This window comes from Lacerta agilis, chromosome 11, assembly GCF_009819535.1.
Source record: "Lacerta agilis isolate rLacAgi1 chromosome 11, rLacAgi1.pri, whole genome shotgun sequence".
In the NCBI taxonomy this organism is placed as follows: Eukaryota; Metazoa; Chordata; class Lepidosauria; order Squamata; family Lacertidae; genus Lacerta; species Lacerta agilis.
The window spans coordinates 50,198,521-50,270,609 of NC_046322.1; the positions used below are offsets into that span (position 1 = coordinate 50,198,521).

Genomic DNA, 72,089 nt, shown 5'->3' on the forward strand with positions numbered 1-72,089 from the left:
AGCAAAAATATCCTACATTTACAGGTAGGTAGCCGTGTTGGTCTGCAAAATTAAAAAATTCCTTCCAGTAGCACCTTAGAGACCAGCTAAGTTTGTTCTTGGTATGAGCTTTCGTGTGCATGCACACTTCTTCAGATACCTACATTGTACTTGCATATAAGGGATATGAATATTGTTTTCCTCCACTGGGTCAACTGGCTGATAGTAATTGCTGAAAACACGGCCAATTCATCATTCATGCCTTAGCTCAGCCTTTGGCACCTAATAACATACGACAAACACTTCTGAACCAAATCAAAGGCCCAGTCTGGGCAGAATTCTGTATTCACAGTGGTCAGTCAGATTGCTCTGGAAAGCTCACAACCCTTACCTGATTGTCTTCTCCTGTAGCTGGTATTGACAGGCTTCCCACGTTGAAGCTGGAGGCAACAGATACAGTATTAACCATGACTAGGGCCTGGGCAAGCACAGTCTAAATTCTAACTTGTTTTCCTCAGTAGGTTTCCTAATTCCTGATATTAGGTAAAAGGTAAAGGTAAATGACCCCTGGATGGTTAAGTCCAGTCAAAGGCGACTATGGGGTTGCGGCGCTCATCTTGTTTTCAGGCCGAGGGAGCTGGCGTTTGTCCACAGACAGCTTTCTGGGTCATGCAGCCAGCAAGACTAAACAGCTTCTGGCACAACGGAACACTGTGACAGAAACCAGAGTGCACGGAAACGCTGCTTACCTTCCCACCACAGCAGTGCCTGTTTATCTACTTGCTCTGGTGTGCTTTCGAACTTCTAGGTAGGCAGGAGCTGGGACAAAGCAATGGGAGCTCACCCCCTTGCAGGGATTCGAACTGCTGACCTTCTGATCGGCAAGCCCAAGAAGCTCAGTGGTTTAGACCACAGAGCCACCCGTGCCCCGAATAAACAAGCACACAATCACTGATAGGTCCACCCGCCATTGTGAGGCTCAAAGCAATGAAGATGATGCCTCCTCAGCTGTTGCCATTGGCTGTGGGTTTCTTGTGATGTCACAAAAGCACCTATTTATCTTCTTGCACTGGTGTGCTTTTGAACTGCTAGGTTGGCAGGAGCTGGGACAGAGCAACGGGAGCTCACTCCGCCACGGGGATTTGAACCGCCGACCTTCTGATCAGCAAGCTCAAGAGGCTCAGTGGTTTAGACCACAGTGCCACCCGTGCCCCACCTTTATCTTCCTGATAGTAAGTTTGGCTTGCCAGCAACTGCATTTGAGCGGGACTCCTGGGTTTTTTCAGGGAGGTTGTAGCCTTCGCCTGCCCCTCCTCAGTAAGGGGATCCTGTTAAAGGGATCTAGGGTGTGCATCCTGTCCAAAGCCTGGACGTGGGCTAGGGCCATGTCACACTCACAGCCCCTATGGGGACCCCGTGGGGTGTCCCTATTTGATGTAAGTCATAGGGCACCCCCTATCAGGGGTTTACCCTTAAGTGAACTCCCTGCAGGTGGGCAGGAGTCAATGTATAGCCTGGCTTCACCCCAGTGCCAAAGCCAAACTACTCTCATCTGTAACCAATAAAGTTGTGGCCTATTTGAACTCATAAACCAAAATAGTTCATGTGCTTTATTGTTCTCCAGGGAACTTTGTGGCTCGGGTGCCTCGGGATGCAACTGCATTTGTGTGGAACTCACAGGTTTTTCACTGAATCATAGAAAAGCACCAGAATGGACCATTTGAGCAGTCCATCGGCGGTGCCATTCAGCTAAGTCTGGCCTACAGTGTGCCGCACAACCCAAGAGAAGGGGCGTGGCAGAAAGGGGGTTTTCAGAACATGTTGCTCCAATTGTTGCAAGGGAGTTGAACGCCATTGTACAGATATGGTGATGTGGAATGTTATAGCTGCTTGGGAAACCTCATCAATTGAAGTACCTAATGTAATAATAATTTTTAAAAGGTAAAGGTAAACGACCCCTGGATGGTTAAGTCCAGTCAAAGGCGACTGTGGGGTTGCGACGCTCATCTCGCTTTCAGGCCGAGGGAACCAGCGTTTGTCTGCAGACAGCTTTCCAGGTCATGTGGCCAGCAGGACTAAACCACTTCTGGCGCAACGGGACACTTTGATGGAAGCCAGAGCGCACTGAAATTCTGTTTACCTTCCCACTGCAACGGTACCTACTTATCTACTTGCGCTGGTGTGCTTTCGAACTGCTAGGTTGGCAGGAGCTGGGCCAGAGCAACGGGAGCTCACACCGCCGTGGGAATTTGAACCGCCGATCTTTTGATCGGCAAGCCCAGGAGGCTCAGTGGTTTAGACCACAGCGCTACCTGCGTGTAATGTAGCAAGCTAAACAAATGGCAGCTGTTGGCTTTACACGCTAGCTTCCATTTTAAAAGCTCTCCCCATTCCCACTTCCAAGATATGTGAAAATAACTGTTTCAGTGATGTTCGGATATAAATGGAACATGGTGAGATTGTCAGCATGAGAGCAGCATGAGCGAGTCTATTGCTAGCCTGTTGTGTTTCTGCGTGACGCTCCTTTAAAGAGTTTGCTGGAGGGCTTTACAATTTGTTCTTTGAAGACTAAAGTGCTATACAATACACAGATGGTGTGTTGTTCTGCTGGTGGAGCATGTTGGCTTTTGCTTAAGGTTTCTGATTCATAGGAACCTAGAAAGCTGCCTTATCCTGAGTCAGACTGTTGTATTATCTAGACGGAATGCCTGTTGCTTTCTAGCATTTCAGGCAGGGATCTCGCCCAGCCCTACATGGGGTTGTAAAGGATTGAACGTGGGACCTTTTGCATGGAAAATGAATGTTCTACCAATGAGCTAGAGCTCTTCCCCAAAGAATTATATTTTTATTACTTATTATTTTTTAAATATAATTTTTATTAATTTTTCTGTTTTACAATTTAAAATACTCATTTTACATCCTTAAGATATCAATGACTTCCCTTCTTCTCTTTCCATGGTTCATTTTACATACCATAAATCCCTGCGTATTTTACACAAACGATACCATTCAGTATTCCATTATTGCATCCATCAGAACTTATTTACACTGTTGAATTTATCTTAATTATGCCAGCGTTTTCAGCTGTACACAATTATTTCCCATATATTCAATAAATATTTTCCAATCTTCTTTAAACGTATGCTCTTATTCTATATGTGAAGTCCGCAAGCTGTGCATATTCTGTCAACTTAAGTTGCCATTCTTCTTTGGTTGGGACCTCGCTCATTTTTCATTTTTGGGCTAACAAAACACAGGCCACAGTTGTTGCATATATAAAACAACCTTTCCTGACACCTGGGGATTGCAGTCTGAATTATCCTCAACAGAAAGGACTCTGGGTTTTTGGAGGGATAGTACCTTTAAACAAAGAACAAAGTACCCCAAATAATTCTCTCCCCCCTCCTTCTGTATCATTTTATTCACAGGGGTTTATTTTCACATTCCAGTGAGAGAAAGTTATTGCTTCTGGAGAGTGAACAATTGAGCCTTAACCCTTATTATAACAGTGCAATTTCTGCGCTACTACAATAAATCTTATGGCAGTCTTTTCTTTTTTGTTGTTATGTTTTTAATTAGACTTTATTTCCAATCCAATATCAATTACAAAAACATCAAACAAAATCTCAAACATTTCCAAAAGCATACTTACTCTTGTACCCTGCATATCCCTCCTCTCCCCCCCCTCTGCTTCCCCTCCCTCGAGTGTGATTTAAAACCTGAATTTTCCAGTTCCTGTTACTTTCCCAGTTGCTTTGTTACAAAAAAATAAACCTATTTTGTTTCCCAATGTTTCTTGTCGTTATTTTCCCGTGCACTTTTCCACTTCCTTTTTTTTACCACAGCGTTAATTCAGGACAGTACTTTCCCATGTATTCTTTAAGCCCTTACCACTCTTTAATTAACTCTTGGTTTGAGCGACCCCTGACATTAGCAGTCAGTTTGGCCATTTCGACAAATTCTATTAATTTAGATCTCCATTCTGCTAAGGTCCATTCCCAAAGAATTCTAAAGGGTGAGCACACCTGAGCCCCATTTCTAGGGCACCTGTAGTTGTTCTTAATCCTACTTCCAAGGCAGCATGAAAATTTTATATAAGGGAATTGCAGATCAGGTTTGGAGACCTATTAGAGATTGACAGAACGCTACTGAAGTCTCATCTAATAGTATGTTTGAAGGGTAATAAGGGCAGTCTTGCTTGGGGTTGGCAGCTCATTGCTTACTGAATTACAGCTACCATGGGTGATTGATTGATTGATTGATTGATTGATTGATTGATTGATTTGCTACCATAATTTCCACCGCATCTTTGGAATTAGACAACAGGAACAACATAGGGACATAGGACCATTAGTCCATCTGGCTCCATGTTGCCGATGGTTGACTCCCTATTGCTCTCTAGGGGTTTAGACTGGACTGTCTCCAGATTGCACTGTAAACGTTCTCCATCTTGTTTCCAATGTCTACCTAGGAGCAGATGTGAGCAATTTGATGTGAGCAAAAGTGGTCACAACGGGCCACTGGTGGTTCTATCACTCCATTGACGTGGCCTGATCATCGAAGGTCTTTGAATACCTGGAATAGCTCTGCTGAACAACACTGAGCAGATGTAATAGTATTAGAGAGGTCAGATTCCTCTGCTGTTCTCCCCACCACAGAATAGGCCCTAAAGCAGTCTCTGTTCGACCACATTCACCCTGAGTCACCATTGTTGGACTAGTCTACCTTCCCAGAAAGGTCTGTCTCTGTGATGGATCTTAGGTTATGCAACTCTCTTTGTATGGAGTTCAAAATGCCCCCCTCCCTGAAATCATCTTCCCTTTTATTGTTCAAAGAGACGGTGGAACTCCACATGAGGTTGAAGTCCTAGTGGGAATTCAGCACTATTGAGATTAGTACGGTTCACCCCCAGCAAACGTTCTTGATGTTAGTGTGTAAACACTGACTTCAGTTTCACAGTAAATTGGTGGTGCAGAATGTGGCAGCTAGACTGGTGACTGGGAGTGGCCGCCAAGACCATAAAACACCAGTCTTGAAAGACCTACGTTGACTCCCAGTACATTTCTGAGCACAATTCAAAGTGTTGGTGCTGACCTTTAAAGTCCTAAATGGCCTCGGTCCTGTATATCTGAAGGAGCGTCTCCACCTCCACCATTCCACCCGGACACTGAGGTCCAGCTCCGAGGGCCTTCTGGCGGTTCCCTCACTGCAAGAAGTGAGGTTACAGAGAACCAGGCAGAAGGCCTTCTCGGTAGTGGCTCCCGCCCTGTGGAACGGCCTCCCATCAGACGTCAAGGAAAGAAACAACTACCTGACTTTTAGAAGACATTTGAAGCAGTGATGTTCAATTCTTGAGAATAATCTTTTGGAGAAAATTCTCGAGAATATTCTCAATTAATGAGATTAGAGAATTTGCATTTAAAATAGGAGAATATTCATTTAAATGCATTGAAAATGATATAATTTTAATGCGTTGAAAATGATACAATTAGTTAATATACATGTTTATTCATGGGTAAACTTGTTTAGAGGGCAACCGCAAACTGTACAGGTACTTTTATTCAACGGGGCAATGCAGTGAATTCACATTCTTAGATTTGGCATGTTAATGTTTGATACAAGTAAATTCAGTAATAGATTATCTTGTTCTAATAGCTCTAACACTGACTAAAACACAGCTTGATAAACAAAACTATATGCATACGTATAAAAAGAAGCCATAAACATTAAATATATTATCATTATATGATAATATATTTCAGTATGTCATTCTCTGGTAAGTGGCATCTTGTACCGTTGAATGGCATTGCAAAAAACCAGTTACTGGCACTAAATAAAAAAATAGAAATGTCAACTGTTTAAATCAAGGCCACCTCACACGCTGTTACACATAATTGTATAGGCCAAGGTACTTCAAGTTTATAAAGCATTAAAGCTACTTTCTGTACAAAAAAAACACACTGTATGGCCTTAGAATTGCTAAGAATAAGGTCACACCAAAATAGAAAAAAGGCTATTACATATAGTTGAAATACATACAAATTCAAATGTTTATCAAATTAAATGAATAGCATTTTTAAAACTAAAAAACTAAATAAAAATAAAAATGCTTTCTGTAGCTCACATTTCAGAACTGCCAATGGTGAATGCCCAGTAATGTAACTTGATCCAAAAAAAATCATTATTCATTACTTACACTGGCAATATCACAGCTTGACTTATTATTTAATAGATTTTTTAAGTGTGGATTGTAAAACCGGTTCTTACATTAGAATTTACAGTTTGTGGAGAATATTCTCCAGAGAATTTTCTGGCAGAGAATATTCTCACCTCACATCCATAATCTGAAGGCAGCCCTGTTTAGGGAAGTTTTTCATGTGTGATGTTTTATCGTGTTTTTAATATTCTGTTGGGAGCCGCCCAGAGTGGCTGGGGAAACCCAGCCAGACGGGCGGGGTATAAATAAATAAATTATTATAATATGATAATGATAATAATGATGATGGTTGGGCTTAGTAAAACAAACCAAAACCAGCACACAGATTCCAAGACATATTTATCATATCTAGTATCATGTTGACACAAGGGTAGTGTGGCCGGCTGAGTTAACTCATATAGCTTCACTACATCATGGAATCACAGAATTGTAAAGTTGGAAGGGGTCCCCAAAGGCCATCTAGTCCAACCCCCTGCATTGCAGGAATCTCAACTAGATTGTGCATGGCAGATGGCCCGGGGCTCACCAAAGCTGGATCTGGGCATGCAAGAAATGCAAAACAATTACCGTATTTCCCGGCGTATAAGGCGACTGGGCGTATAAGACGACCCCACAACTTTTCCAGTTAAAATATAGAGTTTGCGATATACTCGACCGCAGATTCTCCACCCGGCGTATAAGACGACCCCCGACTTTTGAGAAGATTTTCCTGGATTAAAAAGTAGTCTTCTACGCCAGAATATACAGTATTGTGTTTGAACTGAAATTGTTGGCGTCTGCACAGCTGCTCTTTCTTCCACTCGTCCCTTCCTCTCTCCACCTTTCATTGCTTCTTCAGCCAGGCTGCAAGTGTGCCAGCTTTTGTCTCCGGTGAGCTTAAAACATTTAAACATTACTGCACCAGGGCCGGATTTAGGTTGGATGAGGCCCTAAGTTACTGAAGGTAATGGGGCCCTTCATATGTCCAGCTGTCCTTTGTCAACAACAATTTGTTGCTGTTTTTCTTGAGTTGAATATATGCTATATGGTAATTTATGGACCTAATAGGTATCTAAAGCCATTTGCACATGTTGCCGTGCAACCGGTCCATGCAGAATGTAGGCACCCTATATATAGAAATGAGCAAACCAGTGATGTTTTAGGCTAGCAGGCAGGGCACATTACTTACATCATCGCAGCCTACACAACACAAAACCCTGTTGCTGTATGTAGGTTTTATTTTATTTGTTTTTTTATCTTTTATTTTGAAAATGTACATCCAGTTTTTTTCCCCTTTACATTTTTGGGGGCCCCTAAAAGAGTGGGCCCCTAAGCTATAGCTTGTTTAGCTTATACGTAAATCCGTCACTGCGCTGCAGCAAGGAAGAGAGAAAGAAAAGAGGAACAGATGGGGCAATAAAAAAAGAAGACGAGAGATCTGCCTTGCGCTTTATGGCTGAGCTCCTTGAGTAGGGAACGGAGAACAGGCATTCTTAGAGCTGCTTGTTTCAGTACATGATGTGCTGACTGCACAATACTTCAAGCAAAGTGCATGCAAATTAGGAAATAATAGGATATTGTCCAAAATAGCCATCATGCTAGATGAGACAATCAAGAGAGCGTTTTCTGAGAACTCTGCTTTCCACGTCAAATCCATGTGTTGTTTACGCACTCAGTGCCAAGCAAGCATAACATTTCATAGCTGCTAGTGGCCATGGACTCTGCTTCTAGCAATAGCCGCCTTTTCCTAGTCTCTCCCCCTCCATACTCACAGCAGGAACAAGAGCAAAAATGACTCACAAACCGGCATTTAAATGGTTGGAATTAATCCAGGGCTTGAGAACACACCGCTATGCGTGTGCCTTGATGTTCTTACGTTGCTAAGCTGAGAGCTTGCGGGCAAAATTATCCCCACAAGATGAAAAAAAATGCTTTGTTTTTATTTGTGCGTATAGAACATCGCTTCATTTGCAGCCAATGCATCTGTGTTTGTCTTGATCCAGCCGGGAAGCCTCATATGCATGGAAGCAGCTTTGCAGAGGTCTTCCAACTGCATAAGGAAATTGCATGCACAAATAGCTGCTACTGGCAAGATCATACAGGCCAAGCCAGCGGCAGGGATTATTGAGTGCACAGCCCTTTTATGGGAAACTGGAAATCCACCAATCAGCTTTCTTCGAAATAGCTGTTTGGCACAATTCTTTTCAAGGATGACAATGATGATGATGATGATGATGATAATGTGGCTTTTTCTGCTGTGCTCATATATTGTAGAACTGGCCTTTAGCTTAAACTGGTTTTTTATGAAATAATTTTTATTTGATTTTACAAATATAAACTTATAACAAAAGCAATTACATATCATACAAAGAGGTTTCTCTGAATCTCAAGATTCCCCTCCATGGGTCCTAATGTCAACATTTACAACTGCATATCATTCTGTTATCCACATTTTTTTTACCCATCTGAATTTTCCATAGTCTTTGTTACCTTACAAGTGTGCTTAAAATTCTGCTAATGTTTTCATCTGCTTGCAATGCTCTCCTAAATAAATAATAATTTCCGCCCATTCTTTTTAAAAGTTATTGTCCTCTTGGACAAAAACCAAGAGCTTAAACTGGTTTTATGCAGGTGGTAGGGCAGCCCAGTTACACATCACCCCTAAAGAAGATGCACACTAGCGAAAAAGAGGAGAAACAAAATTTGCAAACATTTGGCTTCTGTAAACTTCCATTATAGATGTGCATGTAGAAATAATTGATGGAAGACAGCTAGGCTGCCTTGGATTGCCTGGTTACAAACAAACATACCTCATGCAACCAGTGCCATGCGGTCATTGGAGTAAGGGGATGCGGGTGTCGCTGTGGTCGAAACCATGGAGCCTCTTGGGCTTGCCGATCAGAAGGTTGGCAGTTTGAATCCGCGCAACGGAGTGAGCTCCTGTTGCTCTGTCCCAGCTCCTGCCTACCTAGCAGTTCGAAAGCACACCAGTGCAAGTAGATAAATAGATACCTCTGCAGCGGGAAAGTAAACAGTGTTTCTGTGCACTCTGGTTTCCGTCACAGTGTCCCATTGTTCCAGAAGCAGTTTAGTCATGCTGGCCACATGACCTGGAAAGCTGTCTGGGGACAAATGCCTGCTCCCTCGGCCTGAAAGCAAGATGAGCACTGCGACTCCATACAGTGGTACCTCAGGTTACAGACCCAATCCATTCCGGGGTGCCATTCGTTCCCAAGCGGTGATATCGCGCATGTGCGAAAGTGCGATATCGCGCTTCTGCCCATGCGCAAACTGCGCAGAACGCTTCTGCGCATGCTCGCCGGGTGAAACCCGGAAGTAAACACTTCCAGGTTTGCCGTGTTCGGAACCCGAAAAAACACAACCTGAAGCACATGTAACCTGAGGTATGACTGTAGTCGCCTTTGACTGGACTTAACTGTCCAGGGGTCCTTTACATTTTAAGGTAAAGGTAAAGGGACCCCTGACCATCAGGTCCAGTCGTGTCCGACTCTGGGGTTGCGGCGCTCATCTCGCTCTATAGGCCGAGGGAGCCGGTGTTTGTCCGCAGACAGCTTCCGGGTCATGTGGCCAGCAAGACAGAGCCGCTTCTGCCGAACCAGAGCAGTGCACAGAAATGCCGTTCACCTTCCCGCCGGAGCGGTCCCTGTTTATCTACTTGCACTTTGACATGCTTTCGAACTGCTAGGTGGGCAGGAGCTGGGACCGAGCAACGGGAGCTCACCCCGTGGCAGGGATTCGAACCGCCGACCTTCTGATCAGCAAGCCCTAGACTCTGTGGTTTAACCCACTGCACCACCTGGGTCCATTCCTTTACCTTTTACGTTTACCTAAATGTTCTGCCTCCCTAAATCATGGAGAGCTTTCGCCCAGCTTAGGGAGGGAGGTGAGAGGCTCTGATGGGTCCAAGATCTGTCCTGCCATCTTCCCAAAGCCCATCTGGTTTTTGGAAGGAGGCAGGAGGGCTCCAGCATCCTTTTCTGAGCCCTGGCACCTCCTTCGCGAATCCTGTGAAGCTTCTGCCCAGCTTAGGGAGGGAGGCGCGATTCTCACATGTGCGACATCACACGCATGACATCAACATATCCCTTGCAAGCTAGGTGCCCCGGCCCTAAATGTCCCCCTATGAAAAATTTCACTGCATGCGACTGCATCCCCCTGGTCAACATGCCAGCCTAATTGGTAGTATATGTTGGCTAAAAGTGACTCCCAAATAAAAGTGTGTCGTGTTGAGCACAATGGCACTTAATATTAGCTTGCGGCTGTGCCGCTGGAGCCAAAGCATGTTTCATTTGAAGCATGCCTCACATGGGACAATTATTTGATTCCTGCTCCTTTTATTCCCTGCCTCCTTGCCTGGAGTACCCCTTAAACAGTTCAGGAAATGTCAGGAAAACAGAACCAGCTTCCATTAAAGCCCCATTATGCCTAGTGGGGTTTACACCATTGGTGAGTTTGCAAGCCTGTGTGCACTTACTTGGGAATTAGCCCCACTGATTTCAAAGAGTTTCTTTTTTACGAGTAAGCATGCATTAAACTGGTGTGCATGCACATTTATTTATACAATGGTACTTTGGTTCTCAAATGCCTTGATACTCAGATGCCTTGATTCCCAAAGTGTTCCAATTTTCAAAAAAATAATAATCAAAAGTTGAACGTCTGATGTGGTTGTCGGCTATTGTTTCTGGGGCGCCTGCACCAGTCAGAAGCCGTGCCTTGGTTTTGGAACATTTCAGAGTCAAATGGACTTCCAGAATGGACTAATTTCCAGAACCAAGGTGCCACTGTATTTGGCGCTTTTGTATTTGCTATTTATTTTCTGTTTTTGTTTTTGAGGCTTTTCCGGTTAATTTTGTTTTTGTGACTGCGTGGAACCCAGCTCAGCTACTGATTGATTGTGCGACTGCAGAAATGGAAAAAAGCCCCCCCCCCAAATACAAAGAGTGACTATCATCAGTGCAGGTAAGAAAAAATAATAATTCTAATTTTGATCATCTACAGTATTTTATAGTACAGTACATTGGTTATTGCTTTCATTTTATGTATCAATGGTCTTGTTAGATAGAAAAATTCATGTTAAATTGCTGTTTTAGGGACATACCAAAAGCTCATACCAAGAACAAACTCAGTTGGTCTCTAAGGTGCTACTGGAAATAATTTTCTATTTTGCTGTTTTAGGGGTTGTTTTTCAAAGTCTGGAACGGATTAATCAGTTTTGCATTACTTTGTATGGGAAAGCACGCCTTGGTTTTGGAACAATGGACTTCCAGAATGGATTAAGTTTGAGAACCAAGGTACCACCATATTTATATTATTTATATTTATATGTATATATGGCTCAGGGAAGCCTTTCAATACTGTTTCATAGACAGAAAGTTTCTTATTCTGGTTTTGTGTATTTGAGCCTTCATTGCTTTTATAAAGCATTCATGGTTTGCTGAAAGTTTGTAGACCACTAGCCAAAGGGAGTGGTGGTGGTTCTTTTCTTTTTCTTTTTTAAAAAAAGCAAAACTTGGAATTAAAAGTAGAGTAGGAACAATATACATTCAAAGGCTGCCATCTGTTGGTCAAATATATTTCTTACAGGTTGCTTGGCACGGTGGAGACATACTGAACAAAAGGAATCCAAAAGGCGTTATCCTTACTTATTGATAGGAGCAAAGTAGGGTGGAAAGAGAGACTTTAGCTGCAGTCAGAGGTCTGTGGAGGCTCAGCCTGGGATATAAGCTTGGGAGAAAAATGTGTTTCTTATCATAGAATCATAGAGTTGGAAGAGACCACAAAGGCCATCCAGTCCAACCCCCTGCCAAGCAGGAAACACCATCAAAGCATTCCTGACAGATGGCTGTCAAGCCTCCGCTTAAAGACCTCCAAAGAAGGAGACTCCACCACACCCCTTGGCAGCAAATCCCACTGTCAAACAGCTCTTACTGTCAGGAAGTTCTTCCTCATGTTTAGGTGGAATCTTCTTTCTTGTAGTTTGAATCCATTGCTCCGTGTCCGCTTCTCTGGAGCAGCAGAAAACAACCTTTCACCCTCCTCTATATGACATCCTTTTATATATTTGAACATGGCTATCATATCACCCCTTAACTTTCTCTTCTCCAGGCTAAACATACCCAGCTCCCTAAGCCATTCCTCATAAGGCATTGTCTCCAGGCCTTTGACCATTTTGGTTGCCCTCCTCTGGACACGTTCCAGCTTGTCAGTATCCTTCTTGAACTGTGGTGCCCAGAACTGGACGCAGTACTCCAGGTGAGGTCTGACCAGAGTGGAATACAGTGGTACTATTACTTCCCTTGATCTAGATGCTATACTCCTATTGATGCAGCCCAGAATTGCATTGGCCTTTTTAGCTGCTGCATCACACTGTTGACCCATGCCAAGTTTATGGTCTACCAAGACTCACATGTACTGCTCTCAAACCATGTGTCACCCATACTGTATTTGTGCCTTTCATTTATTTTTATTTTTACCCAAGTGTAGTACTTTACATTTCTCCCTGGTAAAATTAATCTTGTTTGCTTTGGCCCAGTTCTCTAATCTGTTAAGGTCATTTTGAAGTGTGATCCTGTCCTCTGGGGTATTAGCCATCCCTCCCAATTTGGTGTCTATACTGTAGACCAGGGGTCAGCAACCTTTTTCAGCCGTGGGCCGGTCCACCATCCCTCAGACCATGTGGTGGGCCAGACTACAGTGGTGCCCCGCTAGACGAAAATAATTTGTTCTACGAATTTTTTCGTCTAGCGGTTTTTTCGTCTAGCGAAGCGGCAATGACAGCCGCGCTCCGCTAAACGAAAAAAAAAAGACGAAAATTTTTCGTCTTGCGAAGCAGCCCCATAGACTTTTTCGTCTTGCAGGGCAGCTTCCGCTAGACGAATGCCGTTCGTCTAGCGAGTTTTTCGTCTAGCGAGGCATTCGTCTAGCGGGACACCACTGTATATTTTGAAGAAAAATGAACGAATTCCTATGCCCCACAAATAACCCAGAGATACATTTTAAATAAAAGGACACATTCTACTCATGTAAAAAACATGCTGATTCCCGGATCCTCCGCGGGCTGCATTGAGAAGGTGATTGGGCTGCATCTGGCCCACGGGCCTTAGGTTGCCTGCCCCTGCTGTAGACCATGCTTGAGGATGTTCATGCAAACTGGCTTCCGTGGAACTACGTATATGGTGGACGTGGGGGGCATTTTTCAGCACGAGGGCATACCCTCCAGCATCCCTCAGATGAAAATAGGGACATTTCTAAATCCCCCTCCCCACAACTGACCTTTCTTGACCCCCTCCCCCATTTTTGCCGCCCCCCAGCATTTCCTATCAGAAGAAGGGAAAGTGACGCCACCACTTCACCAGTGAGACACAGCACACTGGTCCTGAGAAAACCCCTTAATCCCGATTGCGTTTTATTTTATTCTTCGGTAGATTTACGAAAAGAAAAAAACACACCGCAACCTGCTCCGGTAGGGAGTTTGACTGGGGCATTTGTTGCCGGGCGTTTGAATGAAACTTCTATTTGCGTCAGCCATCGGCCATAGCAATAAAACAACAATACGATATACAAAGAATAGAAATAAAAAGTCAATTATATAAAATACATTTTAGGGTTTTGAATCAATAGTCAAATGGCAGCTCTTATTCTGATTGCCCCTTGCAACCTTTGCTGTCACCGGCTCATCTTGATCTGCCAAAAGAAAGGACGCTGTGGCAGTGGTTGGGTGACCCGGAATGGACAATAAAAGAGGGGTGATAATCTCATTCCTCAAGTCTTTACAGAGTGCAAACCAGAAGGGCATGCACCACTGATTGGTACTGCCATCTCCACCGGGACATAAGCGTTTTTCGTGTGGAATCTGTTGGAATCGTCTCTCAAGTACAGCCGAGGGCAATACATCCAATCTTGTGAGAGTAAAAGCATGTCTATATTTTAGAATTGCTAGGTTACTGCATTAGCCCATGCGTGGTATTGTTCTGCTTTCAGCTTGGCTGCCGTGTTTGTGTGCAAGGTGCGTTGCATCTGCGTTGGCAGCTGCCGGGAGCGTGGGAAAAAAATGCGCCACCCATGATATGAGAGGAGGTGGCAGTGATCAAATACACAGAGGTTAAATACTTACTAGCAGGGATCATTTCGGAGATGTTACAGTAGCACAGGAGCTGGGAACTATTTTTTTTCTGCTAGGGGCTACATCCCCTTGGAGGACACATGGTGGATACATGGAGGCCAGAATAACCCTACACTCTCACAAGATCACTCGTCCCACAAACTTCATGCACAGTTGCCAGCGTTCCTGCGATGCAGACCCTGCTTGTGGTGCCCTGAGGAAATGTGGCTTGGGGGTGTCACTACAAAGGACTGGGCCTTCTTAATGAAAGCAACCCACCTATGGAGCTCCGTCATGGCAGAAACCCAGAGTGCTCAGGTGGCTGCTTGAGATGAATTCATTCTGGAAGGCTTTCGGAGGGACGCCATTTTATAGAATGCAATGTTTATTCTGATTGTGTATTGTATTTTGCATAGGGGGGTCCCACTTTTGCTTTTATTGCGCCATTTTTGTTAGATGAAGGGATGAGATGATGGGAGGGCAATGAGAAACAAACAAACAAACAAACAAACAAACAAACAAACAATAAAGGTTGATGCTAATAAAGAAGACTTTTTAACAGGTGGAAAGGGGGTGGTGGGGGAAAGATCTAGGCCAGGCATAAGCAAACTCAGGCCTTCCAGATGTTTGGGGCTACAATTCCCACCATCACTGACCACTGGGTCCTGTTAGCTAGTGATGATGGGCATTGTAGTCCCAAACATCTGGATGGGCGGAGTTTGCCTATGCCTGATCTAGGCACAGCTGTCAACTTTTCCCTTTTCTTGCAGGGAATCCTATTTGGAATAAGGGAATTGCCCTTTTAAAAAGGGAAAAGTTGACAGCTGTGGTCTAGGCAATGCTTAGATTGCCAGGGGAATGGGTGTGTGAGAGAGACACGAAAAGTTTCATCAAACTCTTCCATGTGCAACTTATTTGCTGTTGCTACAATCCTCACTAACAGCGTTTTCATACATCTCCCTGTTTGTGAACCCGGAGTTAAGAGGAAGTGTGTGGATTTTGGTAATGCAATAATTAGGTACTTGGCAGTTCTTACTGTGTATTAATAATAATATTATTAATGATAAGTCAGTAAGAAACTGAAATACAGAAACACACCAAAAGATTAAACAAAATACATGGAAAAATCCAGCAGAGAAGGTGCCCCTTCCATGTCAGCATTAAATGCTGGTTATTAACAGGCATAGATTTGAATTTGGGACTAGAAAATGGGCTTGCTATTTCTTCTACTGAATTTTAGGTTTAAGAGGAAACTTTTCCTGGAAAGGCAGTCAGACAGAGAACAAGTAAATATTGAATAATGGTCAAATTAAGGGTTGTATCGGTTCCCACAAGATGCTCATGATAGCAAATTCATGTCCATCCTGGAGGTTTGAGGCAGTCCAAGCTCCTGCATATAGAGCAGGAAGGGGTGCTGCAAACTATTTCTCACCTCCTTCTCATGCTCTTCTAGATTGGAAAAGATTTGGAGGTGTTTAATAAGAACTGGTGTTTGTTTGTTTTCTGCTGGTATAATTATGTATCCTCAGAGGCTCAAGATAATGGACATTGCTATTGACCTTATTCTAATTTTGTATGACGTATCCCATCTTACTGTTGTTTTAATGAAAGTGCAGTCTATAAATATGCCAATAAATAAACAAACAATGCCAGGACACAGATCTCATGTGCTTTCCTGTTAGGATCCTTTTTACTCTCTCCCTTTCACCTGATCTTTTTTTTATCTGTTTTATGTTGCAGTATTTACAAAGCCCACCCCCACTCCAAGAAACACGTAGTTATCGTGCTCACTTTAAAACTGTTGTGAAGACACTGTCATTTTATCATCTGCTCACTAGATGGCACTGGCCTTAGCTGCATTTGGATGGAGTCAGGAGTTTCCTCCTCCTGCTTTTCTTATCTTTAAAGACTATGAACACATTACTGGTTTAAAATGCAGTGAAGTCATCCCCGCTCCCTGTGTTTGAAGCTGTATTTGCACCTTTCTGTACACATCAGTATGCTGTGTTTCCACCTCGCCCGCAGCCTGTCCACAGCAATGGGCAGAGAGCAGGCAGGGATGCAAACTGTCCGGTTAGTTTCCTGCTACAGTCATCGTCAGATAAAGTGCTGGATTCGGGGAAACCACATCAAACCACAACATTTCCAGAAAACTACAGGATAGCTCTGCATCCTAGGTAACATTCTGTGTACACAGATTCAAAAACCACTAGTGGGAGAGAGGGCAAATTTTTTGTCTAGCTTTCTGAGAGGTGTGTCTCCTTGCCTTTATAAAATTTCCCAAACACTATGAGTAACTTGAAAGGACTAATGGCATGCAAAATGTAAGGACATTCCACACCTTATAGGAATAATACAACCACATGTCTCGAAGGATTCACCATCAGTTTGAAATTGCCGTCAGCACCCCGCTAAATGGACCAATAGTGTCACTTAGGCTTGTACTGTGCCTATAAGGCACAGGTCTGAGCTGTTTTGCCCTTGTCCTTCCGCTTTCCCTGAAAAATCTGCTCTTTAGTGCTAAATCGGAACAAACGGAAACCCACGGGAAATCTGAAAGCAGCGGGGCAAATGGAAGTGTCAACGAGCCCTTGGTTTAAGGCAGCTACCGAGGTGCCCAGTCCTATCTTTAGCTTCTGAGTTTACAGCACACATTGCCTGCACCTTCTCAAGTAGATCTTTGCAGCTACAAAAGCTTAGAAACATTAAAACATAAACTGAAATGTGCAGGCAGCTGAATTTTGCACCTAATACGACAGCCTGAGCGTATCAGCATTCCCACAGAACCACAACAGATATAGATGACCCTGGGCAAGTGAACATGACATTTCCTAATGACTGGACTTCCAGTTACCTCGCTCCCACTCCCCAATCTAGATCACTCACAAACTTCTATGAACCACAGGCAGGGCTTGTATGAACCACAAAATTCATACGAGGAAGGGCTTTCACCACAGTAGAAACATGAAAGGCTGTGGTCCTAATGCAACTCCCACCACCATCCGTGGAATCTCTCGTGATATAAATTAGCCCCGAACAAAGGCACTGAGAAACCAGACCAAGGAAAACAAACAGCCAGAAAGAATTGAATAAACAGATGTTTGTTTTTCAAAATCAAAATGTAGACCATATGAAATAATATAAGAGAAGCATTTTCTGTACATAAATGGTCAATGAAAACAGAAGTTCATTAAAAAAAAACTATTTAAAAAAGGCATTTTGCATTCATAGGACCTAGTGCTAAGATTTCTGAATCTGCTTGTTTGGCATTAGTTTACATTCTGCAGCATTGCTTGATTACAAAGAGATATTCCAATTTTTATGTCATGATCCTATTTGTTGCATTTGAGGTGCTGGAAAGACTCAACTGTTGTACCATTCCTCATAGGGGAATTCCTGCAGTCCCATGATCATTTTGGTTACTGGTCTTCAGGGACACAATTAAGGCAACAAAAGCACTTCAGAAAGCTCAGTGGAAGGCTGTGGAATGGATCCAGCACTGTTTAGGGGCAGCGCTTATGCTCAATACAGTAAATCTAGGAGCTCCTCAGGGTGCTAGAGGAAGGAAATTCAGGGGTGCGCCTTCCGCCAGCCAGCTTCTTGCAGCAATAATGCAGGCTAAGAGGGCTTATTTAAAATGCTACAAACTATGCATGGGGACCAATGAAAGGATTTCTGCATAGTGGGTGCTAAATCTGAAGGCTCTTGGTTCAGTCACATCTAAGCCTCTCCATGCCAGTGCTCACCTGGAGATGCTGAGAGGCAGCAAAAGTCTTTCAAAAGCTGATGCCCATTAACTCTTGTGTCTTCCCATGGAAGTACTGCAGATACCGGTTAAGATTAGTTGCAGTGCTGGTGGCTAGTTTGTGTATTTTATTTATTTCGTTACTGTGAAAATTATAGTTCAATTTAAAAAATGTATACTCAGAAGTCAATCAACAAGAATCACTACTCAAGTAAATGTCCTTAGGTATTGCAGCCTTAAGTTATATAGATCAAGAAAGAGCGTGTGGTTAGGTTGCTGTTGTGGAATAATTAGATTTCTGTGTTCAATAGGACTTAACAGTGAGGAAGAAGTACTAGCAGAGGCCAAAGCAAGGCTCTTGTTTAGCACATGAACAACACACTACTTCTGTATTTTGCATTGGCAAACACAGTTTAAGGCTGAAATTGGCTACTTGAAGCAGGCGCAGGACTCAGTTCCGGTCCAAAACCAATCCGTGTTGACTGTGCCAAGGAAAGGTTATGAAAGTGACAGTATCAATATTCCTTATTTACTAGGAACAAATAAGGCACTGAATATCTCTTAATAGCATTACAGGTATTCTACTGAGAGCAGGAAAAGTGCCTGGGGACAGTCTGCTCGGTTCTCCAGCATTCATGCCAGTCCAACAGCATCAATAGGTTAAAAGCATAATTAATATCCAAAGAACAAATGCAACACCACTTGGAAAACGATTCCTGCAGAAATGCTCTGAAAAGCTGCAAAGGCATTTGTACAGCAAAACTCTTTTCACTGGAGAGCACCTTCATTCTTCATACAGGTAGGTAGCCGTGTTGGTCTGCCGTAGTCAAAACAAAATTAAAAACAAAATCCTTCCAAAAGCACTTTAGAGACCAACTAAGTTTGTTATTGGTATGAGCTTTCGTGTGCATGCACACTTCTTCAGATACCTGCATGCACACGAAAGCTCATACCAATAACAAACTTACCGGTAGTTGGTCTCTAAGTTTTTATTTTGCTCATTCTTCTATTTTGCCTCCTGCATGGTGCCTCCATATGCAACCATCGGTATTCAGTACACAGTGCTCTTATTGTGCCATGTCATAGTAGAAATTGCGCAGCCTGAACTCCACTGCAGAAAATCCTGGCCGATCATCGACGCTGTAAAAGAAAGACATTAATTTTTTTTTTGTTATAGGCACACACATCCTTTGCTCTCTCCTCATTTAAGTCCAGATGGGCAATTTCCAGCCATCATTACCTCAAGACCAAAAGTGGAGATGGGGTTTGACCACATGTGCAGGTAATGCCACAAAATGTTGCTCCCCAACAGTGTCAAGAAGGTCCTGAGAGGCACCAGGTGGTAGTTTGTGAGGGCAATACACACATTTAGCCCCTAATTCCGACTCAGCAATAAACAGCAAGCTGCCTTACATCAGATGAAGCAAGAGAATAATATGAGAAGAAATGCAGGTATAGTTGAAGTAAAACTGCAATTCCTGACTGCAATGTGAATACAGAGTCTATTCCCACCCCCCACAAAGGGGGTGGGAGCTCTCCAGGAGAACCTGTGAGGCTGGGAGGAATAAGCTACTTCTTGACCCTTCCTTGAAGACCACAAGCAGAACTGGATCAGCAGCCAATAATGCTCCTATGCCTTATTCAACTTGTCTCAGAGATATAGATAGGTGTTTTGCAGAAAAGGTACTTAAAGGGGCCCCTAGAACACCATCCCCTGGGATTAGTTTGTTCTGGGTTCCCATGTGACCAAGAACATTTCCTAAGTGATCATCATCTAAGCACCCTATTGCAATAATTTAGGGCACCCTCATCACTGAAGGGTCTTCTGTTTGTGAGATGTGCCGAGAACATCGCTGTAGTTTTGAGTTTTTTTAAAAAAACACCCCTATGTTTAGATGTATATTTTTAATCAATTTTCTCACATTGCACAGCTGTTGTAGCCCAGTGTCACTGCTCAACAAGCTTTTGTCAGTCTGTTTATGGAAAATGCTGTACTGGAAACAATCAGCTGCTATGTAGCTGTGCAAAGTGGTTATAAAAAGTTATGCAGCATCTCATCTAAAAGCTTCCGTATTTTTCGCTCCATAAGATCACTTTTTTCCTCCTAAAAAGTAAGGGGAAATATCTGTGCATCTTATGGAGCAAATGGTGGTCCCTGGAGCCAAATTGCCCAGGGGCCAAAAGCAGATCGTGCTTTTTTTTTTTTTTTTACAAAGAGAAAAGGGGGCATTGAAAGGACCCTGCTCAGCAACAGATCGGGAGAGAGATAAGAGTCCCTGGCTCCCTTTCAGCCCCGCCCCCTTGCCCAGGCCTCCATTGTTGAATGTGCTGCAGAAGGAGGTTGTTTGTTTCCCCAGCGACATGTGACTGGCTGATTAGATTATCTGTCTGGAAACTGTAGAAGCAGCTCCCTTTCCTTAAGAAGCTGCAGAAATGTGAATTGAACCCCATAAAAACGGGGCTTTTCCCCTTTTGCAAAAGAAGCTTTGCTTTTCCCCCTTTGCAAAAAAGCTGCACAAATCCGAGCTGATCCTCAAAAAAACAGGGCTTTCCTTTTGCAAAAAAGCTGCAAAACTTTGAGCTGATCCTCAAAAAAAACAGGGCTTTTAGAGGAGGAAAACCAGAAAAATATTTTTTTCTTGTTTCCTCCTCTAAAAATGAGGTGTGCCCTATGGTCCAGTGCACCCTATGGAGCGAAAAATACAGTATATTGCAATTTGGCTTGCAGGGCGTTGCTTCTCATTTTCATTACTGTGTTAAGTAGTGCAACAATTATTGTTAATTCATATTTTATCCCTTTGGCTTGAAATGTTCCTTGAAGGGCAGTTTGCACCTTTTTATTTCGTGGTTTAAAATGCAGAAAAAGTGAAGACAGAGTAGGGAGTGAAAAGCACAAGAAATCCAATACTGTATTTTTGTCAGAAGAAACACAAATATGATGATGCTCACTTATATGTCCAGCATAATTTCATTAACTCATAGACCTCAGGTGGGCATTTTTCTGGACATTCCATTCGCTCTCCTCTTTCAATCATCTGAGCAACCTCCCCACCTTTCATACCCTGCAACAGAATGAGAAAGGATTTACTTATTTTTTGTCAAACTCAATTATTGAGGGACAAGTGATGCTCTGCAACAACATGGAGTGTAGAGTGCTCCTCTTCTTGGTTCCAGCATCTTTATTCTGCTCGTGCCCACAACCCAGATCTGCTTCCTACCCCCGACAAGTCCATCGGCTCTCAGTGCCCACTCAGCATGCTGAATCTGCATTCTGGGTTCTGAGTTGGGTAGGCATATTTGTGCTGAATCCCACCTATACGAAATTCTGCGCTGAAGTCTAGGGCAGCTTTTTCTTCTATCCCTTGGGACATTTAAAAATAGATTGTTAGTGGGAATCAGGAAGAGACCGATCCAGACAATGAGATACCAGTAGTTCTTTTTACATTTATATATAGCTGCATATATATCTCTGTCCTCCTGTTCCAGCCACTCCATTCACCCTTCCCCTCAGTTATTCCTTTATTTCTCTTCCCAATCTATCACTAGTCCATGTCACTGAGTTATTATAGGGCTGTTTGGGGTATCCCGCCCCCGTTTGTTTCCGCAATTTTTTATATACTTGAGCATCCATCAGCATGACTCTGAGTCTGCTAGTGGTAACATCTTGTGTTCCAGTGGTATGGTTTTGGCTGCATAAGCACAAGCACAGAAAGACCTGAACCTGTATTAAAACATGGATGTTGAATGAAGGAAAGCAACATATAAAATGTACCTTGTATGGCTTTTGCCCATAGGAAAAAGCCTCCCACATTAAAACTCCAAAACTCCAAACATCGCTCTTGCTCGAAAATTTGAAGAAGTTCATGCATTCTGGAGCATACCACTTGACCGGCCATTTCCCATAATGTTCTGCCTACAATGGTGCCACACATAAAAGAGAATATTAAGACATATAACACATCATACAGCAATAAGAGGAAGCAATTATGGTTTTGCACAGTTTCTGAAGTCCACCCTCTTCTGATACCATCAGAGGGGGAAGGTTAGTCACTGGTGGATCTAGTTTCCCAGTACTGCATCATGTTGCAAGCCAATGATGTCATCGGTGTGTGTGTGTATGTGTACACTGGTGTGTGGGCAACCTGCTAGAATCTACTGAGCACATATAGCTGTACCTGCAGCCTCCAGGCCCCTGCCTTGCTCAGCTCCCAGCAGTGATGGCTTGCATGTTGTAAATAAAAGAATTTTTGAGAGTGTGTGTAGCAAAGGAAAGATTCCTTGCAGAGGCATGCCTATTGCCCTGATCATGTTTCGTGTTGAAGGACAGCTAACAAATTTTAAACTACAATGACGGTGCATGCATATTACAGAAAGCCAGTGACATCATGAGAAGAAATCTCAGTCGAGACAAGTTACAGGGTGAAATAGTACCTTGTAATAATCATTAGAACCAAGAGCTTTGGAAAGTCCAAAGTCACTGATTTTGGCATAATGCTGTGTAACCAGCAGTACGTTTCTCGCAGCTAAATCTCTGTGCACAAAGTTGTTTTCTTCCAAATATTTCATCCCCATGGAAACTTGATGAACCAGCTCAATGATATTCTTTTCTGCGACAACATCTCTGAAAAACCAGAACTAGTTTACTACTTTAGCAATTTGTAGTAAATTTTCATTCCTCATTATTCCACTCCATTTATTTTATTTTATTTTTTTGGTAATTAACTAGTTGTTCCTGGATTTTGCTTGTGTGGAATCCAATGTTACACAAGTGGACCTGCTCTTCCTTTCCTGTCCCTTAAAGCCCCACCCCCTCCATGAGCTAAAAATCTGTTTCCAAGGGTTATCAAACTATCCAGAAAATATTTTGACGGCATGTGCCCTTTTGCTTCCAGTCAGCACCAGGCCATTTGCTTTCATGTGAGGGAAATGTGGAGGGGGAACAAATACCTCATAACTACCGGTAGCTAAATACTTATGTTACCAATCCATTATGTGCTTACACTTTTCAAGAACGAAGGAGTCCCACCTCAAAGGGATCCATACTGGAGAACAAACAGTAATGATACACACAACTCTTTTAGAGCATATCTTCACCTTTTGACTGAATTTCACAAATGTGGCGGGAAAGTAGAAGTTCTTTTTTTACAAACTAGTAGTAAATGTGCTCTTGGAGAAAATAAAGCTTTGGAAAATTACTCAGCTAGTGATTAGTCCATCAGTTCTGCCTATTAACACACAATAATTCAATAAATAATATGGGCGGCCAATTTACCTGTGTTTTATCAGATATTTATTCAAGGGGCCAAGTTCAGCCATTTCCATTACCAACATCCAGGACTCAGCCTCACATATGCCTATCATTCGGACAATATATGGGTTATCCAGTTGTTGCATAACATTTGCTTCTCTCAGCAGTTCATCTTTTAAGGAGGGGTCGTTGCTTTCGTTCTTGAGAATTTTCACAGCCACTGTCTTCTTTCCTCTGAAAAGAAACCACCAGGAAGCCTACATTATATGCAGTGCTCAAAGTGTTCTTGTCTGTCTGCCATGTGCTCAATCAATCCAGTTTTCTACTTCCAAATGTGGCTGCGTGCAACACATCAGAGGAGGAATAGGCAACATTGCATAATTCATGCACTATAAGTCCTTCTAAAGCAAAAGCTATGAAGCAAAATATACGGGTACAAATATGAATGAAGGTTAATTGATTTCTTTCCCACTGATGGGAAAAAGGAGCACTCTTGGGGTGGATCGGTGGTGGTGGTATAAGCACTTAAATGGATATATTCCTTTCAAAGGCAAAAGTTCTTGTTGCTCAAAGAAGAAAAGGAAAGCTTTACTGTTTGGTGCGTATGTATCAAAACAGGTCAAAGACCCAAAGTTATGAAAACATACTGTACTGTATTCAGGAAACGTATTTAGAAGGGAATAAACACAACATGCATAGGACAATGAGCAATGCACACATGACGGAACACTGTTCGTTAGTCTGTTTCGACAAGTGAATCTTTTGAAAACACATCCCAATGGCGTTAGGAGACAGCAAGGTTCTTGTGCCTTTAACAGCTGTGTAACGCATAGAAAACACAGGAAAACTTTCTCTAACACGCTACATTTTCTCAAGAATCAAAGAAATAGAAACCATATATATTTTATACACTTCTGTCATAAAAAAACAAGCTGAGGAAGGCATCTATGCCGAAACGGGGCCCTGTCCTGGTCTCCAGTTGTCTCATTATACATCTGACAAGCATCGTAGAAGCCCTTGCATCAATTTCTAAAAGACTTTCAAGAGATTTTTCAATGTGAAACCATTTTTTCATTTAAGACTGCAATTCTTAACAGGATTAACACTATATTTGTATTTACTTATGAGTAAACACATCTTTTTGGTTGAAACTTCTGGCCAGAGTTCTTAATTATATTTAACAGCTGTGTGGCAGGCAGAAATTCAGCAAGTGAAGTCTTTTTTTAGTATGGTAATACTTTTTTAGTATGGTAATACAATTATGGGGAAAGCTCCACTAGTTCACATAAGATGCAGGTCAGACATCTGCCCCCAACAGAGGATAAAATCTGTACATGATACAAAATGTATGCAAATGTGTGCCCCTTCTTTTGTCACTGAGGCAGAGAATCTATGCAAACTAACTACTGATTTTCTTTAGAGAAAACAATGTGTGGGATCACATATTAAAAGCTTTCACTTTTTAAAATTACTGAGTGAAAAGGACTTTAATATACCCTTAACATTAAAAAGGCCACCCCAAAACAAAACATTGTGGATTGTAGAAAAATAAACCAATTATTTTATGGAACATACTCTGGTGCCAAATCATCATCTCTAACCTGGTGATCTGCAGGCAAGGGTTATGGGAGGTGTTGTCTAAAATATCTGGAGGACAACAGTTGGGGTAGGCTGTGCAGTGCCACAGATGAAGAAGACATGGCAGTGCCACCCTCCTGCCATTGGAAGTGCTTCTGCTTGCTGCAAAGGGGTGTAGGGGAGTTCAAGGGAGCTCTGAGATGGTGGTGTCAGTACACACACCTTTGGGATGCCAACCTGGAGCTCCCCCCTGTCCCGGCTGCTTTACCCCACCCCACCCTGGACACATGTACTACTGATACAGGTAAAGGTAAAAGGTAAAGGACCCCTGGGTGGTTAGGTCCAGTCAAATGGCGACTATGGGGTTGCAGCGCTCATCTCGCTTTCAGTCTGAGGGAGGTGGTGTTTGTCCACAGACAGCTTTCCAGGTCATGTGGCCACCATGGCTAAACCGCTTCTGGCACAACGGGACACCGTGACGAAAGCCAGAGTGCACGGAAATGCTGTTTACCTTCCCCCACCACAGTGGTATCTATTTATCTACTTGCACTGGTGTGGTTTCTGCTAGGTTGGCAGGAGCTGGGCCAGAGCAATGGGAGCTCACCCCATCATGGGGATTCGAACGGGTGACTTTCTTATCGGCAAGCCCAATGGGTGACTTTCTTATCGGCAAGCCCAAGAGGCTCAGTGGTTTAGACCACAGTGCCACCTGCGTCCCTCTACTAATTATAAGAAGGTAGGGCAGTTCCTTCTCTCTCTCTCATGGGCTTCTATTGATTGAGGAAAAGGAAGTCTGGTCCAGGGCTTAAGAACAGCAGTATCATCAAAGGAATATGACTAAGAAAATAATATATTAGTCAAGAGGGAAGGATGGTAAGATGAGAGCATTTCAAAACTTACTTTTTCATTTCATAGGTGCCTTTCTTCACAGTGCCAAAATTACCAGAACCAAGTTCGTGGTCTTCCAGGATCAGCAGATTTCGGTCCAGGGTGACATTTTTAGCTTTTACCTCCTCTGGGTCTGCATATGGACTCTCGTAGACCTCTGTGTCCATGGGCAACCTCTGATCACCTGGGTGTTGAACAGCAGAACAGGTTTAGCTTTTTCTGGCACACAAAATGTTTCTGTGCTCCCTGCCTGTCAAATGTTAGAACTCTGCCTGCTTTCTCATCCATTTCACCTCCTATGCGGCGCAATATGCTAGCAACAATCCCTACCGCTATTTGGCAAGCCTCTTCCATTTCTGGACTTCTCTCATTGATATCCAGTTCTGCAGCAAAGACTTTTACGTCATGTCCTCCTCCCAGACTCAATTTAGCTGCACTTCCATTGCTGACTAACTCCCACCTTATCCCACCTTCAGTTCCCATTTGTCAGCTCTTCTCTCCAATCTCCCCCTGCTGTGCTGCTTAACAGGCACCTGTTTGGCTTTCATCTGAATAATGGCTTTCCTAAAATTTCACAATGGCATCATGGGGTTTTGTTCTTTTCTCAACAGAAGGGGTTCTGAAAGGAGCTGGGTTTCACTCAAAAGATAGCTGGAAAGATGCAGATTGGTGACAAATATACCGTATTTTTGCATGTATAAGAAAAAAATGTCAAAAATTAGGGGGCGTCTTATACATGGATAGTGCCGAGTGTGGACTGGGTTAAATCTGAGTTCCCCCCCCCCCAAAAAAAATAGGGGGCGTCTTATACATGGGGGCGTCTTATAGACAGAAAAATACGGTACTTGTTCTAAATAGGCAAAGCGTTTCCAGGATATTTTCCTTTCAAAAAAAGGTTTCTGCATTATGAATGGTCACAATTACTCAGGGTTCTATCACTCTCCATGTTTAGTGCCTCAAATATTCTACAGAAAAGTCTGTCCGTTGCAAAATAAGAATGAAACTTAGGGAACAACTATTATCAAAAGAGAAGTGATTTCATTGCCTACCTTGCTTTACACGTGGTGGCCCATAAGGGTTATTTGGGAAAGCGTCAGATGGTAATGATGTTGTTGATGTTGTAAAAAGTAATCCAGAATCATCATTCCGGACAGGTAAAGGTGGCTGTGGCACACAAACAGATTTTCCCATTAGTACATTTTTGGAGTATTAAAGAGAGCATGATAAGAAAAATTAAGCAATGAAAGATGTCGGCAATGGAAGCACGAGTAAAGAAAGCGAGCAAAGCTTACCTAAATCTTCAGATTGTTTCTTGCACATCTGTGTCAGCAAGATAAGTGACATGCTGCTAAAGCAGAAAAGGATTCTGGCAAGTATTTCGGAGCACTTCCTAATGAGGGAATTAACTAATGCAGGCATAGGCAAACTCGGCCCTCCAGATGCTTTGGGACTACAACTCCCATCATCCCTGACCACTGGTCCTGTTAGCTAGGGATGGTGAGAGTTGTAGTCCCAAAACATCTGGAGGGCCGAGTTTGCCTATGCCTTGAACTTTGTGTTCAAATGAGAACTCAATAGCAAATGAAGTTGGTCTTTTTCAAAAAACAACAACCCACATCTGCTTAATCTGGAGCTGCTCAGTCTTATTCTTCCAATCAGTTCTATGGTTTTCATAGATTCCCTTTGATGGCATAAACAGGTCTCCCACAAACTCTGAAATGGTAAGCTTGAGAGTGAGCCCAGGTTGACACATTTACCAACAATTGAAATGAAAGTGGCAGACATAGGTTCATCCCACAAACCATTTCCACCCTCTCTAGATGTTTGCTATTATGCTGAGAACTCACTCATCTATGTCTCTGGCCCTTTTCAGCATAAGTCAACAAAAGGACAATACTAAAAGACTGAAACGCATTTTACATTTTATTCTGTCTGCAACTAGTGCTGACAGTTGATGGGCACTCAGGTAAAACAGGTGAAATTCCCAGAGTTCTGGTGTCTGGAAAAGTACTGCCACCTGTATCTGTGTTTACCTAGTTTTCTCCCGTTAAAAGGTGTTTACCGAGTTTTCTCCCGTTAAAAGGCATTCTTGAGCCAGGAATACCTGTGCGTAGATTGTGTACAGCAAGCACACTTTGAGAACCTGGTGCCCCCTCCAGATGTTTTGTGTCACAACTGACATCAGCCCAGCCAGCATGGCTGTCCTGGCTGGGGCTGATGGGAACTGGTCCAAAACATCTGGAAGTTACCAGGTTGCCAAAGGCTGGTGTATAGGAAAAAAAATGCATTGTGGGACTCAGTGCCACGTCTATGTTTAAAAGCAACATGTACACCCTGGGCCTTTCTGTTGTTGAGGTTGCTGAGCTGATCTTTTAAATATTTGCTCTGTAAATTTTGATGGGATTGCAGCAGAATGATTCCAGGGCTTGTGTCACTCAGTGTAACTTGCAAAGAAACAGAGATCCTGAAAAGAATTTTGGTGTTGTCTATCAGCCTTACTCTTGTTTAGATTCCTGCATCTCTACCAATCAGTAACACTATTAAAGATGCCTGGGTGAAGAAAAAATGTAGGGAAGTCAAGTCATCAGACAAATCAACTCTATTCTCTCCGCAAAGCAAGCAATTGTATCCTAAGCATTTTTACTAAGAAGTAAGTCTCTAAACACTATAGTACAAGTGCATAAAGAGTACAACTATAAAGAGTGCATGCGTATATTATTTCTGGTGTATCCTGTTAATATATGGAAGTGGGAAATTGTTTCTGAGTCACTGGAGCAATATATTTAAAGGGGATAAGTAGTTAGCAAAACGAGGTTCCCAACGGACACATATGTTTCATACTTTGGTACTTGCACTTGGAAGATGCAAACTCTTGACTTTCAACAAAACAGAGACACACCGAGACAGGAAGTGTGGAATACCTGTGCTTCCTGCCCTCTCAATATTTTTAAATTTTGTCCTAAGGCAACTAAGTAGGGCTAAACCAGTTTTAATGTCTTTTAAATACAAGATTTGTTCATATTAGAATTCATTAGGACTAGCATGAAGGAGACAGACATGTGAAAATTCACACAGAGAACTGATCTGGCCCAATGTTATGGGAAAGAAGCAGACATGTGCCAATCTGCTCCACAAATTAGGAAGTGTTTTTATTAGCACCTGTAATGTAACATACAAAGGGACAGTATTCATCCATTTGTCCTCAAATAAACCTTTTTGCAGGAGAAATAAGGATTAATTTCAGCTTGCAGCCACACTGTGATTGGCTTTTGCTTTTTCCAGCAATCATTGTGTCTAAAATACATAGGTCTTGGAATTGGGTGGGGTGGGGTGGGGGCAGGAGAGTACATATGCTCAGTGCTAGCTTTCATGATCTTAGCTGATACAATAGTGGCACTAGCCCCCAAACCGAGGGTGGAGGTAGAAGAACAGATGGGTGGAATATCTTCTCTAAAGAAGCAGGGACAGTTGTTTTCCGCATGAAAACATGTTTCAGAGAGAGATAACTCACACAAAAACTAAGATTTAAAACTCACACAAAAACTAAGATTTTAAACAAAACTATAAATATTGTTTCACCGAAACATAAAGGCAGTTTTCAAAGATGTGCACACACATGTGATACTAGCTTATTTTCAATTCCATTCTACCAAACTGATCTCATTATTATTACAGTTACGAATATTATTGCACAACATGTTGGCAACAAATAAAATGCAATCACTTATTTTACTTAGCTAAATTTGAGCCATGGGTTAATTATATTAGGCCAGAAGTAGAAGCTGAAGAGAGTTGCCAAAGGTGCGCAGAGCGTTAGCAGCAAGGCATGGAGCCAAACCATTGAAAAGAGCTGTAAGTGAGCTTCATGAGGGTAAGTCCTTCCACACATTTGCATATTTATAAAACACCATGTTTATGCACCTTTTTGCTTCCCGGCTTTGGGAAAGTGTATGACTTGATTCTTGTGAAAATTGCACCTGTTGACCAAGTCTAGAAACCGTAAAGGATATCAAAAGGATAAATAAGTGTATCAGAAAAAGTAAGAAATATTTCACACACACACATTTATTTTCTTAAGTCATCCACAATAGTGGTTTCCAAATTTTCTACTGAGAATAGGACTTGGTTGCGAACTTTTGCATTTTTAGCCAGGATTCATATACAAGGACCTTCACTTTTGCCCTGTACACATCCTTTATAATATGCACCGCCAGGCTGTAAACCAAACATTTCTTTTTTTAAAAAATGAAAAACACCTTCAGTCTCTTCAGCCCAGTTCATCCATGTAAGCATGTCAGCGGTTGCTTCAAACCCAGCTCAACAGAGACTGCTCCACTTTGCAATCTGTTTGTACAATGTATTTGCCCTCCTGCATGCACCCAGCAGTTTTCACCATATTGTGCTAAACTGCAACAAGTGAGGGTTTGTATTGCAAAAGATGCTAGAAGCACAGCTGTGTTTCAAGCAACCACCCATGAATTGGGTGTAAAGGAGAGAGAAGGGGTGTGGCAATTTGAATAAGTGAACAAACTTTTAAAATGCATCTCCATTCAATTTAAAGTCAATGCCTTGCCTCCTTCAGCACTGAGACGGACGTTGATGAAAAAAGCGTTATCATACAAGACAGAGCAGGAATCTTCAAAAGGGCCCAGTGCTTGAGACCATGAGTTTTCATTTTTCGGTGTTCTGGTTCCTGTCACTCTCCAAATGGTTTTTATGGCCCTCTGTAATATCTTTACTTCTATACCATTTAAGAAATGTTCCCGTTATTTTTTCTCCACCCAGTTCTCCTATCTTGCTTTCTCTCACTATCTACTCTAGTCCTTGTCAACACATTCAAATCCCTTGTGTAACCGAATTTTTTGAAGAACAACGATGGCTGAGCAAGCAAATACACGCAGAACATCTTAATTTAAATTAGTTATTGTGATTTTATAATTGTATTTTCTCATATCCAAATTTGGACTGTTGTGGCAGAGAATACACCATGCACTGTACAAAGTGAAACAAGAACAGAAGCCAATTGGTACCACTCCATCGATGCAAGATATGGCTCAGTCAACAGCACAGGCAAGAAGATTTATCTTGGTGTTTCTTCCTCTCCTTGCAGCCCAATGCCCTTCCCTAACCTGCTCTGGAAATTTGGAGTAATTCCCATGCTTTCCACTGTGGAACAACACCAACTGGAGTCCACCCACTGCATACACAATATTTTCACCCCAAAATACTTCTTATGAAGAATTAAAACCCGGGACAAAAAAAATAAAATCCACATAATGTCTATAGCGAGTGTTCATATATTAAGAAACTCAAAAAGTGAAAATTAACTATCCTTAAACTTTATTTTATTATTAAAAACCACCATAAACGCTTTTCATCGTTACAATTTTCTTACCTTGCTGAAATTAGGCCTATGATCCGGTGGGGTGAATACGCCTAAGATAATGAGGTACACTAATTACTATTGCTGCTTTTATCAAAATACATTTCTAGGGGGGAAGACAGGAGAAGAACACTCTCAAGGGAATAAATATGCAAACATCAGTGTAGCTGTGGCATAAAAAATGAAGTTACTGAACTAACAAGAAATGAACACAGACTCAGAGCAGAGCTGCACCCAGCTCAGGGTCGTCTTGTTATGGCTCCCCAGGGTTTCAGAGAAGGGTCTCTCTCAGCCCAACCTGGAAATGCCAGGGACTGAGCAAGGAACCTTCTGCATGCTCTACCATTGGGCTATGGCTGTTCCCCAGAGAAGTTGGCAAAAGTGCCGAGACATGGAGCTTTAAAGCACAGACAAGTACCAGCATGACGCAAAAGGAATTCTGGATGAGACCCAAGGGACTCTGAGGTTGCAGCAACCTGATAAATACAGTCTTACTCGAAGAAAAGGCTAAGGAGTAAACCCTACACGAATTCAGAGTGGAGTCCCTAAGGCAACTGGATGGCACTCGTATGCCTTCTTTTGGCAACTCCTGCAGCCAAGCTGGTGTCAAACGTATTGCTCTGCTTTCCTTTGGACGGTATCCGCGAGGCTGAGAGGGTGGTCTTGTTGTCTGGGAAGCGCAGGACCTCCAGACACACTGCCCAGGCTTGTGACCCTAGGAGGTCCCTTCCATGCTACAAACACAGCAGTCTGACTTCATTCATGGAGACAGATGGATGCCAGCAACTATCCATTCTATGATCTGCTGTTATTAAGCCCCCAGACTTGAAAGGGTGTCCCTGCAGCACTAAAAGGGAATTTAGAAGAGATGCTGAAAAAGCCCTGGCCCACTTGCTTGACACAGGGCGCTGCTGCTTTACACATTTGCACTGCTACAGGTAATGTAAGATTGGACAACCTCTGGCTGCAAATCTCTGTTTGAAGCTCTGGAGAGCCACTGCAGACAACACTGAGCTAGATTGACCAATGGCCTGACCTCCTTGTCCCTTATACACAGATCAATCATTATGACAATAAAGGCTAAATGAATGAGTATACACGGATCAGTCACTGCAATCATCTGGAGAAGTCCTATTGACAGTCCCACAGTTCTTATATTATTTCAGGTTCTGCATTTACTAAGACTTTTTTGCGTAACGGCACCAGTAATTTGGGACACTGTTCCTATTGGAATCATACAGGTACCTACAATTCCAATATCCTATCAACCTGCTGAAACCATTTTTGATTTACCAAGCATTTTTAGACAATTTATTGGATTAAGTTACGCATTTTATGCTCTTATAAATTTATGGTGTTAGATTTTCATGTACACCGCCATGGGGACTCAAATTCTACATTTTAAAAACAAACCCAGACACTCACCATTTTTCAAGTTAGGATTTGGAACTGGATCTGTGATGATTCTTAGAAGTCCATCTGCTTTGTAGGAATAATGTTCCACAAACTATCATGAGAAGAAAATAAATAAGAAAGATTAGACTAGAAGGAAGGAGAAATAACAAGCTACTGAACTGCTACGGTGGCTTAGAGCCAGACATTTAGCTAATAATTTCTAGTTAATATGTAAAAATCAGCCACCTGTCCTGCTGCCCTCTAGGGGTTCTCTGGTCCCCAGGTTCAAATATTTCATTTTGTTCCCCCCCCCCTTCTGAAGCCAATAATTTTATCCCCAGGCAGCTCCACTTTCTCATTAGCCACTAAATTATTGTAGGCACCTGCTCCCCTTAGGTCAATTTTGTGGTGAGCAAAGTACTGTAGCATAGGGGTGGCCAGGAGATTTTACCATGAGCCACAGAAGAATGTATGTGAATGGAGACCTTTGTGAAGAGATTCTGGCTGTGCTCCCTGGAAAAAGAGTTCGTTTTGCAGGAAGGACACAATCGGGTCACCGATTAGCACTCATTAGCTAAGGGTTCCATGCCATACTTCAAACATGACAATGTCCACAGTAGACCTGTTCACACATTGCCTGCATGTAGACCATACCTGTTTTGATGATGGTGTGTGGCAGCACTTTTAGCCAAGCCCCCAGGTCTTGTTCCTGCAACAAATCTATGTTATGTGCATTGCCTGCTGGCAAATTCAAATGCATGACCGCTATTCACTTGCAAGGCTCTCCATGTTTGGGGCCCCTGTGCAACTGGGTATCCCAACTTCATGTAGCCCCTATATGAGTAGTGGCTTGTGCACTGGGATGGTTGTTGCAGGAGTAAGATCCAATGAGTAGGGTGAGACTGAAGCCTGGCCTTGCTCTGCAAACACAGATATATCCTACATGTGAGGTACTATCTCCACTCAAGAAACACCTCCCAACACATATGTTACGTCTTGCTTACAGCGATGCAAAAGCAAGTGGTATGTACTTTGGATTCAAAATTCAGTCCTTATCATGCCTGTGCCACTTTGGAAATTAAAATCCCTCCCTCTCCCTCATACAGATAGTCCAATCACAGAGAACAATAGAGTACTATGCAGTATCTCATATGTGCTAGGACTCATTAGGTCTCAACCATGTCTTCAAATACCCTCAACCCTATAACTTATGAATGTTCCTCTGGACATGTGCAGAGCTCGTTTCTCTCACTATTTCACAACACTTTATCCATCCTCTCCAACCACATTAGAATTAAAGAACCAGGTTTACAGAGCAAAAGACTTGACAATTTCCCCCGCTTTTGACCACAGTTGGTAGGGCCACTATTATTTGCAAAGTGCAAAACTGAACATTTCATTAATGAATACTACTATTATTAATAATAATTGGGAGTCAAGACCGAGGGTGGTTTCCTCAATTAAAAAAAAGCGGTAATGGAAAATGTTCAGCTAACTTGTACATCCTATTTTGGTGCTTGTATATTAACACGTAAGGAAGAACTTGCACACCTCACCAGCAGAAAGATGTTGTAAGGTTCTCAGTTAGTTGCTCATGAGTAAGCAGCCAGAACTCCGCTGTTTCCTTTAAGGTTTTTATTGTGAAAATCATGTACAGTGCAGAGCTAAAAAGTTCATGTCTGTAGCAAGCGGTGTCAGAATCTGGGAATGGTCCCCTCCGGTTCTGACCCCAACAAAAGAGCTTAGGGATACGAAAACCCCGCCATCTTTTCGTTTCACCCCACGATGCCTTTGGGGCGACGGAAGTTGCGCACCCCCTGTATCGCCCGCTGAACTGTGTGAGTGCTGGGTCTCTCGTGCATCCCCAGAGCCTCAGCTCCTTTCCCCCTGAGAGACCTCCCCCTCCTCGCTGGATGCCTCACCACTCCTCCCGCTGCTAGAAGAGGTACTGCTGGCAAGGTGGGACCGGGGCTCTCTGTAACATCCTGAGAGCTCGTGCACCACTCTGCGCTGAGTCGGGGATAGTTCCCTGACAGATGTGTATGCTCAGAAAAAGGGCCAAATTTCACATATTTCCATAGGCACCATTTTGCCTTTCCCATGTTACGCTGGAATTATGAAAACTGAATGTACAAATCACTCAAGCATTTGCTATTGCTACTCCTTTGTAGAAAACTCTCCTGAAAATAACGGCAGACCCTACACATTACAAAACTACATTCAAAAAGAGAACATTTCTGCCAATTTGAGAGCCTTTTGTTATTTGTATTGACTCAAAACAGAGGGGGGGGGAATTAAAGACAACAACAGATGTCTCATAATGCAATCCTAAATTTATATTCCCTTATGGCATATAATGTTTCAGAGAGGGCATAACAAAAATGGAATTTCGCTGTCTTTCTATAACTCTGCTATTTTCATGAATAAATTAGATTTGGGGTTTCCTGCAATTTGCTCAACAACAACCTTAGCCCAAATCAACCTAATTTTTTCTAAGGAAGATCTAAACAGCTCATATTAATCAAGGTAAGCATTACTCCCCCCTACTTTTGTCCACAATGGAAAACAGGAAAATATGTGATTTTGCAAAGCACATTTACACTATAGACCCACAGCAAAGCAAAACTCCTGTTGTCTATGCTGTCAATATGCAGACATAACAGACAGCTCAGCGAGTGACACTTGACAAACCTGGCAGAGTGTATCAAATTTCTTTCCCTCTGGGATTGAGAGTTTACCCTTCTTGTCCTTCTCAATGCGATAATGTGCCACCTTTCCTTCATTGAGCAGACAGAGAGCATAGGATCCCTGATTCTCTTTTTCCCTGATTCTGCAAACAATGAAATAAATAAATAAACAAAGGAACAATTTTCAAACTGCAGAGAGTCATACTTACCTAAACAAATACGAGGCTAATTATTAGCTGTGTAAAGCTCTCACCGTTTTTTCTACGGTCTTCAAAATTACTTTTGTCACCCACAACTTGTCTAATAGCTGCTGGAAACAATAGTGGCGTACTACCTACCCACCCCCAGACCCCAAACTAGCAGCCAAAGGACAGCTGTTTTCCCAACTGAGATTCGACAGACTGAGCAGCATCCAGAAAAACAGCCATGTGAATTGACTGGTGCAGCTACCCAGTCCATTTAGTAAGGATTATTGGGTTCCTTAATTCTCATAATAATCCCAACTATTATAAAGTAAGAATTAGTTCAGAATATTACTCTGTCATAAAACAATACCTTCCTACCTCCTTAATATTCCTTGGGAAGTTTTTAATGTTTGATGTTTTATCGTGTTTTTTATATTCAGTCGGGAGCTGCCCAGACTGGCAGGGTATATAAATAAATTATTATTATTATTATTATTATTATTATTAGATGCTAACATCTATAAGTTCTCACTTCCCTGCAAGTTACACAAAGGTCCCCACCAAGTGTGGCTTGATTTTATTTTTTACAGAAAGCACCACACCCTTAAAATTCAGGATTTCCATTTTTGTCTACTAAAGTAGTCCGACATTTTAAAAACAACTGGATTCCAAAGTGAAGGACAGATGTTATGTGGTAGGAAGAGCAAATCTATTGGCTTATCATACTTCTTTTATGCCACAGCCTGAGGTGGTAGTGGGGAGAGAGGCAGAACTAACAACTAATGTGATTTTGCCTAGTCCAAGCTACATGGGAGAGTCAGATTTTCTAGTTCCTGAATTACTAGAACACTGTGCACTTCTTGGCCTATCTATAAATAGGTTAGGTAGCTGTTAACAGTAATAAAGGCAAACATGCACTATGAATGTTGTTATTACAGGACACAGTCAGATAAAAGAGGAGAGAAACCCCAAAATATAAAACGTGAATGAAATATGGGAGGGGGAGTCACTTAATTTATTCCACCACAAAGAAATTCAGGGCCTTTAATGCCTGTCATGAGCAGCAGTGTGGTAGTGACCAAACAGTATTTTCCAGAACAGTAAATTCTGCTTTTTGAGTAGACTTAGGTAAGTTACCAGTACCTCTGTCTTCATAAAATTTGGGTTTGCACACAGTCAAATCAACAATCTTACACCAAGGTCATTGGGTTTGAATATACTCAACAACCGACAGGGATTAGTACTTGAGATAATAAAACAGTGGAAAGTGCTTGAAACAATTAATGTTTCTGGTATACTGAAGAACAACACATCACCATTGCCTCTCATAGAAAAATGGTAATAAAGTTGGTTAATAACAGTTAAAGTATAATCCACTATTAGCTTAACAATGCTGATTTAAAAACGCTAACCCATATCCATAACAAGGGAAAAGGTGAGTCAATTCAATATTCCATAAATAACTTACGATGCCTTGGCAAATAAGCCACAAATGCTGCTTCCAGGAAGGCAAGGCCAGATGGAAATATAGATGAGTAAAGATAAACATACTTGGCAAACTTTGGTATTGTTAGAAATAATGACTCTACTACTTAGTATTCCTACTGCTGTTCAGGTTGTCGGCATTAAGCCTCTAGAAATTGCAAGAAAAACATGTTTACTTACAAAAATTTCCCATTGGTCTTTGTGCCCAGAAGAACACGCTGTTCTGATTCCTCCCGAGTTATTATCCCATGGAACCAAGGCATTTTCAAATGTGCTGTTGTAGCAATCAATTTCTCTAACTGTGGTTTCTGACTAATAATCGCTTGCTCAAGGGCATGGCCCTGCACAGTAGGGGAAAATGGGGGAAAGTTGTAAGAATACAATATAAGCAGTTCCAGAAGTTGAGCTAAGTGCTGGGCATATCCAGAGTATTTTGCCAGTGTGTGTGTGTGTGTTTGGCTGGTAGGCATGTTTAGTCCAACAACATTTTAAGCTATACTAAGCACTTTTTTCTGTATATCTCATGGGTAGGCAAACTAAAGTCCAGGGGCCGGATCCGGCCCAATCGCTTTCTAAATCCATCTCCCGGACACTCCGGGAATCAGCGTGTTTTACATGAGTAGAATGTGTGCTTTTATTTAAAATGCATCTCTGGGTTATTTGTGGGGCATAGGAATTCATTCATTTTCCCCCCTCCAAAATATAGTCTGCCCCCCCCCAAGGTCTGAGGGACAGTAGACTGGCCCCCTGCTGAAAAAGTTTGCTGACCCCTGGTATATCTGTTCATTAAAAAACTGTACAATTAGTAGTAGAATAGGCCACAGTACTTCAAAAGGCACGTTTTAGAAGGCAAAAATAATATGTCAAATAATCCAACAGATTTCATAAAAGACTGACTGATGCAAGAAAACACAGCACCCTAAAATCTACCCTGTGCTTTTGTGACAGTAAATTTGATCGCTACATGGATTTTGAAACTGGAGAACTTAAAGTAGTCTCCACCCCCTACCCCTGAATAGTGCTGGCAAGAATGGTATTTTTCTTTAGCTGGGGAATTTTGCCATTTATGCTCACAGTGCTTTGGTGCCATTGCAAAAGTGTGAGGTTTCACTTTTCTTATTTTCCTTCACACATCTCCATACTCACCAGGTTCAAATGCAAAACAGAAAAACACAGGAGAACTAAACTTACATGCAAGTTCCACGTTCGTTTCACATAATCCCTAATTAGATTTTCCTTCAAGTCCTCAAACTGGCTTGTTTTTGGTTCCACTCCTGGTGGACGATGACACGGTTTCTTGAGCAGGCAAACAAGACCGTCGACTTCATCCGAGTGGTAGTTAATGAGTTCTACAGGACTCCTGTGGGACTTTCCTCCTGTAATGGCGTAAGAGCCACTCATTTCCCTCTCAATGGTGTAATGATAAACTTTACCACCGTGAACCATGGACAAAGCAAAGCCACCCAGAAAGTTGCGGCTCTGTCGCAGGAGATACAGTCCATTGCTCAGCCCGCCTTGCATCAGGTAGTCTTCAGCTTCTTCACGTGTGATGTTGCCAAAGAAAAAGCCGAGGTGACTAACAGGATTAGCACTTGCCATTTTTTCCTTTCACTTCTTAGTTCCTTATAGTGATTATTTTGTACCTGTAAGGAAAGAAGAAATTGTCTGGAGAAATGTGACCTCATATTAAAGTATATCACCTTGAGGGCCACATTTGGGATGCACACAACACAATAAGAGTCCCATATGTAGCCAAAAGGATGCAATGCTGAACTACAGGGAATCCATAGTTTGGTGATTCTTTTAGCCTTCATTCCGTGAATTGTGTCCATGCAAATGAAGAGCCATGGTTCTGACTATTCTCTTATAAATCTATTTGCGCCTACTGCCATGAACTCAACAAGACCAGAATCATTTCCCTGTTAATAAGTGGGAGACAATGGGAGGGGGAAATACAACCTTCAGATTAATTTTATTGTTTTCTTCTCTTGAGATACCCTTGGTTGTAGGTGAGACTTAATCCTGAAAACACACAAGATAACTTGGCTAATTCAACACAGGTGGAAGTGATGCTTGGATTATACGGGTTGCATATGGAGAAGTATTCCAATGAACTAAACATATTATCATATTGCAGATGTATGGCTGATTTGAGAGATTGTGGCTCTCCTAAGGCCATGTTCATAGTTGAGGAGATTTGAATCAGGGATTTCCTGGTTTACACGCTTACCCATTGCTCTGCCCATTTCAACACAACTGAGACTTTTTGCCTAAACCACTATATACTTACAGCTCAAACATACATGCTAGGTTTGCTAAGCATGCTACCACAACTGCAATTGTAGTTTTAATCTCTCTAACTGCTGCTGAATTACAGGAAAGTCCATGTCTGCTTATCATACTGAAGCCCTGGTCTATGGTTAGACCAAAGAAACCATCTTATAAGCTTTGTTGCTTGCGTTCTTCTCCACCCCCTACTCTAGTGTTTTTTTTCTAGACTGCAGTGCACTTTATGCTTTTAAAAATTATTTTCATGTTACACAGGAAGCCACAAATGCTCAGCTCCTCAGCATTTATGTATTCGTATCTCTCTAGCCGAAAGCGTTTAACCTGCCTTTCTGTTTCCTTCTGTGGCTAGTGGACATTCAAAAGTTGCCTACTTTAACCAAGACACTTTTAATCAGTGTGCAAAAAAATGAGTGGAAGATAAGAGACAAGCACAGAACTATTGATCACTGAAGCACCTTTCCCTCAGCAAAAAACCAAGATATATAAACACTAACTTAAAAATTTTTTATAAGGGAAGTAACTGAGAATGAGACGTATAAAAACAAGTGCCTAGCTTCCAGTCTCTAGTGAAACTGAGAATGAAAGGCACAACGGACCCTTCCTGTTCTCAAAATTGGAACTGTTTCAATGACTGACAGATCAAGAAAGGGTCTGATAATAAAGCGTCAAACATTTAAAAACTCCCGATACAAGACTGCCTTCAGATGTCTTCTAAAAGTCTGGTAGTTGTTTTCTCTTTGACATCAGGTGGGAGGGTATTCCACAGGGCGGGTGCCACTACCGAGAAGGCCCTCTGCCTGGTTCCCTGTAGCTTCACTTCTCACAGTGTGGGAACCACCAGAAGGCCCTTGGAGCTGGATCTCAGTGTCTTGGCTAAACAACAGGGGTGGAGACACTCCTTCAGGTATACTGTGTCAAGGCCATTTAGGACTTTAAAGATGAAGTGGCTGGTAAGTAATTTGTTTCTCTTTCTTTCTCCTTACCTGGCAGGTGAGTTGCCACTGCTACCTTGCTGCTGCTCTGTGAGCTGAACTCTCAAATACCTCTGAGATATGATGCTGTTTCATTTCCATGTATATTATGCAGAAAAAGAAAATGGAGCCATTTCTTTTCCTGTAGAAGGTTCCTGGAAAGGAAACTGATTACATTCTTTCCCAAAAAGCGGCATTTGAGGCTTTGTTCTGCAGTGCAGGCATGAGCTGGCAGTGGCAGCTCAGCTTTTGGCTTTCCTCTGGCTTAATTAGGCAAAAAAAAAGAAGGAAGACAAATTTGTCTTTGCCTGTCTCATCCCATATGCCCAGTATTGGGTGTATGGAAAGAGGGTACCATCCCAGAAAGCCCTTGACATACAGGACCCCTGGCCAGATGGCAATCTTCTTTTTAATTCAATAGAAAAAGTTAAATGCTTCTCCAGGAATGTTAGAGCCCTTGAGCACTACAATGGTATCTCTTTGAATCCCAAGATATATAAAATGATGGAATTTGGGGGGCACATTTTCCATATTACTTAGGTCCAGACAACAGAAGGATCTGCTGGGAGGCATTGTCAGACTTGCTGTTGGCACACCATGGGCTGGTAACAAGGATGGGTGTCAAAAAGCTCTATGGGTGCTGCTACCTTGTTGGAAATGGATGCAGGTTTGGATGTTGACAGCACTGTATTATGGGTTCTTGCCGGGGCTCTGTTTATGTGTGTGGAGACTTTGCTTTCTACATGCTGATCAAAAACTAAGACTTCTCTCATTTTCAAGCCACATTTCAATTTACTCACTTAACCGAACTGTACAAAAGAAAAAAAACAAACCCCAACCCCAACCCATGATTTAGCATGACGCAAGGGAAGAAAGCTGAATACATCTGCAAGTTGTGAAAACGTAAAGCTGGTATCTCTAGGAAGTGGTACATGTAAATAAAAAAGGCACTAGAGTCAGAGCTACTACAGTAATAATATGCAAAAATGAAAAGCTCAGCTGTGTGATTAAAAAAGTTAAATAGCAGTAAGATGCCCTAAAAATAACTGTCAATCCAATGCCCTGAATGTTTATGTTCAGCATAAATGAAGGAAAAAATATTTAGTATGCCAACATAGCACTTTTCCAGATGGATTTCAACTTTTAGACAAGAGGAAGAATGCAGTTTTCTAAGACAGCTTAGATAGGAATCAAGCTAATCTTTCACACAAAACATGAACTGAACAACACTCAAGTTGATACTTAACAACAAGTGTTGTTAATTAGGAAAAGTCAAATTATCTTCCAAATTTAGGTTCTCTCATCTCCACAAGAGAAGCAATGGGGAAATATATATGAAGGGCTTGCACAATAAAATTAAACATCCCAGAAATATCCCATTGTTTTACAGCTTGTAAAAAATACAAAACTAGGGCAAGATTGGCAACGTGTTAGTCTGAGAACCTTTAAATATGCTAAGACGGGGAAATGCCAGAGCCCCACTATATCTAAGCAAAGGCCCAAATCACATGAGCCAGTGCACTGAAAAACTTCAGGCAGGGGCAGCACATCCCAGAACTTGATTCTATCACCCGCCATGCACATCAGTTTATGCTGTATTGCTGCTTATACCCCAGCCTCTGTATAGGAATGCATGGCTGAAGAGTCATTGTGGTTGCTTGGTCTAGCAAAGAAGACAGAGGGATCACCCTCTTGCCTGGCATCCTATAGTCCTTTGGGGGGCACAGAAGCTAAGGGGACATACACAGAACTACAATGAAAGAGGAATAGCAAGGAAACAGAAGTCTTTCAGTATAGGTACGCATGTCACTGGACGTGGGTGGCACTGTGGGTTAAACCACAGAGCCTAGGGCTTGCCGATCAGAAGATCGGCATTTCGAATCCCCGCAACAGGGTGAGCTCTCGTTGCTTGGTCCCTGCTCCTGCCAACCTAGCAGTTCGAAAGCATGTCAAAGTGCAAGTAGATAAATAGGTATCGCTCCAGCGGGAAGGTAAACGGCATTTCCATGCGCTGCTCTGGTTTGCCAGAAGCGGCTTAGTCATGCTGGCCACATGACCTGGAAGCTGTACACCGGCTCCCTCGGCCAATAAAGCGAGATGAGCGCTGCAACTCCAGAGTCGTTCGCAACTGGACCTAATGGTCAGGGATCCCTTTACAGCACTAATGTACCAGAAAAGTCAGTTTGGTAGCATTCGCTTTATTCTTATGTTTATAAAAAAAGCAAAGCAATAAGAACATGCTGGATAAGGCCAATAGCCCATCTGGTCCAGCATCCTGGGCTGCATACACACCATTATTATTTTATTATTTATTGCATTTATGTACTGCTGTATATCTGGAGGTCTCAGGGCGGTTCACAGAACAAAATCAAAATATAAAACCATAAAAACAACAACCCAATAACTCCCCCCCCCAAAAAAAAACATATTTAAAAAGTGCACAGGATGTCAAACAAATCAACCAAAAGCCTGGTTAAAAAAAGAACTTTTTGCCTGGCGCCTAAAGGTGTATAATGAAGGTACCAGGTGAACTTCCGGGGGGGGGGGGGTATTTAAAGCACATTTAAACCCAGGACTCTGCTCCCCCACAAGAATCCTGGAAATTGTAGTGCTAGTAATAGTAGCTCTGAAAGGAGGTAATGTCAGATCCCGGAAGTCTTGGGAGAAGTTATGTGGCTCAAATGTATGGTTTGCATGCAACCCCGTTCTCACATTGGCCAGCAAAATGCCCAACAGCAGGAGCTGAGTATTCTTCCCCAGTTGCTATTCCCAGCGACTGGAATTCATCATCATCATCAAGCCTTTTACTGGCATCACATAGAAACATCCATAACATATCAGTACAGAATTACCACCTCCCCAGTGGCACAAAAATTTACCAAAGGGCCATTCCATGAAAAATGAGCCTGATAAGAATGCTAGACGAGCGCTGGACTTTGGTGAGGAAGATTCCAAACGTGCAGTCTAACCATTTTTTTAAAAGTTAAAGACAAAAGAAGTTTAGTTTATGGACCTTCTTTTCAAAAGTCCACCCACGTAGTCTTCACAGAAGTGTTCAAGTTAAAAGTTTTCTGATGATTGTCCCACCCGTGACAGCATTTTTTCCTTAATTTTGTATTGTTAAATTTCTTAAACTTAATTCCTGATTACATAGTTGTAACCAATAAACATTGATTTAAACAGATATGCTGAGTTTATCATTGATTCACCTCCCAACTCACAGAGTTTTTCCATAAATCAAACTTATCTCAACCTCCATGTCCCGTGACAACACTTTTAACATTTAATAAAATTGTCAAAAATATCCATAAAAATAATAAAAAATTAGTAAAATGTTCAGCATCTTATTAAGAACATAGTTTAAATTTTGGTTGTTAATTTTTATGTATATTTACATTGTTACACATGTGTGAATACCAAAAAACATGGTCAAAGTGTCCCACCCGTGACAATGGAATGGCCCCAAAAGATGAGAGGCAGAGCAGACTAATGTCACGTCTCTGGGTCTCCAGGGAGAACAGATGTCTGCAATGTATTTCGATGACAGAACACTAGATAAAAGATATTTTGCCACTAACTCGGTAAGTTCCTGATCATTTCCCAATAATAGGAAATGTATGGCCTCCAACTCTGGTTTCCATTTGGGGATGCAGAGTTGATCAAGGAATTGCTGGCGGAGATCTACATATAGTTTGCATTTAAGAACCATGTGTGTGAGAGTTTCCACCTGATGGTCTTCACATGGGCAAATTCTTTCTCCTTCTACCATGCCCGAGAACCTTCCCGTTTGATGGATTTGAGTTAAACCTGGCTAATGAAAATGCCCTTCTTTCTTGAGGGTTAAGCAAAAATTCAAGATAATTGTGGTTAATTTCATGTGCCCAAGAGAGTTGAAAGTAAAGTGGGAAACATGTTTTCTCTGCTGCTGCTGTTAGTTCCTGGTGTTCAATACCCCACAACCTAGTTTTTTATTATAGCATTGGCAGTTGGTAGAGACATCGAGCGCAAAAGTTCTATTGACAGCCCAAGTTGCTAGTAACTTTATGTTCAACTGTTGTTGCCCTGGAGAGAGAAAGGAGTCTAACAAAACTTTGCTGAGAAGATCTTTTATCTGTTGTGAGGCAGACATTTAACCAGCATAAAAGAAATCTCGCCCAAGCAACAGTCTCTACCTTGTGTTGACCTCCCTCTAGGCACAAGGCTGTATAGGGTACACAGCGTGGAACAGCAAAAATCTTGAAAAGAAAAGCTGCCTGCACTCGTTCTACCATCTGGGTAAACCCTAGCAGCAAGATTGGAATTCCATAGAGCAACTGAGCTATAATTTTGGCCAAAACAAAATCGAAAATTCTTTCTAGTAGCACCTTAGAGACCAACTGAGTTTGTTCCTGGTATGAGCTTTCGTGTGCATGCACACTTCTTCAGATATAATTTTGGCATTGAAGACCTTAAGGGCAGAGGGAATATGCAAGTTACCTCTTGTTGTGAAGAAACACATTATGGCCTGCATAGACATCTTACTGGCATTCACTGCCGATGCTTGGTGCGAGGACCATAAAAGCCTATGGTAGAATACAATTCGACTGGAATACTGTCTCCAGCAGTGGAGGTAGAACAAAGGGACTGGCTTGTATCCATTGAATTTGTCTAATCTTTTAAATTAAATCTCTTGAGGGAGTGAATTCCATGGTTTAACTACTTACTACTGCCTATTCTGAATATTCCAACATTCAGCCTTACTGAATGTCTTCAAGTTAAAGTAATTTTTCAAAAGGTAAAAACTTTTCTCTATCCAATTTCTCCATACCATGCTACACACCTCTATCATGTTTGCTCTTACTTGCCGTTTCTCTAAACAAAAAGCTCCAATCGTTGTAACCTGTCCTCATAACGAAATTGCTCTGTCCCTGTGATCTTTTGGGTTGCCTGCCCTTCTCTGAACCTTTCCCACCTCTCGGATGTCTTTTCTGTGTGAGGTGGCCAGAATTGTACACTGTATTCCAATTCAGGTGGCGCCACAGATGTGTAATATTAGTCCAATGATGTTGGGCTGGAAGAGGTCACTACAAAGGAAGGACCATTGCTTGCTGTGTCAAGTGAGAGTAACTCACTAGCAACACTCAGAAAATTATCCTCTTAGAAGTAGCGATGCAAAGACACTTCTCACCCTGTCCAGATTACAGGTCAATAAATTTACATAAAAGTTAATGATTGATCTACTGTAGAAGCCACTGAACTTTTCACCAAATGTTTGAGCTGCAGTTCATAGGCAGGAATTAGGCAAATTCAGTACATATTAGAGCAAAGTACAGATTGTGAGAAAATATGCCTTTAAAACAGGCAGAACTGAAGCCTGTATTTGTCTTCACCTTTTTTCACTTTACCTCCCATTAATCACAGGCAGAATGACCAGTAGTGAGGGCCTGTGAGGGCTGTGGTCCAAAACAACTGGAGGAAATCAAATTTGGGAAGGCTGTGCTGTAGAAGAGTTGGAGAAGGCCTTCTGGCCACCTATTCCAATCCTCTGCTCAGCATGGAGAATCCAAAAGATGGACGTCTAGTCTCTGCTTTAAGACCTCCAGCAAGGGAGAGCCCATCATCCCCCCAGCTTATTGATTCCATTACTGAATTATTATTTCTGTGAAGACACCTCTCCTAACATCCAGGCACAACTCTAACCCTCTCGTGACTTAAGCCCATTCGATCTAGTCATGCCCTTTGTCTTCTTCTGTATCACTGAGAGCCAAAACTATTTGAAAAAGTTCTATCTTGCGCATGCTTCACCTGCTTAGTCTTCTCTGGGCTAAACATACCCAACTTCTTCACTCTTTCCTCCTAGGATTTCTTTTACATATCACTCATTTCTTGCCCTCCTCTATACCAGTTCTGCTTTGTCTATATTCTTAAAACTGCAGTGTACTCATTTTTCTAAGTCACTCTGAGATTCATTTTTCTGAGGGGAAGAGACTAATAAATACAACAGTAACAGTAACAGTAACAATAGCAACAGCTTGATACAACACTTGAAACTGACTATGCTCAATGCAAACAAAAAGTTATATTCAAGCCTTTATTGGCTTTAGTCTGCCTATGCTAATTATACTCTGGTCTTACAAGAATCATACCCTTTTGTCAGTTTTTGAGAAACACTTCCTGTGCTTCTCTGAAAACGTGCCCCCATGACCATACACATTTTTGCTCAAAGTGCTTCGCACAAGTCTAATACAATCACCATAACTCATAATAAATAACTCATAGATCTACAACATAAACACTAAGACATTTGACATTTAACTGCTAATTTAAAATATATCAAAAATAGAAATGTATGCATGTAGAATGTCCCAGGTTCAATCCCCAGCACTCCAGGTGGGATTTAGAATGCCCCCCTGCTTGAAACCCTGAAGAGCTTCTGCCTTGTCTACTCCGACAATACTGAGCCAGGTGGATGGATGGTTTGACTCAGTATAAGGCAGCTCCCTATATTCCTACAAAGCTTACCAACAGTTCCAATTAACAGTATACAATACCTTCACATCCCAAAGTAGCCGCAAAGTTGGTGGCATTAGTGCCTAGCACCTGCCATAACTTTTATATCTTGACCCTAATGTCCAGAAAGCCCCCTCGGAGTTTTTCTTGCAGCAACTTCCTTGTGAAAACTGTAGAGCAGGACAAGGCAGGTGGAGTGGAAACACAGAGTTAACTGTTGTGGTTAAACAAACTTAGGCTGAGTTTTACCACACATGAATTTTTTTTAAAAAAATCCTTATTACCTGATGAATTAGCCTTTGGACTATAACGTAACTTAAATAGAAAACTATCTTTAGAAAGATTTTTCCTCCAAAAGCATTTTATTTTAAAAATCTGATTTAAATATAAAAAATCTGATTTTTATATATATTTAAAAAATCATTGATTTTTATCCACCTTGATATGCAGCATTGGCAGAGGTGTACCTAGGCACCCTTGGGAAGGAGATGTATCAGCGCCCGCTCACCCATCTTCAGAAAAAATATATGATATAATTCAATAATCACAAATGACTTTTGAACTGGGCATTTAACAGCATTCTACTCAAAAGTAAATACAACCAAGTTCAGTGGGGCTTACTCCTATGAAAGTAGGTACACAGGACCGCAGCCTAAATCTGGCAAGTCAGAGGCAGGAACTTCTGACAACACCTCGCTTGCCTTTTTGTTACTTCGGTCAAAGAGCCAGCAGAAAGGCAATAACTTGGGAGGTTGCACCCCAGTGCATCCTATACTCAAAAGTAAGCCTGCTTAAGTCAATGGCCCTTGCTCTCTGGGGTAAACGCAGTGGCGCACGTGCTGGAAATTGGTCAAGCCGGGAAAGAAACCAGGAAAAAGCGACTTGGCTATCGTAAATTAAGAACCTCGCCTGAAGTTTCTCAGTCACCACATCAGCTGAAAGGCTGCTCTCGGGGCAAGCAAGGGGACCAGAGGGTGGAGAGAAGCCCTCACAGGGACAGGTAAGGGGACTCTGCAGCTGCTGAGACAGCCCACACCGGCATCCAGATTCCTCAAGCAGAAGTTCCAAGAGAGGCACAATTTTTGCGCCTTCCTCCTGGCCTGAACCCTTGGCAAAGACCAACCATACCAACCCCTAAGTACTACTCTGAGCATTGCACAACCAAACTTTGGCCTTGTTCAGAACTTGGATGAATGCTAGTGGACAAGCATGTGGAATATTATGTAGAAAGGAGCTGTATCTCCCTAACCCAAATAAATTATGAAGTGAGACATCTTTGGCTGAGTACCAGCCACATAACTATCAGATTTGTTCATCTGTGGATCTATAATGTAGCATACCCGAAACTTGCTGTGCTATATTTCACTCATGCTTGTGTCTAGACCTCTAGGAAATTTTGTTTAGGGGAGTATTTTCTTTAGAGCCCTATAGTACAGTGGACCCTCCAGATACGAACTTAATTCGTCCTGGGGGTCTCTACTTACCCCGAAAAGTCCGTATCCGGAGGCCCCGCTTCTGCGCACGCACACGGTGCGAAAGAGCGCTTCTGCGCATCCGTGCGCAGCGAAACCCAGCATACTCTTCCAGGTTTGCCGCATTCGTAACTTGAAATTACGTTACCCGAAGGTAACGTAACCTGACGTACCACTGTATATAGTTAGCAATCCTACTAGAAAGTATGCTAAATACCTTTATTAAGGTTTGTAAATGCAGTTTAAAATGTTTATGTACTTACTGTTTTAAATTGTGTAATTTTATAATAAGTATCTTCCCAGTACAATGTTAATTCTATCCTTTCCTTTCAACATTGTTCCCTTTATCTCTGGGATTCATGCCAGCTTAAACTAAATAGCTGTCTCATCCCCCCCCCCCCCAAAGTGGCGTTGGATAAATTTTACAATACTTCTATCACAATGGAACAAAAGTCATTCTGTTTTGCACAAAACAAAACAGAACACACAAGTGAGAGCCTACTAATTTTTGCCAGTCTTTTTTCTTTGACAATCAGTATTAAAGGTTCCCCTCCTCCTTTATTTCTGCTGTTCTTGTAATTTGTTACGTGCATTACAGCCACTCTTTATATTGCAACTTTTACAGATGGAGAAGTGAATCCTGTAACTTGCCCTTTCGGTTTTGAAAAGCCGATTACAATAAATACAAGAAAGCCCATTAGAACAGAACTAGGCACCCCCTGCTGAAGTGACTATCTATCTATCTCCAATAATGTTATTTACCTGTTTATTGTGCTTGTATCTCAAACTCCCTCTGGAAAGTTCAGAAGAATTCACTCGGGTTTCCTGGTTAGTAACTTATCCAGGTTCTGGCCAAGCTAGGACTGACTTGGGAGGCGCAAATAACCTCAGTTGTTAAATGCAGAAGACTTGCTCCGCCCATCAGAAGTGTTCTAATTCTTGAGCTCAGTTTTTATATTGACAAGGAATAAAATAATACTTTTTAAACATATTCACCATCATTCAACAAGAAAGATCTACACGCAGAAACAGATTTCTGCACACTGATTTCTATCTTTCTGGATTGAAAATCATAAACAGGATAATGCACATACGCACTGTACTGTTCAGGCAACACTTAATTGCTAGATGTCTCTCTTGATGCAAACTGGGATATACAACCCCATCTGGGATGTCTAGCTACATTCTATCTTTTATTTGTTTGTTGAAGACAATTTTATACCACTTAATTGTTCGCATTTCTTGGCACTGTACATAAAAACAATCTACAGAAAACAAACGCAGGACAAAGATAGGATAATAAAACATTAAAACTTTATCATAAAACCTGGTCTGCTGGAAGAAGAGGGACTTAGTCATGCACCTGAAGCTAGCAAGGAGTGTGCCTGTACAATTTCAGCTGGGAATTCCACAGGCTGGACACAGCATACTGAATGCACATCTAGTAGTTACGAGCTGTGCCTCTGAATCATTGGGAACCACCAACAGAGATTCCTGCATAGATCTTGGTAATTGGGCTAGGATATAAAAGATCAGGCAGTCCTTAAGATCTCCTGGACCCATACCATGGAGGGCCTTGTAAATTAATACGAGAACTTTGAATACCAGTAATGCATGAGCACAGCTAGTGCAAGCTTTTAAGCACTGCAGCTGTGTGTTGGCCATAGTCTGTCCCTGCCAGCAGGCTAGCCGCTGCATTTTGCACCAGTTGTAGCTTCTGTACTGGGTGCAAGGGTAACCCTGTATAGAGCACATTGCAACCATCAAGTCTTAAGGTTTACTTATATATTTTATTGCTGTATTTATAAAAAGCAGCACAGTAACATTGTTCTATGGGTGGCTTACATGATAGTATTAAAAACACAGTATCTTAAAACACCCCAGCTTCCAGCATAAAAGCTGCCAGCAAAGAGGGGGAAAACCCCAATAGTTCAGAATACTGTACTAAACATAGTTTGTGAAAAAGGACTGGAAGACTAAACCTGGCACCCAGATGGCCTTGAAGAAAATACTGTGGCCCTCCTGAGGGAGCACGTTCCCCCTGGTACCAGCTGTTTCACTTCATGGGTCCTCTGAAGAGGATCTTAAGGTTTGGAGTAGGAGATATTTCCGGTATCCTGGTCCCAGCTTGTTGTGCTTTAAATGTTAAAACCAAGACAATGAATTGGGTCCAGAAAGACTGGGAGCTTGTTTAGCTGTTAAAACACTGGTGCGATATGTTGAAATTGCCTGCTCCCAGTTAACAATTTTGCAGCACTGATTTGAACCTATTGGACCAAGACAGTCCCATATTTTAGTTGCATTAGACTAAATAATTGTAGGTCACTTTGAGTTTACATTTTGTTTTTTAAAAGTGACTAATATGTCCAATAAATAAAAACATACAGAAATAAGTGCATGGCTGAATTAGATTGTTTATTTCTTCACACAGGAAGCACAAAGGAGCAAAAATAAAATTATAAATGTCAGCCCTGAAAATATTTCCCCGTTTATCACACTGACTGCATGTAGCAGAAGTTGAAAATTTCATAATGGAGTGTGGCTAACCCAAATGCACCTTGTAAAAATGATGTGTTTGATGTTTCACTTCAAGCAAACTTCTACAATGTAGAAACAAACTTGATGTTCCTTTGCCCCAGTAGTGAAACCTGAATTCTGTTTTGCATTCAACTGTATTAACCAAATTAAGGTCCGCACAAGAATGTTACAAAAGACAGGCTTGGGTCCCGCCCCCCATGTCCAGCTCCTCTTCCCGCTCCCCCCAAACTTTATCATGCTGTTATTAAAATAAAAAATCATGCTTCTTTCAATACGAATAAACTGCGTTATTGTTGAGACCGAAACCAAGTGGAGCAATTATGAAATCCTTCCATGCATTTAGTGTTTTTGCTCAGATTCTGCTATAGGGAACTACAAGGAGGAACAACCAAAAGAGGAATGACCACAGACTTGCACAGAGAAAAAAGAATGGCTGCAAGAGAGGGTTTTTTTTTTTTTTGCTTTTTTGTTGTTGTTGTTGCATGTGCCCTTTATTGCTTTAGACCAAGCTACACCAAGAACCCTTTCTTGGTATTATAGAATTTTTCACCCATTCCCATCAAGCCCATAGAAATGTAAGGTTAAGATTTATTACTCATTTAAAACAGCAGTCCTACAGCATGAGGGCACACAGTATTTGGGCAACAAACTAATGGATCGCCTTCAAAACATGGTCTGAAGTGCATTTATTGGTGAGGAGAGCAGCCTTCACGGTCCAATTCAGGACTCCATGTTTACCCAGAAGGAAGTCCCAGGGACTTCTCTGCTTCCAAGTAAGAGAAAAGGGCACATAGTGCCAGGGGCTACAGGATCCCCCTCACTGGTCCTTCACAGACAACCCCCAATCCTGAGCCTTCTTCCTCTGCTCCATCCAAAAGGGCAAAGGAGCCAACCCTTAGCAGCCAAAGTCCCTTCCCGCTCCCTGTAAAATATTTAGGGCAGTGTCGGATCAAACCCCATGGAGGCCCCTAGGCTGTCAAAATCTCAGGACCCCACCCTCACAAATTATCTCCTAAGATTTGGTTGTAATTTTCTTTCAAGCTCAAATCAATATTATTTGACTCCATTGTCACGGGGTCCCTAAAAGGCCGGTGCCAGCTCTAACTATTTGGTCAGCTGGCACTGATTTGAAGGAGTTGTGTCCATGAGCATAGCCAGGATTTATTTCAGGGGGGTCAGGCTTATGGTTGGGGGGTCAGAACTGAGCTATCTGTGATGCAATTGGTCAGTTAGTTAAGCGCTTGTTTATTTACTTACTTACTTACTTTATTTAGGGGGGGAGCTGTTCCCCCCCCCCAATCCCATGGCTGGGTCGCCCCCAAAGTTGATGAGCATTGCCATTCAAAGAGGTGTGTCCTGTGATCAATTGTGTGGGGTGGGGGGGGGCTTACCTGCCCCCTGCCAGTCTTTTATTCAGCTTGGCACCCCTGCAAAGAGGTTAATGTTTTCTAACATAAAGGGAGCGGGGAGCGCTGTGGTCTAAGCCAAAGTGCCACTTTGTTTATTTATTCATTTATTCAATTTATATACCACCCTATACCTGGAGGTCTCAGCGCAGTTCACAGAACAAAATAAAAATATAAAACCACAATACATATAATCAAAATAACAACCCAATAACACAGCCACCCAAAAAGAAACACATTTTAAAAGGGCATAGGATGTCAATCAAATCAACCAAAGGCCTGGTTAAAAAGGAACAATTTTGCCTGGCACCTAAAGGTGTATAATGAAGGCACCAGACGGACTTCCCAGAGGAGAGCATTCCACAGATGGGGACCCACTGCAGAGAAGGCCAATTCTTGTGTTGCCACCCTCCGAACCTCTCAAGGAGGGGGCACATGAAGTAGGGCCTCAGAAGATGATCTCAGGGTCGGGTAGGTTCATATGGAAAGAGGCGGACCTTGAGGTATTGCGGTCCTGAGCCGTTTAAGGCTTTATAGGTCAAAACCAGCACTTTGAATCGGGCCCGGAAACTAATTGGTAGCCAGTGCAGTCGGACCAGGATCGGTGTAATATGTTCAAACCGTCTTGCTCTGTTGAGCAACCTGGCAGTTGAATTCCGCACTAGCCAAAGTTTCCGAACCATCTTCAGAGGCAGCCCTTTGCAGTAATCTGACCTTGAGGCTACCAGAGCATAGTCAACAGCTGTTAGGCTATCACTGTCCAGATAGGGGCTGCCGATTGGAAGGTTGGCGGTTCAAACCCTCACAACGGGGTGAACTCCCGTTGCTCTGTCCCAGCTCCTGCTAATCTAGCAGTTCGAAAGCACGCCCGTGCAAGTAGATAAACAGGTACAACTGCGGTGGGAAGGTAAGTGGCATTTCTGTGCACTCTGCTTTCCATCATGGTGTCCCGTCCCAGAAGCGGCTTAGTCCTGCTGGTCACATGACCCGGAAAGCTGTCTGCGGACAAACGCCGCTGAAGCGAAATGACCGCTGCAACCCCATAATCGCCTTTGACTGGACTTAACCATCCAGGGGTCCTTTGCCCTTTTTTCACCCTGGTCCAATGTAATGCCGGGGTGCCAAATCACTCTGCCATTCATGCACTGCCCCTTGTGGCTTTATTTCTGGCCCGATTAATGCCTGCTGGGTATCGACTCTTGCGTCCAGGGGTCCTTTACCTTTTTACCAGTACGTTTCCGAGCTCAATTCAAAGTGTTGGTGCTGACCTTTAAATCCCTAAACGGTCTCAGCCCAGTTGACCTGAAGGAGCGTCTCCACCCCCATCGTTCTGCCCGGACAGTGAGGTCCAGCTCCGAGGGCCTTCTGGTGGTTCCCTCGCTGCGAGAAGCCAAGTTACAGGGAACCAGGCAGAGGGCCTTCTCGGTGGTGGCGCCCGCCCTGTGGAACGCCCTCACATCAGATCTCAAGGAAACAAACGACTATCTGACTTTTATCTGAAGGCAGCCCTGTTTAAGGAAGATTTTAATGTTTGATGTTTAATCGTGTTTTTAATATTCTGTTGGGAGCTGCCTAGAATGGCTAGGGAAACTCAGCCGGATGGGTAGGGTATAAATAAATAAATTATTATTATTATTATTATTATTATTATTATTATGACTTTTACTTATGGCGGGGGGGGGGGAAGAGATGTACCACTCTTGGCCCCCTTCCCCTCTTGGCCCCCTTCTCCTCGCCCAGCTCTTTCCCGTGTGAATTCTTTCAGCCGAACGACCCCCTCAGGCAGGGCAGGATTTAGGTTTCATGAGGCCCTAAAAAAACTACCGAAGTTAATGGGGCCCTTTATATGTCCAGCTGTCCTTTGTCAACAACAAATTGTCGCTGTTTTTTGGTGTTGAATGTATGCTATATGGTAATTTATGGACCTCAGAGGTATCTCAAGCCATTTGCACATGCAGAATGTAGGCACCCTATATCTAGAAATGAGCAAACCAGTGATGTTTTAGGCTAGCAGGCGGGGCCCATTACTTACATCATAGGAGCCCACACAACACAAAACACTGTTGCTGTATGTAGGTTTTATTTTATTTGTTTTTTATCTTATATTTTGGAAATGTACATCCAGTTTTTTTCCCCTTTAATTTTTTTTTGGGGGGGGGCAAGAGAATGGGGCCCTAAACCATAGCTGTCAACCTTTCCCTTTTTTGTGGGAAATGCCCTTATTATAGCATTGGGAAATAGCAGGGGGGGGGGGGTTGACAGCTATGTATATAGCAGGGGTGGCTAACTCCTAAGAGACTGCAATCTACTCACAGAGTTAAAAACTGGCAGTGATCTATCCCCTTTTGGGGGGTTCAGGTCAAAGTTGCTGAGCTTTTTTTTTTTTTAGTAAGGAGGAAGGCCTATTTTGGGGGGGAGGTTCGGGTCAAAGTTGTTGAGTTTTTCAGGGAGGAGGTAAAATGTTGAGCTTTTTTTTTAGGGGAGCTACAGTTGTTCAGCTTCTTTTTTTTAGGGGAGCTACAGTTGTTCAGCTTCTTCCAATGATCTACCAGTGATCTACTGCAGACGCCCAGTGATCTACCGGTAGATCACGATCTACCTGTTGGACATGCCTGGTATATAGCAGTGGGGAACAGACAGCTATGCCCTAAACTATAGCTAGTTTAGCTTATAAATCCGGCCCTGCCCTCAGGCCCCAAGCAGTGGCTTCCCTTCGTTCCCATACTCCCCCCCCCCTCCTTCAACTGAGGGAGAAGAAGCGTCTCTTACCTGAGGGGAATGGGCGGGAAAACTGCCTTCTTCGAGCCGCCTTCTTCGCTTGCCGTGCCTCCTCCTCCGCGCCCTTTCCGCGAAGCAGCAGCAGCAGCAGCCCGAGTGTCCGTGGCGAAGAAGGCCGGCCTAGGCTCGGCGGTCTCTCGCGGGCCACGCCTGCCGGGGCCCCGCCGGAGGAGCCCCGGGTCCGTTCAGGATGACTGGAGCGCCCGCTTCCTCATTTTCGAGTTTCCTCAGCGGCTGGGTTTCGGCAGAGCGGCACTTCCTCGTCGGCGCCAAGGCCAGCTGCCTTCATTTGCTTAAGAGCGGTTTAACGGGGTGTGTGTGTGTGTGTTTGGGGCGAGGAAGAAGAGCCCGGCCTTCGGTACCCCGAGTTGGACGGAGGCGCTAGGGAAGATGGGGACCGACCCGGTTGCCGCTTCCCCGGCGCCTCTGCGCTCGGCAGGAATCTCCCCTTCCCTGCCCTCGCTTTTATTTCCATGCCAAGTAAAAGCGCAGGTTCTGCTTTTTCTGCGCACGCCGCAGCGATTGGCTCCTGCTTGGCAGCGGGGGTTGGGCTAGATGACCCCCAGAACCCCTTCCTAACCCTATGATTCTACGATTTCTCCTGAAATCTGGTGCATGCTTAACGCTGAAGGCATGGTGTGAGGTGGGGTGCGCAGCTGCAACCACCCATCAAGTGAATAAATAAAAATACTTAACTAAAAGTACATATATATATTAAAAATATTTATGCTTTTCAAATTCATACATTTCACTAATTTTACAATCATTTTAACATTTAGACTTGACTCCCTTCCTGCCTCTTTCTGCAGTTCCTTGAATTCATTTTTGTTCATATGCAACCTGTAGAACGTTCTCCTTCCGGTGACAGTCACTAGTACAGTGTTTTTCAACCTTTTTGGGGCAAAGGCACACTTGTTTGATGAAAAAAATCAGGAGGCACACCACCATTAGAAAATGTTAAAAAAATTAACTCTGTGCCTATATTGACTATATATAAAGTAATTTTCCCGCGGCACACTAGGCAACATCTCGCGGCACACTAGTGTGCCGCGGAACAGTGGTTGAAAAACACTGCACTAGTATATGCCCTGGAGCATACCAGGAGAGGGTTTTTTTGGGGGGGTGTTCCCCCCCAAAAGGGATGTCTGTCAGTTAGACTGGGTATGCCTAAACCCTTTGGTGACCAAAAGCAGCATGCTTGCATGTGACCCAGTGACATTACTGTGGATTTCCATGCCTGTAACATGTGAACATCCTTGGGTCTTACCTGCTTGGATGCCCATATCTGAATGGAGGAAGTAGGCATATGAGTTGGAAGTATATACATATGCAGTTGCTCCCCAACAATACTGGGTTCCTAACAGCTCCAAAAGGAAAAAAGAAAAGAAAAGTTGACCTATCACACTGTGAGACCACCTCACACTCCTCAGCACTTCCCATCAGTTCCAGCCAGTCAGGGATAATGGGAGTTGGAGTGATACATAATAATAATAATAATAATAATAATAATAATAATAATAATTTATTTATACCCCGCCCATCTGGCTGGGTCTCCCCAGCCGCTCTGGGCGGCCTCCAACAAACATTAAAATACAATAATTTCCTAATCTGGAAATTAGGAGAATACACACACACACACACCCTTTGGATGAGTATATTAGATTGTTTATAGTAAAAATGTGCCTGCCAAAGCATTATATTTTCACGAGTGGCCTCATCCTCATGCTATCTATGTGGTAGCTTCCTTTGCCTGCATTATAGATAATTGAGTTCAGCACAACCCTTCAGATTTTCAAGAAAGTAATGGGGGGCACTGTTCTGTTAATTTGGCAATTGTCCTTGCATATATATGTGCTTTCTAGCTAACCTCAGCCACAGCAGCAAAGAACATTGCTCCACGCTTCAGCTACTTTTGGAAATTAAGTTTGAGTAGGTTTACTACCCCAGCAATTTCCCATAATGCCAGGGCATTCCCAGCCACTCCTTCTTTGCAAAGGTGTGAGTGAGGGAAAAGGTAGATTAGGTTGTGCAAGAACTAAGGACCTGTCTTTTCCAAATTTCCCAACAGGCAGAATTCCCATCCAGCAGGTTGAGCTGCTTTCTTTCTCTTTTGGATATTGTGTAATAATTAGTAATTTGAAAAGTTAAGAGTGCAGGATAAATCTAGTAAAGGTAAAGGGACCCCTGACCATTAGGACCAGTCGTGTCCGACTCTGGGGTTGTGGCGCTCATCTCGGTTACAGTGCTGGAAATGAACTGTTTGGTATGAAGAGACTGAGGCTGTATCCCTATGGGGGTATTATCTCAAACAATGAGTAGCTCAGATCTGTTTTTTTCCATGTGCACACAGGTGCAAGAGTTTTAAATGTTCTGCATCTGAATGGTAAGCCAATATTTCCCATATACACTAGTGGGTGGTTCTTGATGGGATGTATCTATGTGGCATATGCATGTCCCCTCCCTTCAATTACATACCTACCCTCCATTACCATTAAAAAAAAACCAGTAATGCATGCAGGTATTTCTTTACCAATGTGTACACACTTTCACATCCCCAGGAATTGTGCAATAGCAGGGTTGAGGGGGGGGGGCAGTGATCTGTCATATGCATGCATACTGGAGCTGTTGATTCTTGGTCATTAAAAAAAAAAAAAATAATCATGGAGGTTTTGCACAAACCTGCTGTTCACATTTACATTAAAATCTTGTGTGCACAACCCCTAAATTAATGAAATGCTCATTATGCCCGGAAACAATTGTCTCCAGCTATTAAACCAGTTTTGACATTGAGGCTATATCATTTACCGGTAATTGCTACAGAAAGGCATTTCTGAAATGCATTCCCTCTCTGAAAGGTATGTTTGCCTAATTCTCTGCTATGCAGAGATTTCATTGACAGCCCACAAACAGATGTTTCCCTTCTGTACTTCTGAGCTAATTTTGAGACCTCACCCTGCTTAGCATGAGTAATTTGGGTGATGCCCTTCAGTGTGCACACACTGTTAAATTTACTGCCATCTGCCATCATACCATCCTCTTATTGAAATGTTTGTGCTCCCTCAAGTCATGCAGTCTTAACTCAGCCAAGACACAGCCTTGCTAAACAGGAGCTCCTTTGGTATAATTCTATAGAATCGGAGCTGAAAGGGATGCATTGGGTCAGACTTTTTTTTTTAAAAAAAAATAATAATTAAGAATTCTTTCCATGCCCATACAGAGGGGTCTAGGCCATGATAAGATCGGTCAGGCCTTGCTGTTGCCATATCAGAAAATAAGCAAGCATTATAAAACACATGTGCAAATAACAAAATACACATTTTTACAAATTTTGTGCAGATAACATCTATTTTGCGTGCAGAATGATATTGCTTGAGGTAATTTGTTTGGGGGCAGGCTAAGAACAGCCCTGACCACAGAATGGAATTCTACCATAAAATATGGCAAAATGCAATTGCTGAAAAGTAGGAAAGACTTGCAGGATCCTAAGTTCATTATTTATTAGTTTCTCTCAGTGTATCATGCCACCCATGGCTGCTTTGTGTTATATGAAGCGTTCTGCAGCTCACCTGTGTCCTTCAAATCTAAAACAGGGCAGGGCAAAATATTCTAGTAAAGCAGAACAGGGAATTTCCCTAAAAATACGATCAGCATTGGTAGTAATAGCATGGTGGAAAATGTCTAAATGACAGGTGTCTTATTTTGTTTATAATAGTAGTACTTAAAAAATTCCAAAGAAAGTGCCTGTTCAGTTTGAAATGGGCAGGATAATTTTAGATTTTCAACAATATCACACCTGAGATTATTAAAATACTTGAGAGATTTGGGGACATGGTTAAATGGAGATTAATAGGGGACTGTGGGGAGGGCATAGGGTGCTTGGCTGGAGAACATGAAGGCTGAAGATGACAACATTCAGCTCCCACTAGTGTTTTCTCAGGATGCTGTGGGCATAATTTCAAATATTTATATTTCAGCTGCAATGCTCTTTGCATGGGATTGTCTGTGCACATTGCTCTAAAGTTCCTCTGGTGCAGAATACAGTTTGCTGCTTCATAGTTAGAACAGGAAGGTGAAGCACATAATGCTAATGCCTACACAGTATCTGATACTGAACTTGTTTTCTCTTATTTTGGGGACATATTTCAAGTTGCTAGTTGTGATCAGTATACATTCCTAAATGGGTTGGGCACAGCCTAACTTTGGAAATGCTATTGTCCAAATGAACTCCACAATTCCTTGAGATCTTCAGGGGATTGTGCATCAGATTCAAGATTCTGCATATGCATGGTGTGGTTAGAGCATTTGTGAGCTTTCTTCATTTCTCAAATCAGGTATATAGAGAAAACGAGAGCAGTAATGTACATGCTAGAGAAAACATCAAGAACACCTGTATTGTTATCAGACATTGTACTGCTTAAAAGGGCTGGTGATGAGAACGGAAACTGCAAGTCTACAGAGTGTCCAGCTAGCTTAACCACATGTGAATAATATCCCCTGCTGTGGGCTTGCATCCTCCCTGCCCTGAGCCTAAGTGGTTACAGACAAATATGCTGCCGTGCTATTTCCCCCCCCCCTCCAATTAAGTGATGGCTAAAATTGCATGCACAGTACAAATGAAAATTAAAACGCTGAAATGCACAGGTTATGGAGATTCTGGCAACTATCCCTGACACAGTTTGCAATATTCTGATAAACGTTTATTAGTGTTAGATAAAAACAACAAAGAATCTCTGGTGAGATCTTGGAAGCTGACAAATGCACAAACTTTCATGGAGTACAGGCCACTCAATCAGATGTGTGAAGTGTTATTCTGCGCCATGGAAATATAGACACATCATGTCGGAATTATTTATTCTGCGAACCACCCTGAGACCCGTGGGTATGGGGCATACCTGTAGCTGTCAACTTTTCCCTTTTCTTGCGAGGAATCCTATTCGGAATAAGGGAATTTCCCTTAAAAAGGGGGGGGGGAGTTGACAGCTATGGTATGGGGCGGTATATAAATTCAATAAATAAATATTCAATCAATAGATTAGGAGGACAGAAAGAGATGAAACACAGAAAGTTCTGAGAGTGGTACTGTATATAAATAATGGCCGTTTTATTTTATTTTTTAAATCCTTGGGAAATCCCAGTCCAGATTATTTTGTGTTCAGACCTGCAGTCTTGCTATGTTTATATTCAAAAGTCCCCTACCAAATTTTAGTAACAAAACGAACAGGGCTTCTGTGTTATGTCAATAGAGTGTGCTGGTTGCCTGTTCATTTCTATGCTCAATACAGTTTGCTGGTCTTTTACCTAATTGGTTTAGCACTTGAGTTGCCAAAGTATTGCCTTCTTTAGTATTTCCCCAAATTCTACACCAGGTGCCCTCGCCAACTAAAGTTTGATGGCCATTATTTTTTCTTGACTGTCTCCCACCATTGCTTCTGTTCTGTTCTTCTGCTATATATTTTGCTGTCTTACTGGTTTTCTTCAAATTTCTGCATGTCATCTTTATAGGGTTTGGATAGCTTTTCTGCTCTGAGTTTACTTCGAGATCAAATAAATAATAAAACCGTGGACATTTCGTGCCACATCCAAATTCTCCCTCTACTACCCTTCACCATGCAGCTTTCTGAATCCACCAGCAGGATGCCTGTATTTTTATCATCTCACTCATCATTCAAAGATGGATCTGCCAGCAGGCGTTTTCCCTTGAGATGAGGGAGGCTGTTGGGGATGTGTGCTAAGTTAACTGGTCAGTTCAGATTCTGAGGGTTCATAACTGTGAGGCACAAATGGGTTTGTGCAGTTTAAAGCTGCATCGTAAATTGGCGGTACGTCACTCTGTATTATATTAAGTCATGCAGATATCCCGAGGCTTTCAGACAAACCAAGCGGAGAGCACGTTAAATACCACTTCTCTGGACTGGGCAGGCTAGATGAAAAGGGATTTGTGAAACTGGAGGTAAAGGAGAAGTTGGAAATCAGGACTGTGATAATAAGATGCATGCAATATGAAATAGCAATATTAATCTTGCATTTCTCCTTACTGAAGGCGCAAGGGATTTTTGTGGCCAGGAGTGCTCCAGCTGGTACTCCACTCCTGGACCGTGACAGCCTGACCACAGTGGTCCATGCATTGCTAACCTCAAGTCTTCATTATCTTAATGAGATTGATGTGAGGATGTCCTTGCATCTGATCTGGATGCTGAAATTAGTGCAGAACACAGAGGCCAGACTGTTCACACAAGCAGATTACCAGCAACATGATGCTCTGATGCTGAGAGCTGCACTGGTTGCTGATTTGCTATTGGGTCAGGTTCAAAGTATTTGAAGTAATTCATAAGCCATAAGCAATTGAGGTTCAACACTAGGGGCCACCTGGTTCCTTATGCCCCACCTTGGTCACTGAGATCCTCTGAAGGGGTACTTCTGGTGGTCCCCCACACCCCTTAAGGCTAACTTGACCTTCACTAGGAAGCAAGCCTTTAGTCTAGCAGGCCCTGCTCTGTTCTACTCTCTACCAGAAACCACCCCTTCTTTCTTTCAGACATCTTTTTAAAAACATTTTGTTTAGGTAGGCCTTTACAACACGATTTATCTTTCTTTTAACCAGTCAGCATTTATTAATTTTTGTTGAGGTTTTATTAATGTTTTTATGGATCTTTTGTTGATTGTATCCTTACAAGTTGCACTGTGCCTTGCTATATATATATTTTATGAAAGTTGCAGATTATAATTTGCAAATAAATAAATAAATATGAATAAAGTTAGACTGTATGCTCAGGTTTCTTAGATCCAGGCTGTCTTTTTCCAGCAACTGAGACAGACAGTGGTTTGCATCTGCTTGTGAATGGAAGAGTCCTCTGCTGGCCACAGGTTTGTTGTGAAGACAGTATGAGAACATGTCCACTGCAGTGAAGCCCTTGGATGCAGGCCGCTGTAAAATAAAATAAACAATATATAGCACTGAAAGAAAACTCTGAAGTCCTCCCAAGGAAGCTCTTCAAACTAATTGTCCGGGCAATGTGAGATCCACTGCTACTAGATGCTCAGTAGTAGCTGCCATTGTCAGGAAACAGAATGCCGTTAGCTTGGCCATGTGTGTAAGTCTGTGTGGCAGTTCTTACATTTCTTGAATAAGGATGGAGCTGGTGGTCTACTGCTGCAGCTAAGCATAGATCAAATAATAAATAAAGGCTGCATTTTTTAAAAAGAGAACTGATAATAAGCCAAAGGATTTGTGTGACATTGCCGTCTTCAGGGATAAAGCTAGTAAGATGGCATCTCATAATTTTGCTTAGCTTATGCAAAAATAAATATTTCTGAATTGCTCAGAAGGAAAGCTCTTCCTTCTTCACTGGCAACTTGCAAGTAGCATTCATGCCAGGTTTCTGAGCACTGTATTGACACCACCCTCATTTACAGTAAGTAAAGTGGCATATAACTTCCTTTTTTTCCTGCATGCATTGCTCTGAATTGGGCCTCTTCATTAGCACATCACACTATATTTCTAGCCAATGTGAAAACGAAACCACTGGATAAAAATGTCATGCCTTAGAGCAGTGGTTTTCAACCTTTCTGAGTCCATGGCTCCCTTGACCAACCACATTCTTTCAGCTTGGTGCTTTCATAAACTTGTGCACATCACATTTGCTTGCCTGGGTTCTTAAGGCTCCTTAATTGTCTACTGCAACTACCGCTGCTCAAAATTATCCAGTGTGAAGTTCTCCTGATATTGCAATGAAGTTCCCAGCCAAGAAAAGGGTACACAAATGCCTACAAATGCAACTTGAGAAGGTGGAGACAGTGTCAGGTGTGCCTAGATGAAAACTGATTATATAGACCCATTTCAGTCTGCCTCCAGGCCACATTTTGGGACTAAAATACAGTGTTTGGTCAGTCACATTTGTTGGGAAAGGGACAGGGGGTGTACAACCCTGTTAATCCTCTGTGAGTGCTCCACAGTTTTTGATAATACTGACCACGTTACCCTCTTGGGCTGTCTGAAGGAGCTGGGAGTTGGGCTTTGCTGTGGTTCCACTCCTCTCTCCAAGTATGGTTTCACCAAGAATGTGTGACTTGCTTCATGCCATGGGAGATTTCCTGAAGGGTCCTGTAGGATTCAGTCTTGTCACCCATGTTATTTAACATCTTCATGAAGCTGCCGGGAGCGGATTTGTAGTGAGGTGTCACCAGTATGCTGATGACACTCGGTTCTATTTCTCTGTTCCATTGTTTCCAGGAAGTACTGGGAGTCCAGAAAGGCTGGATGTGCTCTGAGTGGGTGGCTCCTGTACACGGGGCTTGGCAGAATCAATGGGGTTGCATTTCTCAAAGGAGCAAGTGTGTAGTTTGCGGGATGCTTCTGGAATCGGCTTTGTTACTCAAGGTTGACCTCTGTGGATATGAGCACCTATGTCCAGCTTTGGCTGGTGTGCCAACTACAGCCAAATTGTGGTAGGGATAGCCTGGCCAGAGTTACTCATGCTCTAGTAACCTCCAATCTGGATTGCTGTAATGTGCTCTACATGGTGGATGTCCTTAAAGGGACGCGGGCGGCGCTGTGGTCTAAACCATGGAGCCTCTTGAGCTTGCTGATCAGGTCGGCGGTTCAAATCCCCGTGGCGGATTGAGCTCCCGTTGCTCTGTCCCAGCTCCTGCCAACCTAGCAGTTCGAAAGCATGCCAGTGCAAGTAGATAAATAGGTACCAATGTTGCGGGAAGGTAAACAGCATTTCCATGCACTCTGGCTTCTGTCACAGTGTCCCGTTGCACCAGAAGCGGTTTAGTCATGCTGGCCACATGACCTGGAAAGCTGTCTGTGGACAAACGCCGGCTCCCTTGGCCTGAAGCGAGATGAGCGCCGCAACCCCATAGTCACCTTGACTGGACTTTATTGTTCAGGGGTCCTTTACCTTTACCTTACCTTGAAGACTTTCTGGGAAGTGCATCTAGTTGTCCTGAGCACATCCAGCAGAAGGAGGTCAAACAAACGGTATTTTAATTCTGTCTTGACAAAGCATGTACTTACAGGGGCACAGTGTTGGGATGCGAATAGATGCTAGGAGAGGATATATTAGTTAGATATTATCCTTCCATCCTCCACATTTGTGAGTTCAGCAGAGTACCACCCCTTTGCAACTTAAATAGGCTGGTTTAGTTTAAATAATCCAGGATGCTTTAAGGCAGACTGGATTCTCCTGGTATTTCCCTCTTTTCTCCCCCTTAAAACAATAATCACACAAACAATCTTGTAGGAGGTAAAAATAACATTTACTCACTAAGAATACTTGTGGTTGCTGCCCCAAAACTGAGAAGGATAATATGGTGGAATGTAAAGATCCAATTGTCAATGAAATATAGAGACTCGGTGTTTTGTTTTGTTTTGTTTTTTAATAATGTTTAGGGGTACTCTCATTTTGACTCAAGAAAATCCCCTTTTTATAATTCAAATTGGGAAAAATAAATACAGTAAATGGACAAAAGTACAAAGATTCACAAAATGTTTAGGAGTATGTGCACCCCTGCGTCCCCCCAGAAAAAAGCACTGTAGAAACTCACGTGTTTTAGTTTGTATTTTAGGATATATATGTATGTATAATTTGGCAAACACTGTATTTTAATGGTGTATCTATGCTCATTCTGTAATAGTATGGATGGCCCCCCTGCGTCTACCACAAACTTCTTCAAGCTCTGCCAGTCCCTTGTGGAATCTACACACATAAAAACCTTGTGAAAATGCTTTCTTAAAATTTTGAAGGAAAAAAATCATATTGAATTTGCCATAGCTCACCATCACCATCTAGTGTCACATGTGTATAATGCACTTTTACAACACACTTAAAGTGCTTTATTTGCAACTGTATATTTGACTCCTCTGACACTACTGCAAAATGCTGTGGCAAGTATGCTGGTAAGGGCAGCAGGCCATGAACATATTAAAACATGTTAAAAGCATATTGAAGCAGCTGCATGGGGTAGCAGTTGTTTTCTGGGCAAGTATAAGGTATGTGATGGAGAGGGGAGCAGGCAAGAGCCTTTTCAGAGATGTCTCCTTGTATATGGAACTCCTTCCCTGCTGAGTCCCCTCTATAGTTGTCTCTTCATTAGGGAACATCTTTTTCAGCAGCTTTTTGCAGTGGAGACAGTTGATTGCAGCTGCTGTTTGTAATTGATCTTTAAGTGATTTCCTATGTGTTTTAAAGGGATTGCATGATTTATTTATATTTTTAAAAAATCTAATTGCTTGCTGTAAACCTCCCTGCAGCTTGAGCAAAGGGCAGTATCAAAATAATCTGAATAAATGCAGAGCTAGGTGATAGATACATATGTCAGTGTAGGTTGTGCACAAGGCAAGTATTCAGTATTTCCCAGGTGGGAAATGTACTGTTAACTGTTATAATTACGAGACATTGGCGTTTTAATGTATTCTCTGGATCCCTGTAGAGGGTAGTGAAGTTTCTGTGTTGGATTGTTTCCTTTTTCCAGCAGATGGCACAATGCATTGCAGGAACTCAGATTAGTGGCATGGTTACAATTGTACAGTATTTCACTGGTGGTTTCAAAAAGAGCAGATCTGCCTTCCTGGTCATTCTTTGTAGTACATATTAAACACTATTTCGTATTAGCAGCCTGCAAAGCTGAAAACCAGAGTTGTCTTATACATTTCCTCATAGAAGAAGACAATCTTACATTAACAAATAGGCTATGTAACTTCAGTGAGTGGCATGTAATCACACTCAAAACTTTAGAATAGAATTATTAACCAGTGGGCTGCATGGGGGACTTTAATAATAATAATAATTTATTTATACCCCGCTCTCCCCAGCCAGAACCGGGCTCAGGGCAGCTAACACCAATAAAATTACAATAAAACATAAAATAAAGAAAAAACAGTTAATTAAAATACAGGTTAAAATACGGGTTAAAATACAATTTAAAATGCAGCCTCATTTTAGTAGTAGCCCATAAATCAAAACCATAAGGGGAGGGAAACATAAGGGTCAGACTGAGTCCAACCCAAAGGCCAGGCGGAACAGCTCTGTCTTGCAGGCCCTACGGAAAGATGTCAAATCCCGCAAGGCCCTGGTCTCTTGTGACAGAGCATTCCACCAAGTTGGGGCCAGTACTGAAAAGGCCCTGGCCCTAGTTGAGACCAATCTAACCACCTTGTGGCTCGGGACCTCCAAAGTATTGTTATTTGTGGACCTTTACATCCTCCGCAGGGCATACCAGGAGAGGCGGTCCCATAGGTACAAAGGTCCTAGGCCACATAGGGCTTTAAAGGTCAAAACCAGCACCTTTAACCTGACCCTGTACTCCACCGGGAGCCAGTGCAGCTGGTAAAGCACTGGATGAATGTGGTCCCGTGGCAAGGACCCCGTAAGGAGCCTTTGGATAAGATCAAGACAGAGAGAACTGTTTCAAACTTGATATGGCATGATCTGAATCCTGAACCTGTTTACAAAACAAGTTCCAGCATCTGGATCACACCTACATGGCCACCTCCAGCCTGGGAGATCTGGACTTTAGCATGTTGCTTTTGTTACAGTTACTTAGGAACATAATTAACTGCAGAGCTTTTTGCAAGAGATATGATAAAGATCTGGCAGCCCCAGTTAGCACAGCAGGCACTGATCTAAGCATAGGTGCTGGCATGGAAAGACAAGCCCCACGAAACCCTTCCCATGGTCAGCAACACATAAGCCTAACCCTGTCCCTTTCCGTAGGATATTAACAAGTCTGCCTTATTTTAGCTATGTTGACAATGTTATCTTACTCACACTTCCCCATAACGCCCCAGAGCAGATTGCATAATGCTAAAAAACAACAACCCAACAACATCACATCTTAACCCTGCATGGTTTCCATCCCTAACATGAACTCCTGTTACCCACGCTGGGTTTTGGAGAGGCTATATCAGATAGTTGTTTATCGTACTGTAATTTGCAAAATAAAATTATAATTTAAGAAACAGGAAAATAGGGGGGGGGGTCCTAAATTATTGCTACTGGCCGCCCCAGTCGCCGCCAAGCCATGCACAGGGTTCCAGGGGTCTTGGCGCTCAACCAGGGTCTGTGCTGCTTTGGAGAATTGAAGACGCAGTGGAGGCTGGCGTAGCTTTAAGAAATAAGTTTTATTCACATATTTACACCTGAATTTAGATGGAGGGAGTCCAGATTTGACAGCACAGCCATCTGAAGAGGGGCTTGTACCTCACAGCAGTGCAGCACTGGAGTCAAGGTATCTCTCTCCACCTGCCTTCAGCCAGCCAACCCCAAACTCTCCCTGTGACATCATGCCCAGTTGCCCTGGCAACCTCTCAAACCCCCAGTCTCAGTTCATACTTCCGGGCAAGGGGAGAAGACAGTTCTCTTGCATTGCCAATGACTCTCAATAGCCCTGTATTGTTTCTTAATGGCCCTAGCTTCGCCTGTTCATTTTTGTGGAGGCTACTCCAGGAACTACTCTGTAGCTTGTATATCCTAAATAACCAAAATCTGACCATTTATTAATTTCTAGGGTTGGGGAGGGTGGTCCCCCTCTAAAAGACCTGTATATCTATCTATCTATCTATCTATCTATCTATCTATCTATCTATCTATCATCTATCTATCTATCTAAGGGGTAAAAAGTCACTGAACAACATACCCAAGTTCAGCTCTGGATTGCTCAGCATCTCTGCTTCAAAGCTGCAATAACACAATCATTTTCAGATGTTTTAGATAGATCCAGGAATAGGCTTGAGGATAAAATATTCATCTAAGACTGTATCAAAGGCACAACCTAGCTGCCTCTTAGAATATTCCCTTTTGAACCCCCAAAGTTGGGATTTTCTGAGAAAGCGAGCTTTACTTAAATAATATCACAAGAGGCCAGGATAATGAGATGAAGGTAAGGAACACCATTGAAAACATTCCCCCCATGAAATGTGTATTACCATGTATGCATTTATTCATTAAGACCCCCTATGTTCATTAGGGCTCACTTTCAGGTAAACGTGAATATGATTGCTCACTAAGGATCCATTTCTGTGTTCGAAACTGTAGAATTTGGGCATTGTCACAAATAGCCTAAGGTTTGAAGTAGGTTTTGTTTTGTTTTGTTTTGTTTTGTTTTGTTTTGTTTTGTTTTGTTTTGTTTTGTTTTGTTTTGTTTTGTTTTGTTTTGTTTTGTTTTGTTTTGTTTTGTTGCACCAGATCAATTTGCAATGAAACCCCTTGTTGGTTGACCAGAAAGCTCCTTCACATGACCAATGCCTCTCCCCTGTAGTCACTTCTGGAATGCAGCAATGAAACATTAATGTAACAGCTGAGCTTAAAGCTGAATTTAAGTCTCACATATCAAAAAGCTCTAAATCATTTCCCTGTAGCACCCAGATACTGCAGAACGAGAATGAACCTCAAGTTTCTAACAGTGGTCTCAGTTTTAACATTAGAAAGTGTTTTAAAATTTCTTTAATTTTTATTTTAAAAAAAAATGTTCTGTGACTTCCGGCTCCCAAAATATGACATTTTACTTCTCAAGTTGCACAACTCTCAAGAGCCTGCCTGCTAATGAGAAGTCACTGGCATTCTCACTGGTGTCTGGTTTGTAGAAGTGATAGGGATTAAAGGGAGCAGAAGATCCTTCAGTTCAATTCCTTGTCTCATTACATCACTTTTACTCTTCCATGAGTGATAGCTGGGGCTTCTTCCTGAGTAACCTTTCAAACAGCCTGCCTTGCAGATGACCATCCCATTGATGCGCTCAGTAAAAGTGGGGAACGGATATGGCTGCAAATTTAATGCACATATTAAGGCATACTGACTGCTCACACCAACAAAAAGCATTGACTCCATCCCTCTGGCATTTAGAAGTTACCTATCACACTGTTTCCATTTAGATGACTGCTCCTTTTAGCTCTCCTGCCTGTCAATCAGGCTAGGGGAAGGGACTGTTCAATTGCATAGGAACTGCGGGCAGTTCTTTTTCACAGTTCCCAAGAAGGTACTTTCAGCATCAAGGCAAAATTGGCCAGCTTTTCCTCATGCTTCTAAACAGGTGACAATTGACCTTTCTGTAAAAATAGAACCAAAAGTGGTCTGCGAAAGCTGCTCTTGAATGGTTATAAATATGGCTGCATGTGACACCTCGGCAGCTTAGAGTCCTATTTTGTCTGTGCGTGCGTTTCTCAAAGAGGCTCTTTATAGAAGTGCTAATTTTTCATGCCCCAATTTCGGCTTTCAGCACTTTGTCATTCAGTTCAAGGATGACCTCCTGCCCATCAGATTCAGTCTGCAAAGATAATTTCACCAAGGGCGAACAATCATTAAAACGCTTATTTAAAAGCTGAAAAACAGCCTTTTGGCTTTCTGCCTTCCCTGTATTGGGAAAATGGAGAGCCAATTAGTTGTTAAAGCCATAATAAGGTATTTCATTTTTGTGCAGTTCTGTCCTTGTGCAACAAAACTGGCCATGACAGATTGATCTGGCTGAGCTACCACCGGTATGGATGAGTTGATTTAAAAGAAGATGAAGAGGGTATGCCTATTTATCCTAGTTGAATGGGTTTCTATTTTTACTCCATTTATAATAGATTCCCAATTTTCCTTATATTTAATTTTAAAGTCTCATTATGCTGGGGACATTGATGTCGTTAGAAAGAGATGTACAAGGCATTGGACTCTACTAGACTTGAGAGGACAGGCTCTTGGCATCAAAACATCTCATTTTGTCTAATTGGATTTCGGGAAACATTTTGAAGCTGAAATTCACAAGCATGCTTCCGATTCAGGTTGAGCCTGGGGGAAAGTTTCCATGTTCCTTTGGCCCAGGGTGTCTGTCATTCAGACATGAAACAAGAGCCCCAGATCGACCCTCTGCATTTGATGGATGAGTTGTCACGATTACTACATTGCTGTTCCTGATAGGTGAAGTGGCCTATAACAGAAGCAAAACAGAAAAGTAAATGAATGTAAACTTCCAATCCAGGAAGATCACAGAGCCTTCTGATCCTGGATACATTAACCCATTAGAGTGCGCTCTCTCTCTCTCTGTCTTTGGTGGATCTTAACCCTCCTCCCAAACTTACATTGTCCTCTCCCTCCCACATCTACCTTATTCCTCCCAATGCTCCCTCCAGCTATTTCCTCAAGCCACAAATTTTCCTGCTCTCCAGCTTTCTTCTGCTCTGTCGCCAGTGTTGTGTATTAAGCAATAACACAGTCAAGATGTTTAATATAGTGTATTGTGTTGTATTACAGACCTTATTTGAATGTACAAGTTACAGCGGGAACAGCAATCATTTGCTGATTCAGGGAGCAGGATTTGGATCCTCTGCTGGATTGGTTTCCACTGGAGGGAAGACATGCCATTGGTTCCCGCCAAAATGTATCTTCTCCCTACTAGATGCCTGTTAATATATAAACCCCAGTTTTCTCCATTCCCAGCTAGCTCTTTCCTGTTTCTGAAATAAAGAGATGTTGTACCTGATTCTCACCTCCAGTTATTAACGACACAACAGCCAGAGCCCAAGAATGGTCTCCATCACATGCTTAAATTCTTCCGACCCTCCCATTCCCCCCTCATTCCTCCACCCAGTTCTGCCTGCCCCTTCCCCAATTTCTTCTTTCTCCCCCCACCCTGCCACCAGAGGAGTGTGTCACCAGAGGACTGCCACACACAGAGACCCTGCAATTCCCCCTTGTTCCCTGCAATCAGCCTTCTCGCTAGAAAGTAGCCAGTAAAATACCAAACTTTAAAGAAGGAGCCAGTCAAAATCCAGCTTAGTTACAGACCTAGATGTATACCAGTCTAATATAATGAGTTGAAAAAAAATGTTTAAAACAGGCATCCCCAAACTTTGGCCCTCCAGATGTTTTGGACTACAACTCCCATGATCCCTAGCTAACAGGACCAGTGGTCAGGGATGATGGGAATTGTAGTCCAAAACATCTGGAGGGCCGCAGTTTGGGGATGCCTGGTTTAAAACAACCTTTGTTAAAAAGCCTAAAACCTTCCTTTTAGGAATTCTAGGTGCCAAATCCCAAAGGAGCAAAAAAGACTCTTCATGTATGTGACCACGGCTGCACGGTTGTTACTGGCCCAGAGATGGAAAGAGGATAAAGTCCCTACCAGAGAAGAATGGCAATTGAAGTTAATGGGCTATGCTAAAATGGCTAAAATGACCGGAAGAGTCAGAAATCAGGAAGACCAATATTTTAATAAGGAATGAGGAAAATTTATAACTTATCTTAAAAGACCATTGTAAATAGTTAAAATCATAAGTAGGATTGGAATATCACTTGTAGTTTAAGGTTGAATTCTGGACGTAATGGAAGAGGTAAAGGATTTGGAGTATCATAAAAGATGCGGGAGGAAATGATTAATAATAGGACCCACAAAGGGGAGGGTGGAAGTCCAGGAGAATCTTGTTTTTATGTTTTATGTTGCACATGTGGCTGTAAAATGTTAATCTGAAAAACCAAATTTGTAAAAGAAAAAAAAAAGATGTATGCCAGTCTAATATCTATCCTACATAAAACTGGCTGGGAAAGCATCATTAAGGCTTGAATTATCAATCATATAGAAGAAAAAGACAATCTATGAGGGAATTACCATTGCCAAACAAACCTCTTTTTAATTGGGCCACTGTGGGAGATACAACTGTACAGAGCTTGCTGTGCTCTTTGCCCTCCCAGAGACCTTCCTGTTTTGCCATTTTATCCACAGCCTCTTTGCTTCTTCTCAGCGTGCTTCTTTCACTTCCTAGTTACGTTGGTGTCATCGAGAGTGCTGGGGTTAGGGTTAAATGGTAGAAGATGCATAAAATGTTAAATCCCCCCCCCAAAAAAAACCTTAGCAGTCCTTTCTGCATCCTACTTTCCTTCCCCACTCTTCGTTTCTAAATGAGCCACCAAGGTTGACGTTTGTGACTCTGGTTTCTCCCTTGCTAACATCCTGATGCAGTGTAGGCTGGCAAAAGACCTTTAAGTGATAGCCAAGCTCTATCGTCAATCTGGATTTAGCTGGGGAAGCTACCAGAAATCCACACTGTTCATTTTCCAGGAGACAAGAAGAAAAGCTGAGTGATTTTAGGCCCGCAGCGTGTAAGAGAAGCTACCTGCCAAGTATGTTAGTAACAAGCTGGAAGCAACTGAAACACAGCACATGTCTGAATGTTGCAATGCAGTTCTCCGGTGTATGTATAAACTGTGTGCAATAATGTATTTGCTAGGATTCAGAGACCATTGAAATACAGGCCCAGGTCATTGAACCACCATTGG

General features: G+C 42.4%; 1 protein-coding gene across 2 annotated transcripts; it reads right to left on the minus strand.

Annotated features, from left to right (window-relative positions):
- Positions 1-19,033: 19,033 nt before the first annotated feature.
- SYK (spleen associated tyrosine kinase) lies at positions 19,034-54,852 on the minus strand. Of its 2 annotated transcripts, XM_033164349.1 has the most exons (14): positions 54,826-54,852; positions 38,083-38,534; positions 37,072-37,232; positions 35,226-35,364; positions 32,565-32,646; positions 31,152-31,192; positions 29,678-29,746; positions 26,806-26,920; positions 25,769-25,940; positions 23,315-23,524; positions 22,474-22,663; positions 21,815-21,955; positions 20,992-21,104; positions 19,034-19,182 (listed from the first exon to the last, which is right to left on the minus strand). In XM_033164349.1, the coding sequence occupies exons 2-14, from the start codon at positions 38,488-38,490 to the stop codon at positions 19,110-19,112; spliced, it is 1,914 nt and encodes a 637-aa protein (XP_033020240.1). In that variant the 5' UTR covers positions 38,491-38,534; positions 54,826-54,852; the 3' UTR covers positions 19,034-19,109. The 2 variants fall into 2 exon arrangements, with proteins under 2 accessions (XP_033020240.1, XP_033020241.1); XM_033164350.1 differs by lacking the exon at positions 29,678-29,746.
- Positions 54,853-72,089: the final 17,237 nt, after the last annotated feature.

Coding starts and splice junctions, on each gene's coding strand:
- SYK (XM_033164349.1), bottom strand. CDS start 38,490: ATGGCAAGTGCTAATCCTGTTAGTCACCTCGGCTTTTTCTTTGGCAAC. Junction 32,647..35,225: donor AATTTGATACACTCTGCCAG/GTTTGTCAAGTG, acceptor TTCTCATGATAG/TTTGTGGAACATTATTCCTA. Junction 23,525..25,768: donor GGCACCTATGAAATGAAAAA/GTAAGTTTTGAA, acceptor GTTTCTTTTCAG/AGGAAAGAAGACAGTGGCTG.